We start from the raw sequence: 71,460 nt of genomic DNA, 5'->3' as shown, positions 1-71,460 counted from the left end.
AGCCCTCGTCCTTTGTTGTCCAAACAGCTAAAGACGAGTGGGATAATCTATGAATTATATTTATTTACTGCAAAGTGGCATTAAAAAAAAATGGAATTTCATCCTCTTATGTCGGCAGTACTAGGTGGGGGTGATGAAATCTATCGCAGCGCTCAAGGTGGCCAAAAGTAGAAATAGTTCTGGCTCTGTCATCTGTCATACTCATATGAATCTGGCATTAACAAAGCAATTTGTTTAGACTTTAACTACCTAATTTTAGTAAAAGATAGATAGATAGAAACTTTAATCCTCATAACAAAATAACATGGCTCTATACACGTTTTTGATAATAACAAAGATGTTTGTGTTTATGATGCGAGCTTGAATTATTGAACACTGTCCCTGTTTTTTTCTTAATTCCTCTACATCTCGGACATGTCCAGCAACAATTTTCCTTATGAAACGGTTTGTGGTTGAAATTTTATATTGAGTGATACTCACAAAACCGGTCTTCAAAATGATACTCATTTTGATCTGAAAACGATATTTAATTTATAACTAGCGATATAAGAACAATTATATAATTTTACTATTATTCAAAGAAACCAATAAGATAGCTTTAAAAGCATAAGATAGCAGTAAAAGTACAACTAAACGTGAAGTAAAAAAACCCTGACATAACGAAAATAAAACACACTTTTTGAATAAATTTTACTTACCTCATTTAATTTTAATGACCAAAAATGAATTCACAACCTTTTGTGCACCCAAATCACGGTATCACAGTAATTTTGTATTATAAATTAATAAGTTAGGTTAGGTTAGGTTACGTTAGGTTAGTTAGGTTTGATTTTGGTCACAATGTCGCGATGAAATTTCAAAACGTCAGAGCATCAGCGCCATAAAAGTTGCGGACGCTAGGTGGCGCAGATGTCGTGCACAGAGCCAATACAAGGTGTCTTAAAATTAATTGCGACGGTTAGATTAGCTTGACCCCTGTAAATGTAAATGTTTTTCACAATTTTCAAAAAAGTGTATTTAGTCAAAGAAGCGGCTTCATCTTAAATAAAAAATTCTGTTCAAAAACATTTACCAGGGGTGTTCACACTAATACGACAATCTGCCGATATCCGCATATGTGTATAGTTCAGTCTACGTCGATGATATTATAAGCCTTCCTCAAGTGTAAACCGTAACTCTGTTCCAGGTATGGTCTTCATTGCCGGTTTTGTCGTGATCCTGTCGACGTTTATGTTCTTCTTCCCGAGGCAAATCCGCCAGGAGCCGGTCTCCGCCATCAAGAAGGTCAAAGAAAGGAGCAAGCCTATGTTCAAAGGTACGCCACTTTTATGAACTCCATGTCTATGAAAAAAAAAAACCAGTTTACTTCTACGCGACCACACGTACCTACAATAGAGTCAGGAGATGTCAAGAGTTTAAAAAATAATATAGCTGATACCTGCGCTACTTCATCTGAGAAGATTTACAAAATCATAAGTACATAATTATAATTGGTAGGATAGAATAATCTATTTTTATTTGTGATCTCAGAGCATAGTTCTGGACACACTTCTGAATATTTTTTATGATTGTCTTCCAGATTTCTTTGCCACGATCAAACGGCAGCTGACCAACGACATCCTGATGTGGCGGACTGCCAGCTCGGTCCTCCATCTCATGCCGATCTCCGGCGTCTACAGTTTTCTGCCTAAATATTTGGAGAAACAGTTCCGGTTGACCACGCACGACGCCAATCTAGTCTCGGGTGAGGTACTAAGATCATTAGACGCTTGAAGCAAGCGCCATCTAGGGAGAGCCACAAAAACTTACAGCGATACCTAGTGACTGTCTATAGTTTCTTAATATATTCGAAACAATTCCGACATTTCCCACTTGTCACAAAGTGCTCTAATCTATACCTCGTTTATTTTAAGCATTAGGAAAAGGGTAAACAATCTTGAAGAGTCTTTTTATTGAAAAAGTCTTTTTAAAAATAGTATTACTTATGAAACCAAACTCGATAAATTACCATAATGTCCTTATTTTAGACTATCGCGGTTATTTCTAATTTTATGACTTAAATTCGGGTGTCGTTTCGTGATCATGGCGCATGCAACTGTGCCGAAATATGGAGCTGCTCTAAAATCAAGGTACGCGGAACGAAACCCGAATTTAATTAAAAAAAATAATGTCCTTGGTATATTATTGTTACATATCTGCTGTGACTTATTTTTAGAAAGTGTTTTTCAATAAAAAGTCACGTCAAGATTGCTTACCTTCTTTCTAATGCTAAAATAAACGAAATTTAGTTGTGTTTGAGGCACTAAGTTCATTAGATGCTCGAGGCCAGCGTCACCTGGTGTGAGCTACAAGTAACTTACGACGACACCTAGCGGCTTACCTGACAAAATAAAATGAGAATCAGCTATGGCGTTAACTTAGACTCCAAACTACGGTCATTCATTAGAGAAGGCTGGAAGTAAGTGTCATAGGGGGCGCTTCAAGTAACATACAGCGACGTCTAGTGGCACTTTGACGCACTTTGGCACACACGCGCAGTACGCACGCAGTGCGGCGCAGTCGCACTTCAGTCTTTGTTACAAAGTTTCACAACAGTAAAACATAACTAAATGACAGAAAAAATAGAAATTTACAATTCGCTATTCAGAATGACGTATCTGCATTTTTGACATACTTCGTGTAAAGTGTGGCTTATTCATACAATTTATGTTTCAAATGTCACAGTAGTTACGCAAAGCCATTCTCAACATGAATTCCTCAAATTACCCACTGTACGATTTAAGTGCGAATACGAAATTATGATTGCTGCCAACTCACTCGTCGAGTCTAATTATGCCGTAACAACGCGCTTAACATTACAATCCAATAAATAGCTCATTTGCTGTGACAACGGCAGTAAAATGACTAAACGTTTAGTCACAGTTCACAAATAATAAGATTGAGAATGGAAAATAAATAGCAAACGACCAGCACATTACTCAGATCATTCTTGATCAATAATAGAAGTTTTTTTTAAATATATAATTCAGTTGTATAATGCACGTAGTTGTGCAATTTGAAATATCAAATCCACATATTTGTACCTTCTGGACGGAAAGTTGAAATTTTCTGTAAAAAAAAAGTAAATGTTTGCACCGAAACAGATATATAATTGTTAGAACATTGAGGGGCTGTTTCACCATCCATTGATTAGTGTTAACTGGCGGTTAGGTGTGATGCCGTCTCTATTTGTTTTGTTCGAATAGACGGAGACGGCATCACATTTAACCGTCGGTTAACGCTAGTCAATGGATGGTGAAACAGCCCCTGAATGTTTCAATAATCCTGAAATAAGTTTCTGTGAAAATAACATTCTGTGTATTGAAAAGTATGACACTAGCCCACTAGCAAGTTTGTTAACCAACCGTCGCCGTCGCGTGCCATGTACGTAACATTCCGTGCCTGACGCGTTGCTATTACGGCCATAGTACGGTGTAATGGGTAGAAACCTTAACCAAACAACAACAACAAACGGCAAGTTAAATAAAAGCTTGTTTTAGTGGTTTATTTATTTTATCTCTTTATATATTTGTGCATCGTTCCGTGAGTCACAGACGGTTCTGGCGGAAAATCAGCGCGCTGCATAATGCTGAGTCAGCGACCGTTTCGCTTTTGCGGAGACACACAAAACTGTGTATTATTGTTACTTTTTTCATGTATTTCGTTTATTTGTGTGTCTTCCGTATTAGTGAATAAATGTCTTTTTTCTTTCTTTCTAAGTCTAACTTTACCCGTCTCCTTTTCCAGGCCTGGGTGGTATTCTAGTCATGGGTCTCGGCATCATAACCTCGGGCGTGGTGATCTTGAAGCTGGTGCCTACAGCGCGCCAGGTGGCCGCCTGGACCGCCGCCACTGCTGCCATCTACAGTGCTGGTGAGTTAATGACGGTTAGGCTGCGTTCCCACCAGAGATGTGCGAGGGTGTGTTGCGAGGAATGTGTTTTTCACCAACCAATAGAAACGCTTCATTTACCTTACCTCGCTCCACTTAGCTGTTTCCACCAGACCTTTGCTGCGCGAGGATACCATCAGAGAAATCCGGATTCTCTGTGTAATTTTAAATTCAAAAACAGCGCAAAGAAGTACATTAAAAATGCGGTCTGATAGAACTGTTCTTAATGTATAAGTTAATGTGTCTCCTGCAATAATTATGCGTGATAGACTTTTATTTTCTTTAAAAACCGTTAATAAACATTTGTTCGATAGTTCGAAGAATATAAAAGTTTTATTAACTTAACGTTATTAAATTATATATTAAGAACAGTTCTATCAGACCACATTTTTAATTTTCATTCAATTTTTATGGAATAATCGAGAAAAACTGTCAAAAATGCAACGCTGCCAGCTCAGCAGGTATAAACGCTCTTAAGCGATTTCTCCCTATTCCAGGCATGGTGTTGCTAATGTTCGTGAGTTGTCCCGAGGAGAGTTACCGCGCGCTGAGCGCGGAGCTGGTCGCGCCGGGTGCGCCGGGCCCGCTGGCCTGCAGCGCTGGCTGCCACTGCGCGGACGTGCCCTACAGCCCTGTGTGCGGGCAGGTGCGTATTGAGGCACTCTGTGCACTCACCTGCATTAACCCTTTTCCAGGCCTCATAAATTTAGATGTGCTACCACATAATAAATCATATTTTTGTTGTTTACATAAACGAATAATATTTTTGCCAAATTCAAATGATTTTGTACCATATTGTATATTTAATAAGGTCGAATATTTGTGTACATTTATGTGGTTGCGATATGCACTATGCCTGGAAAAGGGTTAAACTTTCCGCATTCCAGGTTCCTTTGTTTCAAATGATGGGCACAGGCCTCCTCTCAGAATGAGAGGGCTTGGGCCGTAGTTCCCACGTGGGCCCGGTCATCATCATCATCATCATGTCAGCCGGAAGACGTCCACTGCTGGACATAGGCCTCCCCCAACTCAGACCGGTCTTGTGCTTTCCGCATCCAACGCGATCCCGCGATCTTAACCAGGTCGTGGGCCCAGTCCGGATTGGAAACAGGTTTGTGCAGGTTTCCTCGCGACGTTTTCCTTCGCCGTACAGCTCGTGGTAAATTTCAAATGTAATTTCGCACATGAGTTTCGAAAAACTCAAGAGGTGCGAGCGAGTCCGGGTTTGAACCCACGATCCTCTGTTTGAGAGCCATAGGTCAAACCACTCCGCCACCACGGTTTCCGGACTTCTCGACTCCCGGAACTATTATTATGGAATTAATATTACTTATGAGTGAGAATCATGAAAGTGTAAAGCATTACATTCAACGGTTAGTTTTTCACATTTACATAAAAAATTATATCTATATCTCCTCGCGGGAAAGAAGGCTCTCCGTGAACATTTTTGAGTCCAAAACTGAATAAAGTTCTTGTAATAAATTAGTAAAAAACTTAAATATATTAATGGTTAAAATTATCTGTTCAGCAGTTCAAATATAACAATGGTAATACAGCAATCATCGAATTATCATCCTATGTATCATGTCACACTAGTACCTAAGAAAGGTCGAGTTCTTTGTTCTTTTGGTTTGAACCCACGATTCTCTGCTTGAGAGGCCATAGGTCAAACCACTCACCACGGCTTTTTAAATATAGTCAGCATAAAAGCTTGTTTCATGTTTTTTTTTGTCAGGATGCATACACGTACCTGTCGCCGTGCCAGGCGGGCTGCCAGGCCAAAGCGCAGGTGGACAACAACACGTGGCTGTACTACGACTGTTCCTGCATACCCAACAACGGGACCGGCCTGAAGGCCATCGCTGCGTGAGTGTCACCGAGACATCGCTTTGACATTTTCATTTCATAGATGGAAAAAATTTCAGAACACAACATTAAGGGGCTGTTTCACCACACATTGATCAATTTTATTTGACGGATAAATGTGATGCCATCTCCGTCTATTCGAACAAAACAAACAGAGACGGCATCATTTATCCGTCAGATATCTTTAATCAATGGATGATGAAAACACGAAACATTACACTACTACAGGTCGATTCAGGATAGCTGGCGTGAATGGATCGAATGAGTGAATGAAAGTATCTGTGTGTTATCTATTTGAATGCACTTCACACAAATATGAAAATGTCATGCATCTGTCATTTATCCTACTAATATTATAAATGTGAAAGTTTGTGAGTGAGTGAGTGAGTGAGTGAGTATGTTTGTTACTTCTTCACGCTTAAACGGCTATACGGATTTGGATGAAATTTGGCGGAAAGTTAGTTTATAACCTGGATTGAAACATAGGATACTTTTTATCCCGATATTCCCACGGGATAGGGATAAAATCTCGAAATAACAACCGCTAGGCTTAGAGTCATAAAATTTGGTATGTAGGTAGTTGGACGTCTGGAATAAAACATAGGCGACTTTTTGACCCGATATTCCCACGGGATACCCAGGGATAAAATCTTTTAATAACAACCGCTGGGCTTTGAGCCATGAAATTTAGTATGTAGGTAGTTGGACGTCTGGAATAACACATAAGCTACTTTTTATTCCGATATTCCCACGGGATAGGGATAAAATCTCGAAATAACAACCGCTGGGCTTAGAGTCATGAAATTTGGTATGTAGGTAGTTGGACGTCTGGAATAACACATAGGCAACTTTTTGACTCGATATTCCCACGGGATACCTAGGGATAAAATCTCGAAATAATAACCGCTGGGCTTAGAGTCATGAAATTTGGTATGTAGGTAACTGGACATCTGGAATAACAATTAAGTGACTTTTTGACCCGATATTCCTACGGGATAACTAGGGATAAAATCTCGAAATAACAACCACTGGGCTTAGAGCCATGAAATTTGATATGTAGGTAGCTGGACCTCTGGAATAATACATAGGCTACTTTTATTCCGATATTCCCACGGGATAGGGATAAATCTCGAAATAACAACCGCTGGGCTTAGAGGCATGAAATTTGGTATGTAGGTAGCCGGACGTCTGGAATAACACATACGCTACTTTTTATCCCGATATTTCCACGGGATAGTTTTGTAACTAAGGGACCCCATACATCCGTGTATTATTATTATTATTATTTTGTAATTTTTTCTTTAATTGTATACTTGCTGTAGTTTATTATTTTATTTTGAAAAAAAAATGACTTTCTGCCAAGCTTCTTGCGGCGCATTCTTTTTGGCAATGATGGTCATTCCGAAAGCGCTGGTATTTTAAAAAATGACGTGTAAAAGTGCCCATTGCGGCCTATTTACTGAATAAATGATTTGAATTTGAATTTGGATAGGGAAATTTTTTGAAATTTTAGCACTGGGTTTAGAGTCTTGAATTTTGCACAGTTATTCACAACACAACCTCAATGAAGACCACGATATAAATTTTGGAAATTTCCAGGGGAATTTTGTAAAATCCCGAAAATTTCAATTGCAACTACCAGACCGAATAGTTTACGCGTGCGAAGCCGCGGGTAAAAGCTAGTTATATATAAAAATCTCGTGTCACAGTGTTTGTAACCGGACTCCTCCTATTTTTTTTTTTCTGTATATTCGGTAAGTCTGAGAATAGGACGTAAATTATTCTTCAACAGTTAGTTTTCCTATAAAAATGTCTAAGTGACATTACTTTCGTTCAATATATTCGTGCCAGCTCTTGTGAATCAATCTGTACATACATATTAAACAAGTACTCAACGGTTTAAAAACGACGATAGAAAATATTCTGCACTAGAGACAAGCTGCTTAGCAGCCCAAAAGCGTTTTGCAATATATTCTACCTATTATCAGCTTACTACTTAACTACCTATTTTACTTACTTACTTACCTATTATTACTTTTGCCAGCCAGTTCCTTTTGTAACAGGCATTGCATCGAGTAAATATTGTTGAACTTATTGCCAAGACGGTAGCATTTTTACATAATGAATGATACAATGAGAAACGTTCATGTTCCTGATGGGCTACGAAATTCGAAAATCGAAGTTCTTATTATATTTTTTATTTTATACGAGCGTGAGAGGCCATGGTACGGCACGAACTTTGATTTTCGAATTTCATAGTAGCCCTACTGATTGTATTAAAAAAAAACTGTTTTGCGACTGGGGCAAAGGAACTGGTCCATGCATACGTAGGTTAACGTTTGAGTACCACAGGAAACCAGCGTTGCTGTATTTAATGTGTATCATATACTGCATATATTGAGTGGAGTCCCTTTTTGGTGTCCTTTCTTTTCACAATTTATTTTATTTTTAGTTTTAGTTAGATTTATTGCTATATCAAATATTTCTTTCTTACTCTCGGTCATAAAACCTAAGTAAAATCTTGCATTCTATTTCCAGCTTCAATCGCTACGAGCTCCAAAACACGTCCAACACCACGATATCGTACGACGATCTCTCCGGGTTCGCCGTGACGGGCGAGTGCGGCGGCCCGTGCCGGCAGATCTACGCGTTCATAGCCATGTTCGCGGCCCTCATGTTTGTACACGCCAGCGGAGAAGTGGGCGCGGTGCTGCTCATCATACGATGTACTGACAAACACGGTGAGTACTTACTAGGGTTTGACCAGCGAATCGTGTTTATAACACCCTTCTTTTTCCGTCGGGGGATAAAAATAGGATTGCCGACTCATTTCACAGATAATAAAAACGTATCTGTCAATCCTAACACATGTGCGCAAAAATTTTTACATTGTGCAAAATGTAATAAAAATTAAAGAAAAGGGACAGCATAGATTTTATTTATTAATACTCAAAACTCCGCAGGAGGCGACACTAGCAGTAACCGTAAACAAACCCCCATAACAACGTCAGTTCTCTTTATGGCTATAAAGCCATGATGGATTATGACATATTTATTAGTAACAAAATAGTACATGATATTACATCGATAGTAACGATAGAGCTATATTTCCAAAATTTTAATTTAAATAATAAAATGTGATATTATGGCATCCTACGGACATTTAAAAGACATTTAAGACATTAAAAAACTGTTTGCGGTTTGTGCTAGTGCTGCATTCTGACGGCACAACATTGCAGTAATATTAACTATTAAAAGAAGTTTTTGTTGAAAAAAACGTTTTTATATTATTATATTTTTCACTGATTGTACTAACTACATTTCAGTACCAATTTTCAAATCAATGCCTGCCTGCGGAGACGATCCTGGCTTAACCACCAGGGTGCCTCTACCAAATTATTGTATTGTCATTAGATTTACATAGATATACCAAATTTCAAGTCAATCCGACCACTGGTGGGTCAAATTAAGCTTCCATGATTTGACCCAAACAAATAAACAGGGCAAGCTAAATAAAAGCTTGTAAAAAATGAAGACAATAAATGGTCCGGGAGTTAGCATTTTTTATATTTTTTGATCTGAGCCATAGCCATTCTAAAAGGAGGCCTGTGACCATCAGTTGGACGTATGTAAGCCGAGATGTTGCTGAATTATCAATTATTTTTATTGTCACAGACAAAGCTATGGCGATGGGAGTGATACAGTTCGCGATCGGAGTGTTCGGGAATGTTCCGTGCCCGATACTGTTCGGCGCGGCGATCGACGCCGCGTGCCGCACGCGCGACTTCGTGTGCGGCGCGCTCGGCGCCTGCGCCTCCTACGACAACGACAGCTTGCGGCATCTCTTCTTAGGTGAGTGGCGCGCGCGACGCGGCTTGTACTGACAGTTTATGTAGACGACTTCTTCGATCGCGATCGGCGCGGTCGGGGACGTTCCGTGCCCGATACTGGAGGGCTACTACGAAACTCGAAGTTCGTATCGTACCGTCCCTCTCGCTCTCGTATTAAATAGTATAAGTGTCAGAGGGACCGCACGACACGAACTTCGAGGTTCGAGTTTCGTAGTAGCCCTGATGTTTGGCGCGGTTATCGACGCCGCATGCCGAATGCGCGACTTCGTGTTCTTATGTTCTTCGTGGCTTGTACTGACAGTTTATTATATGCATTGGTGTGCAGTGGGTCAATTCCAGGGTAGGCAGCTGCTGGTTTGCGCCTGGAGCAGCACGCCAGCCCACTAGCGCTGCCTACCGTCAATGTACGCTCTACATGATATGTCGCAGGGAAATGGCCAAAACAGAGCTTTGAACAAATGTGAAAAGGGGTATGACCAAATCACGCAAGATGTTAAAATGACGAATCTATTTGGTCGTTTGAACAAATCTCTGAATCTGTTTAGCGACATGACGGAATCAGCTAGAAAAGTTCGTTTTTTTCATTTCGCCAGATTTTTCTTCATGCCACTAAACAGGATTCAGGGATTTGATTAAATGGCAAATTTTTTCTAGGTTTTTTTTTGACTATCTCTGTTTTGGCCATTTCCCAGCACCGTATTGTCGTTCTAATGGGATGCCCTTTTTTCAGCAGTCGCTTTCCGGCTGATGATGAAGATGATGATGATAGGCTGAATCGTAACAGATATCTCTCTATCCCCAGGACTATCAGCGGGCCTGATGTTCCTCGCCTTCATAATGGACCTCCTGGTGTGGAGCAAGGCCGGCCGCATCGACATGAACCCCGGCGAGCCGCGGCACGACGCGGCGCTCGCGCGGCAAGACACGCACGACGGCGCGCCGCTCGCGTCGCCGCCCGAGTCAGTGCTCTGACAGCTCTATGAGTCACACTTCTAGGATAAAGGACTATGAAGGTTTCTCTTTACCTGTTTGTTTGTAGAATCGAACGCCATGACAAAAAACACGTTACTCAAATGCTATAGATTTCAGAACAGGTAGGTTTCTTGACAGGGAAAATATCGCTAGATGGCGTTAGTAAAGAGACACCCCGTTTGAAGTTTTGCTTGCGATTGACTCGTTTAGTTATTTAAACCAATCGCAAACGTGACGCGAATGTCAAAGTTATCAAACGGAGCTCACGATACTAGCGCCATCTAGCTTCTAGCAGAAACCCTCATTAACAATCAAAGACAGAGCGTACTTGGAACATCAATGTAGGTTAAGTCGTCTTTCCCATTCCTCGAAGCTTTTGTGATTTACTTGTTCTCTTCATTAGGTGGAATGATGTTACGCCTCGCGGCGTTTGTTAGTCAGGTCGAAAGACTAGCGTAATAAAAAAATTACAGTGAATTAAATTACCAGTGATATATTATATACTTATAGATAAAATATGTCTTTGTTTATACGATATCGCCGCTGATGCGGTATTTTATTGACATAATCGTAAATACGAGATACATCATTTCCACCTACTAATCACTTTGTGGAATATTTTTTTGGAAATTCATCAGTCAAGCGTGCAGTCTGTTCATGGTGTAATTTGTTCTACTTTTAAGCAACAGGTTGGCAGTAAGGTCCATTTGCAGATGGTTGCCATGGTTTCACGTATCGACCGTCATACTTTACTAAGCCCTTTTTACCAAGGCCTTTATATAACCAAATTGATAGTTGAGTTGTCCACTTCTTCACTGACGCCTACATTTAGGTGGCCATTATTTTAAAATGATAGACATTTTTAAATGGTTCTTATGTTGTTGCCATGGTGATAGGGTGACGTAATATGTAAATGTGAGAATGATGGCGTGTACACGGTATCTAAAAACGCTAGCTTTTAATGCAAGCATTAACAGTTAAAAACGCTACAATAAAAATGGACAAAGATGTGAACAATAACGGGTGATCTCTGTTAACTTTTGAAGGGGTAAACGAACAATACGCAGTCATTCAAATCTAAAGGTACCAGCTTATTAAGTTTTTGTGAATCTATGAATGCGTGTACATCTCTACGATGAATGCTAGTGTGCTAAGGACATTAATTGTTAGTAGGTACAGATACGAATGTCACATTTACACGAAATGTCGTTTAAATGGGACGTTAATGAAGCACATGTTAGCGATTGAACATTTCTTTCGCTGAGCTGCTTCCGTGGTTTCTCAACCCATTTTTCTTTAAATTAGATCAGCTGTTTATCGTATAAGTGACGTAGGTGTATTTTTCTCAATGGAAACGGTGTTTTCACGTAAAAGAAATGTGTTGTTGTATTTGTTTGACGTTTTGTTTCGTCTTGTTTGTTGTTTTCCTGTGGCGATATCTGGTGAATAGTTTAAGTAAACTGACAGACAACTTTTTAGGTATATATGTGCTTGTTAAAGACCGTCTAAAATGTTTCAGTTTTGGCCACGATGAGCCCCGATGTATGAAATGTGATTGTATTGACTGATTTAAACTTTTAAAGAGCAAATACACTATGTAGTTATATTTTAATATTTTTACCTAGTTAATTATTAAATTTTACACCAGTGCGTGCTTAGCAATCATGAAACTTAGATAAAATGTTTGACTACGAATGAACACAATATTAAAAATTGTTTGCATTTTACTTTATATTTACTTATGCATTTTATACACTAGTTACTTTATGAAATAAGTATTTCTGCTCAATTATATACGAAAAACAGTTTGATGAATCGAGCATAATATTTAACGATTGTGAATATGAATAAATAAAAAACTGGGATCAAATATAAGCTTAATTCTAGGAAAATAACGAATAGCATAATGCGACATAAATTCATCGTACATTTGACTCAGTGTATTTTGTATTTTTTTATTGTACGGATTTCTGGGGTTTGCCCGTGTGTCTCGATTCTTTAGGCAGAGAGTGACAAATATATCTTGCGGTTGAGAAAGGCGCTGCCATTGCACGAATAAGTATAAATTAGTATCGACCGGTCTTAGTTCATTTGTTGATCTCCGACGAAGATAAATTTGCAGCTCTGCGTAAAAAAAATCTACATCACCTTATTTTAACTTTGTTTTTATAAATATCACATATTATGTCTGGGACTGAGTTTTCTGTAAAGATGGGTTCACACTATGCAATAATTATGTCCAGTGTCCGACAAACTAAACGATTTCTTGAAGATTTTTCAATAGACTTCAAAAAAAGGAAATGTTTTCGATTTCTGAGAAACAGTGGAATATTAACTTGAATTGACGATTTTTTGCACATTTTTTGTGATTATAGCGTAACAAATACTTAAAACTACTTCATATGTACTCACATTTGTTTTGTAATCTGTGTTTTATATATTGAGTTACACATTCATTTTGTATAATGTGAATCCATTTTTATATTTTATATCGATTATTGCGAATTACATGGCTAGTGATTAGAGTTTATATTAGTTAAGTGCAAGTTTTTACACATTAATTATAATTTGTAAATATGAATCCATTTAAATATATAATCACATTTAGGATAAATTTAAGTAGGTATGTATAGCTAGTAAGTCTGTTGTCTTTTACATTTTTAATTTTCATTGCTTAAATCTACTTTTATTGTGTGAATGAACTACTTTTTACAAGAGTTCAAAGCTATGTCGTTTAAAATGGAATGGGCGTTGCGTAATAATGAACTTACCGCCAATTTTTAAAATTAAAATCATTATATTTTCCAAAAACTGGGATTTCGTTTAAAAGTTAGAGGCTGCATTTGGTCCTTAGCTTTTGGACTGGTTGTCTGCTTGTATTACTTGTGCCTAAGTTGTGAAATTATGAATTTATATATTGTCCTAAAAAAATAAGACACTAAAAACAAAAATGAATTTCACTACAATATTTTATTTAGTGTCAACCTGAGTCTTGGTTGCCTTGGGTATATTCGTAGTAAAGGTGGTAATTCAGTTTCGTGACGCCTATGTTGAACCATAGCTTCATAGTGGAATTATATATCTTTTTAAAAAGGCTGGGTCGTGTGTAAACTTTTATTATATTTAGAGTAACCAATGGACTATTGTAGGGTTAGAATGTGTTGGATTGTGTTATGTCTTTAGAAACAGCGACGATGGAAGTTTTAGATCTGTGATCGTTTTAACCATAATAAACTGTCTACTTACTTTTTTTATCCGCTGGACGGCTAGCAATATATACCGTTCATCATGTAATATTTTATAAGCGAGAAATGGTCAATCTATAAATGGTAAATAAATGCTATATTATTATATTTTGCCAACCGCACTTCTACTTGAATTACTTGCATGTGCAATACGTTTTATAAGCATTTTATTGTTAAGCTAAAAAACATTAAGGGGCTGTTTCACCATCCATTGATTAGCGTTAACCGACGGTTAAATGTGATGCCGTCTCCGTCTATTCGAACAAAACAAATAGAGACGGCATCACACCTAACCGCCAGTTAACACTAATCAATGGATGGTGAAACAGCCCCTAAATCATCTGTACTTTTTAAACTAGTGTAGTGCGAAAGGGATGAAGGTAGCACCGCGATACACTCGTACTTTTTGGCGTTTCAATAGCAATAAAAAATGATAGTGGTATTTTTTCCTAATTACGCGAACTGTGCATTATGTTGGTGCAATTTTGCTTTAGGAAATTAGTTAAATTTTGTCTATTACAATTTAGCTACTTATACGTTATTTCTTTAAAAAAGCCTTTACGGCAATATTTTATGGAATGGATGGATGGAAGCAATTTTGAACGTAATAATTGGTCTAGTGTTTTTAGGCTATAAAATCACAGACAGAAAATACCTAACAGGGCCACTGACAAAGAGACAAAAAGATTTTAGCCACTCGCAGACGTTCTACTTCTTTAAATGGACTACTGGAGCGATTTTTGACGCTTGTTAAAAATACCTTTCGCGACTGGTAAAAATCTACTTTGATTTTGAAATACGAGTAGAGTAGTAGAAATTACAGCTCTGTATGATTTTAAGAATTTCGGATGTTATTTTCAAAGTGTAACAATGTCCTCCGTTTGATTGTTGTGGAAAAAACCTTGATATATTGTCACAACCACACTCACTCTTAAATTCTAAGTATAATTCTATGTTTATTTCATAGCGTTAATTTCTATAAGCTCCAAACTAGTTGTCTGTTGTAACGTATAGGTATTGTAGTTATATTTAGTGAACACTTTCCTAGTCTATGTGTAGTAATAGCTGAATACCTCTGAAATCTAGTAGAAAAATATAGGTGTTTAGTGAGACTTTTCTTTGCAATTGTTTCGATTTTTATGCTCAGTTATAACCTAAAGCAAAGTGTTGAAAGTGGCGTACTCGTACAATCTTCTAATTTAACTATTCAGTTGCAAAGGTCTTGTGTTCTATAATTGTTCATATTAAATATTTCAGTGTAGAAAATTTTGGCGTAAATGTTTTCATTCTTTAATAATCGGAGTGTTACCTAGACTATATCTACATAAGTAATAATAAAATATAATTTAATCGCCGTAATAAGTAGATTATAAATGAAATTGTACCAAATACGCACATTTGCTAATAAATCGCGTGGTACAAAGTTGCATCACAAAGGTTTGTAGATGGCGCTCGCATTGCATGAGAATCAAATAAATAAAACACTGACAATTCTAATAGTATGTGGTGCCATCTGGTGTCTTCATCTTGTGTTTTGCATTAAGGTCAGCTTTAAGTTTCAAGTACGTTACACTACAATACTATTCCGGATTTTTTTGGGTTGCCATATAAAACATAAGTGGCGCCCCTAGAAAGTGACTTTAGTAGTATATTTGTCTCGGCTCTACTTTTTTATCGAGTATTGTTGTCTCTATTGTACGTAGATAGAGAAAACAATGAAAGGAAGTTTTCAATAATAGCGCCAAATGCAAAACTTGATATTTTACAACAAAGTCCGTCTTAGCATGATCCGGTGAACTGTTTTACATAATATATTGTATTTAGGTAACTATAGATTTGTTACTGTGACGTCTGTCACGTATTTTTTAATTATTTGTAAATAAAAAAAATATTGAAAGTATTTGGTATTTTTATTACGAAAATCTGAAATATGATTTTATTTACCCTCACCTATACTTCGTTTTTTTTAGCATTAGAAAGAAAGTAAATAGGCGATCTTGACGTGTCCTTTGACGTTCATTGACAAACGCTTTTGAAAAATAAGACATAGCAAATATGGTAGGTAACACTTTTATAGCAAGCACATATTATTATGATTTTTACATTCTTGTGCTTTCACAAGTAACACCATTTTTTAAAAAGCGTTTTTCAATAAGAAAGGCACGTCAAAATTTTTTACCCTTTTTCTAACGCTAAAAGAAATGAAGTATTGTATCTAAAAAACTTTACGCATAGGTACAGTTGGCCCATGAAAATGTTGACCACCTTAGTACTTTGTCAAATTAAACCAGATCAAGGCAGAGAGGTATGTACGCTAGGTGGATCGCGAATGTATGAAAAAATTTTTTTTTTGAATTTTTGATTTCTAATAGTTTTAAAAAGTTGTATGGTAGTAAAACAATTAAGAGTGTATTTTTTATATTTTTAAAACATTAAAGATAATGTTAAGAATGCCCCCGCATCTATGTCGAAAAATTTATAAAATCAAAAAAATTATGTGGCCTTAAAAAAAAGTTAAAATGAAAAGTATTGCTTATTGTTAGTGAAAACAGTGTACAACGGTTCAAAATTTATTTATTTAATAGATGAAACAACTTTAGAATACATTTAACATACTAAATCATCTCATTACTTAGCCTTAAAATCTCTCTTGCTCTCAAATTTTGGCATGATTTTTCTGGAAGCCAACTTTGATTGAATTCAACCTTCTCTAGATATTTTTGTATAAGCAGATACAGAGGCTGCTTAGGCGTGGTTGGGTAGACGTAAAAACAGAGTGTTAGGATCGTTCCCACTGCTGTTCTGACCAAACGCGGCGTGTTGTTTTTCTGTGCGAGGTTGTTTCGCTACAATATGTTCTTCTTCGTTATTGTGTGGTTTGTGTTATTTTTTATTTAAAGTCAATCGCCTTTTTAGTCGATTTTGAAGAACGTTTGTAGTTTTGACGTCTATTCCGGCTATTACCATTTTTCGAGTTGTTCTCTGCCTCTCTGGTCTATTAGATAAGCTTGTTCGGTTTTTAGAACCTTTCTATCTTTTGGACAAGTGCATTGCTCGATATTTTTGCACTTGTATGAAGATATATCGAATAAAAACCTACTTTTTGTCTCGAATTCTTGCTTTTTCTCTTCTGTAAGTCGAGTGATAGATCTCAAGACACCCTTAAGTAAGATGATACCCTTTTATCATTTGTATGATTCTCGTATTGTGACACAATCGGTAGAAAGGCTTTTGACCATATATTTTCTACATCTTATGATACAATTTGAGCAAAATCGGAAAAACCAGGCTCCTTTGGATTTTTCATTAGCCTTTTAAGGTCATATCTCGCCCATTCGTAATACTTTATAATATCTTCGTAGGTGGGAAGTAAATTTTCTTTAAGTTTGCAATTAGTACCAAACAAAGGAGAAACTACAGCACTACGATTTTTTTCCATTATTCAAATCGACTCACAAGGTTTTAAGACACAAGATTAAATAAATAATTCCTGCGAATCACGCGTGACTTAAAATTTTAGGAAAAACACCCTCAACTCGCTTAATTAGGCATCCTACCGTCCTCTCGTATGATTCCGTGATGGCAAAAATATGCTATTTATGTATTTTTTCAATAAATTGTAATACAATACTATAAAAAGAATCAGAATTATGGAAATAAACGTAACATTTTTAATTATAATATGTGGGTAAACTAGGCTCTAAAATTACGTTTCTGGGAAACTTCAAGTAGCTTGCGGAGGCGTTAAACGTATTCCGATCGCTGTAGTGTAGAACTTAATCTTATTAGTAATTAAAAAATGCAACTTTTTGTTACTATTACATTTTGAAATTAGAAAAAAATATTTTTCGATCCACCCTAGTGTGCGTTGCACACGGGCGCAGGCGGTGTTAGGGGCGCCGGCCGCGGCACTTTGTACCTATTCCATTTTGACCGCGCGCTTCCTATATGGCGCTAAAGTAATAATTGTACACGGGCGCTACATGGGCTAAAGACGCCGCTGAACCGAGCCGCGGGCAAAAGCTAGGTAGTTAATAAGTACCCCATAGTACTATCATCATCTTGGCCTATACGTCTTGCAGGGCACATGCCTCCTCTTAGAATGATAGAGCTAAATTAGGCCGTAGGTACCACGCGGACCCAGTGTGAATTGAGAACTTGACTTACTGTTACTGTACTCTTGAATTTCCCACATATCTGTAAACGATATTTTCCAACATAAACTCCGAGACACTCGCGGGCTCGGTAAAACTAGGGTGCCACGACTTTTTTGTACATACCCGTGTGTACTATTAAACCAACGTGCTCAAATTAAATAGGTATTTTCCTGTTATTTAGTTTCCCAAGCTCGACCGTAACTAATCTCGATGTTAGCCGTGATGACAACGTGAATCCTTTGTTCGATCAAACCATGTCCGATCATTCAGGGCGGCGTCAGCGCCGATTTCTGTTGATTAACGTCGTATGCAGGTACTTAACAAGCAGCTTAGGTATTTATGTACTAATGGAGGCAGCAGCTTAAGTTGCCTTTTGCAACTTCAGGATAGAGCGGTAGGCAGTAGAGGAGGATAACATGAAAAATAATAATGTTAAGTTAATGATTTGAGCTGATCTGATGCTGAAGCCGGAAGGTAGGCAACGCAACTCTGTTGTTACTTATAAAACAATGTAACTAAGCCGTGTTTGGGCTTAATGGCATCTTTGTGACTAAAAAGTGAGAAATAAAGATTTTTTTTTCACAAAAACCGGCCAAGAGCGTGTCAGCCACGCCCGAAATAGGGTTCCGTAGCCATAACGAAAAAAATAATAGATATTTTTCTAAGGATTTCGTATTTTGAACGGAATATTCCAAGTTTATAGTAGTAGGCTGTTATTTACTCTTAAACTACTAATAATTCTCAAGCAAACTTAACCGTTATAGTTTTCCTTGTAAGTTTGATATACTTACTAGATCCTGCATTTTTTCAAATTTTTCCACCCACCGGTTTAGATTTTAGGGGGGGGGGGGACGCTCGATTATAATGAAAATTTGCAATTTAAAGTTGAATATTTCGCAAAAAAATCAATGAATCGAAAAATCGTATTAGCAACCCCCTAATTGTTTTAAAAGACCTATCCAACGATACCCCACACTATAGGGTTGGATGAGAAAAAAAATCACCCCCATTTTACTACTATGGGAGGCACCCTAAAAATTTTTTTTTAAATTTTTCAATGTACCTACTATTTTGTCGGTATAGTTTTCATATATACCCGTGCAAAATTACAGCTTTCTAGCATTGATAGTCCCTGAGCAAAGCCGCGGACGGACAGACAGACAGACATGGCGAAACTATAAGGGTTCCGTTTTGGCCATTTCGGCTCCGGAACCCTAAAAAAGTAATAACTCCAACTCCAAAAAAATAATAACAAAAATTGAACTGACCACAAAACATTGTAAATAATTTTCTACTACTTTGACCGAGTTTAGATCCGAACGTAACATAGTCAACACAACATTTAGTCCCAGGAGAATGCTACCTGATATGATGCTTTCAAGAAATGTCGCAAGATCTACCTACCGCTAATTAGGAAAGCAGTGCTGTCCTTCTGAGTCAATGTCATCCAACTTGTCAATGTAGAGACCAAAGGTACGCGGTCAATGACCCTGTTTCTTTGGCGTACTATTTTGTGGTAACAAATTGTACACAATACGACGATTCCAGGAATCAAGACATAGTATGCCGCTGATACGGTGCAAAAAATTGACAAGTGCGAAACGTTTGAAAGTTAGAATGCTATGCTGATCGGGTTTTTTGACAGCCAGAAGAACGCTTGGCTTTAGTACTGTGAGGTCTGTTTGCCGTTCGTTGCGGTCTTGTTTGAGATTGGCTCTTTTGGTTTTTAATCAATCTCAAACGTGACAGAAATAGACCTCACAAAAACCGCCCTGCAACTTTTTTTCAGTCTAGTCTAGGAAGGATCATGCATGATGCTTATTAGTTGCATCAAAATATCGGGAGCTCAGTATACAATACAAGCGGTGGCGCAGTATACAATTTTTTTTATTCGATTGAATGGAAAACGAGCAAGTGGGTCTCCTGATGGTAAGAGATCATCACCGCCCATAGACACCTGCAACACCAGGGGGGTTGCAGATGCATTGCCAACCTAGAGGCCTAAGATGGGATATCTCAAGTGCCAGTGATTTCACCGGCTGTCTTACTCTCCACGCCAAAATGCAACAGTACAAACACTGCTGCTTCACGGCAGGAATAGCGAGCAAGATGGTGGTAGCAATCCGGGCGGACCTTGCACAAGGTCCTGCCACCTGAGAAATATATATTTTTTTATAAATTATAAATATTAATATTATTAAATGAAAGTTTGTAAGTCTGTTCGTTCGTTTGTTACTTCATCATGTCAATTCATGTCTAAACCGCTGGGCAGATGAAAATCGGTATACAGGGGCCTACCACGCTCTCTTAATGCGATTCAGTTTAGGCTCTAAACTGAACTGCATCGCTATTTCGTACCACGACGTTACTTTTGCGATTCAGTTTAAGCACGGTTCGGCGACAGCGATACAGACATTTTCATTCACTCACTTCAAGCGGTTTTCGTACCATGACGCTTAACTTGAGTGGGAATTGAATCGATTCAGTGTCAAATTTTGCGATTCAGTATAAGTTACTCATAGTTTGAGTCCCGGGGATGGACTTAGGATAGTTTTTATCCCAGAAAATTGCATGCAGCAAATGCAGACGGAGCCGCGGGTAGCGGCTGGTGAATTATATGCATGTTAGTCTTAAAGGTAGGTATTTATTGTATGGGCCGTGTTGCCTGAAATTAAGGGGACCGTTATTGGAAATCACATTCCCGTCAGGTGGAATATGGTAATTGTTAAAAAATATAAAAATATATTTGTGATTAGATGACAAGACTATTGTTTAACAGTTTTAATTTGAAACATATTTTCACAACATGGTCTTTTCGAATGATGCTGCTGTGATCACAGTAACTAAATTTATGTACACGCAGTAGGCTACATTTTTCTAGAAATAAATCATTTTGAGAGATTTTACATGCTATATAACTGCGTAAGAATTCTGATATCATTAACATGGTGCGACATTATATTGTCATGCGTAGTTGAATTAGAACTACCTACTTAACTTATGCGTTTTAATAAAGTCTTATTGACAATCATGAAATTCTATTCCGTCTACTTTGGAGCCGGTTGGACTAGCTCGTGATGATGGCAAGAGACCTGACGGAATGACGCTTGTTCCTTGGCAAATGGGACGGCCGCTTATTTGGGACGCCACATGTGTGGCCACATTGGCACCGTCGCCGTCCCATCTTGGTGCTGGTTGCTGGCTGCAACCGCCGAAACAGCAAAATGCCGTAAATATGAGTATCTGGCAAACAACTTCATTTTTTTTTTATTATTATTTATAATGCACAGGCAGCTTATAGCTTATATTTGCGGCTTATGCTGTTGAAACTTTTTAATTTTTTTAAAAAGAATCTTGTTCGTTCCAGAGGTGACCATAGGGCTGGCTCTTTCCTCGGTCAACGTATTGGCACTGCCATACAACGAGGAAACGCAGCTAGTCATAAGGCACCCTGCCCAATAGCAACGACTTGGGTGATATTTGTAAATATAGATTTTTAGGATTAGAATAAGTTAGTTTTAGTTCTATTTTTATTCATTTTTGTTAATTATTGTATATATTGCGTGTTATTTATTAAATGAAATAATCACCGATGGTTTTACCACGCTTTAACGGAACGCTGCCGTTTACTACCAACAAAAAAGGGGATGACTAGTGTATTTGACAATTGGCGTAAACAGTCAGAATTAGTGGACAATTTCGCAAGTATAAAACGCCGGTGGGCCGAGGACGGGGCACAGTGTCCATCCAGTCTGATACAGCAAACATGGCCAAATTCGTGCTTATCATCTGCCTGGCTTTGATTGGCTTCGTGGTGGCAGCACCAGGTACGTCGGAATATTTTGACCATCATAATCGTTATCATTACCCGAAATAGTGAATCTTAAGTTACACCATGATAAGTCGGGATTTATCTACCTAATATTTAACTCAAGATACCTATCCTAACGAGCTATCTCATCGTGGAAACCGCCTTACCTTATAACTACTTTTGTTTATTGAACTAAATAGGTTGGTCCGACATATTTAAGCAAACTAATTTAATTATAGCGGCTATGGGGGGCATACAACAAAGAAAATTTCAAGCTCTATCGTAAAGATTCAAAAGACACAACCCTTGCAGGTGCAGGTGCTTGTGCAAGGTCCACCCGGATTGCTACCACCATCTTGCTCGCTAATCCTGCCGTGAAGCAGCAGTGCTTGCACTGTTGTTTCGGCGTGGAGAGTAAGACAGCCGGTGAAATTACTGGCACTTGAGGTATCCCATCTTAGGCCTCTAGGTTGGCAACGCATCTGCAATACCCCTGGTGTTGCAGATTTTTAAGGGCGGTGGTGATCTCTTACCATCAGGAGACCCACTTGCTCGTTGCCATCCAGTCAAATAAAAAAAAAACCCTATGGCAGACGGACGAACGGACAGACAGACAGCGGCAGCTTAGTAATAGATATGCTTCTTCGGATTCTACTTTCAAATCGCTAAGTTGTCGATTAAGGGTCACGAATGAAGGTTGCATGAAGATGACCACTTTCGTCGGTATTAAAGTGTGCTGTTTCACTGCTAGAATCAGAAATTTGTAATTGACAGAGCGGAACGCTGTTGCCTATTCTAACATCAGGAACCTTAGAGATGAATCCATCCTAAAACCGGACACGACACGGCACTCTTTGAGTTATCATCAGCCGGAAGACGTCCGTATTGAACAATAGAATGCCACAATAAAAGAACTTAGATTCCTGCATCTACCGGTAGACCGCAATTTTCGAGACCTTGTTGGCTCTCCCAGCCGGAGATCTTTGGGTCTTCTTCTTCAAGTGCCTCTCTAACTAGCGAAGGTTGACACCGCATGTTAAATTTAGTCTATATCTGGTCTAAAAAAGTTTTTAATTCCGCGGGGCTCTTAATTCCCGTCCACTCTCTGATATTGAGTAGCCAAGATTTATTTTTATGGCCTACTGCTCTTTTATCCGCCGCTTTGGCCATCTTTGGGACATCATCGTCAGGCGGACGTCCACTGCTGAACAAAGAACTCCTCCTTAGAACGCCACAATGAACGACAACTCGCCACTTGCATCCACCGGCGCTTAGGGCGAATCCAGCTTTATAGCTAGAGGGGGATACGTGGTCTAAATTTTATAGCCAGGGGGTTCACATGGTAAAATACTATAGTCGTAACCAAATGAATTCTCCCCCTTTGTCGCAGGAATACTTACGAAAAGTTAATGAGTTTAAAACAAAATCTACTGCTGTCTCACACCGGCCCATGAACCGGTACCTTACAATCTTTGCATCTTTTGGGTACCTACGGAGCCGTAAATATAAACTTTATTCTCAGGCGTTGTCCGCGAGCGGAGGTTCTACGATGGCGGCTACAATCTCGGTGGCTTCGGCGGCTTCGGCGGCTACGGGCACGGCGGACACGGCGGCCACGGCGGCCAGGGCTTAGGCGGCCTGATCCCGCACGGCAGCTCCCAGTCCTTCTCCAAGTCCTCGGCCAGCTCTAGCTCCGTCTCCGGAGGAGTCGGCTTGGGCTAGTGAGTATCAGAGGCCGTATACGTTTCTGACACTCGTGATCGCAATACAATGACAGTTTTTGTATCATGATTGGTTATTTGGATTCTTTTTGTATTTTTTATTTCAACTCCAAATTTGTTACTTTTACGGTCATCCCGTAAAACCATATCGAAAATACAAACTGAGACATGGATGCACAGAAAAACCAGAAAAAGTTAGCAGCGCTGTTAATAGAACCCAGGTCCTCAGCATTCCGTGCTGCGTGCCATACCCCTACACTACCACTGGACAGGAGTACAGACACGAATTTCTCCTATGCACACATACTTATCTCAGGTTGCTTTTTTAGTTTCAGCTAATTTTTGTATCCTTTTTTGCAGTCCGGTATAAAGTTAGGTAATCCGGTGCGCATAGAGCACAGATTCCTAATATGTAGCTAGCTGGCATAAAGATGTAACCTACAATATATATCATTGTGCTTGTTGCAGACTTGTATCCATATCGGCACGACGAAGAGGTTACGAACGTTGACATTCGACTGCGGACTACGTGTGATGTTATTTATTTAATTGAAGTACCTATATTATATGATAATAAAGTCGCATAATACAGCAGCAACGTATAATAGCAATAGATAGAACTGTTTTCTACAATGAAAACGAGTCAAATGTGGCTAAGTGTCCAGACGATATGGGCTTTTTCGTCCAGTTTGATAATTTCATTCCGAACTGTTATCAAGTAGCCAAACAATTTATTGGTCTTTACTTGCTTGAGTTCGTAAAGATACTGGAAGATACACGTTTACCTTAAACTGTGTTTATTTATTTACTTATCCCTTTACTCATAAACGTTTTTTAAGCTTTGTTCGTTTGTCTTTATCATTTTAACGAATAATGGGATTAATTTTATACGTAAATACAGGAAACATTAAATCTTTGTTTAGTCCTTTCAAAGCGGCTATTATAGGATAAGTTAGTTTAGTACTGTTTAGTTTTTATATGAGCAATGTTATTGTTAATTATTAACAATTAGTACCCGGAGGCTACTAACCTTATTGGAAAGGTATAAGAGTATTTAGAACAGGCATGGAGAATAAATAAAATCACGAACTTACAAAACGTGACTTTTTATTTGTGTTTCATTCACAATCATCCTTCCAGTGAAATAATATGTAATATCTAACAATAATCTTTCGGTTCAGTTTTTTCGGTTTTGAGACAACTTCTGAAATGTTAACGATAATTCCCTTGTTCTACGTACCTACAGAGCATCTACGATACTGAAAATAACTAATAAGAATTAAGTTTCTCACAGTAAACTGACTGACTGACTTTTCATAGTTGTTGTTTCTTTAAAAAAATATGGCTCTGTCCATTGGAGGACAATTTTGCCAGTGTCTAGTAGTTTTTGCCGTTGTACGGTAAAAAAATTCTAGAAAACGAAATATGAGAGGTAATGGTGGATGAACGATGACAGCGCGAAAATAAAATCACTTTTCATAGTTAATTTCGCTATGATTTCTTTGGCAGATGTATGAAATGTCAATATGACATCAGTGCAGTAGCTCAAAGCTACGCGAATCAGTTTCAGTGACTGTAGGTAGGTAGGTACATAAATTCCAATTGGAACTCTTTTTCACAGCTTGTTTTGAATTCCACACATTAAAAAAAAACATATATGCAACCCGATTTGTACCTTAATCAGTTAAATTTCCAACATTACGGGTTTGCAACATTATGTGACAAGGAGGGGACAAACATTTCTTATAACTTTTGAATTAAGACTTCTAGGATTGCCTCGAAGAGATGTTGGAAATTTAGGTAGGTAGCTACTCCGTAAGTATAAAATATATTCTACAATCTAAGGTTGCATTATTTAGGGTAGTTGGTAGCGGTAGCGAAAGCGGGGGCGATAGTAGAGGCGATCTGACTGCTTGTATCGGCGCGCGTTGCTCGGGCTTCAGGCACTTCTCGCTTGTTGATAATGTACGCCAGCTCGATGCTTTCACTGAAATTAATCAAGTAGTAGTTTAAGGATAGAAAATACAAAATTGTTAAAATTTGTGAAAGGTAGGTACCTTTTTAAAGAGTAACGATAGTATTGTTGTGAAGCCCATACAAGTAGCGAGTGACAAAACAAAGAAAATGTGATAATATTTTGCAGCGTTTATGTTTTCACGATACTTTAAGAAACTGAATAATTTGTAATGAAATGAATATAAAGTTAATGATTATTACATATTTGGGAACTACAGTGCAACTGCTAAAGAGGTGTGTGGTCGGTTGTGCCCACTTACTTACTATGTGATAATATTTGAATTGTTACCTGTCATCGTCACTGCAGTCGATCAACCCGACGTGGTCTCCGGCGACGCTCGCGTCTTCGACGCTGTCGAATATGTAGCCAACGTCGCTGTAGCTTCGACGTAGCCTTACTTTCGCACCTGTTCACATATACTTTATGTCTATAAAATAATCATAAAACTACACGCTTTTAAGCTTTTTCTGTAGATCGTAGAGTCAGGGGTCTTTAATTGCATTAATAAAACAAAATATATTTTGGAATAAAGACAACACAACTGGTCTACTAGATCGTGGACCATCTGATAGATATGATTTTAATTATAATAGGTGTACCAACGTATTTCAAGCCTTTTCTTTAACAAACAGATAAACTATTAATAAATAAATAAAAATAAGTAAAACAGGGGTTAGGCACCGAATACAACTTTGTCCCGGTCGGTGTCCAGACCCTTGGACCGTGAAGTCCGAATGTTTTGAAGGCGTAGGTTAATAGAGGTCTCAGGGGACCAAAAAGCTGGCAGCTTTCTTGGAAAGAGAAGTTAACTATTCAGAGAGGGAACGCTGCCAGCATCTTCGGAACCTTGCCTATGGGGACTTCTTTAAATAATTTGTTTTAGTTTTTTAAGTACTTTAAGTTTAGGATATTAATATATATAATGATAGGTATATTATCATTATGTTATAAATTAATTTAATTAAAAAATTACGTACTCGGTGCGGCAACAACAACAGCAATTAATACAGCGACCACACACGACACTTTGGTCACCATTTTGTTTTCAACTATTATTCTTCCAATAGTTATACCGCTTTTTATGTAAACATATGTCCCAATTCGGGCAGGATGTACGGCATTAATGTCATGGCATGGCCAGGCTCAATGTCACAATTTGGTGTTGTGACAGAACAAAGAACTCGACCTTTCTTAGGTACTAGTGTGACATGATACATAGGATGATAATTCGATGATTGCTGTATTACCATTGTTATATTTGAACTGCTGAACAGATAATTTTAACCATTAATATATTTAAGTTTTTTACTAATTTATAACAAGAACTTTATTCAGTTTTGGACTCTAAAATGTTCACGGAGAACCCTCTTTCCCGCGAGGAGATATAGGTAGATTTTTTTATGTAAATGTGAAAAACTAACCCTTGAATGTAATGCTTTACACTTTCATGATTCTCACTCATAAGTAAGTAATATTAATTCCATAATAATAGTTCCGGGAGTCGGGAAGTCCGGAAACCGTGGGTTCAAACCCCGGCTCGCACCTCTGAGTTTTTCGAAATTCATGTGCGGATTTACATTTAAAATTTACCACGAGCTTTACGATGAAGGAAAATATCGTGAGGAAACCTGCACATACCTGCGAAGCAATTCAATGGTGTGTGTGAAGTTCCCAATCCACACTGGGCCCGCGTGGGAACTATGGCCCAAGCCCTCTCATTCTGAGAGGAGGCCTGTACCCAGCAGTGGGACGTATAATATAGGCTGGGATGATGGATGATGAGTTCTGGAGTTAATTACGACTACTATTCTACTTGTGTTGTGATTGTGACCACGCCACGGCCACTGCAATATGGTCGAAACGACGATGTATTTATTTTTAGCCAATAACACTTAGTAGTCGATGATGTAATGATGAATTATCATTATTAAAGGATAGAGGAAAAGGAAGGAAAATGCCTCTCTCTGATGTTTAGTTTTTTTATATGTGTGTCCCACTGCGTGGCAAAGGTCTCCCTTCTTGACCTCCACATCTCCCTACCCACAGCCACATCCGGCCACTCTCTCAGTTTAATGAATATTAACAAAATTAACAAATTCTAGTAACATTTTTAACGTATTATAATGTATTTTTCAATCTACACGTTTATTTTATGTTCCTCTATGTTGAAAATTGTAATACCAGCTGTATTCCTTTTTTTTCCTTTGTAAATTACCTGGAAGAGATTGTGCTGTAGCGATATGGCAACCGACTGCCGAAAATTTTGAAATTGTAGATACCTACTATTTTCCTGAATTGTTGACTAAGTTGTATAATTTCACTAGGTACTTGAATGATTTTGTGGTATAGTTTTACATAAATAATCATAAAATTTAGTTTCAAAATTTATTTGAACTGTTAAAACAACATTTTGGGCTAACAATACTTAAGAATAATGAGAATGGCTTGTAAATTACTATCAAATTCCACCTACCACACCATCACAATAAACATTAAAATCTTTTGTTATTTCACCTACCATATCCTCCTTTTTTGTCTGAGACGGACTTATAATCTTCCAGCCGGGGTTTATTGGTATTCTGTCCTTCAGATATGTAAATGTGGCTGCCAGAACTGTGACCACCGTGACCACCACCGTTACCTCCATCATAATTATTAGCTTCTTCAGTTTGTTTCCCACCTCCAATTCCATCCGTGTTTCTATTGTTGTCATCTAATTTACCTTGATCTTTCTTTTCTCCAGTATAAACATTACCATGGCCATTGCTTTCTTGGTGTTCTCCTTTCTCTTTACTAGTGCTACCGTTGTAATTACTGGTATATTTCTCACTGCCATGGTTGCTACTCGTGTCATCTTTTTTGTCACTGATGTCTTTACCACCTGCGGATAGACTACTTTGATCTGTCCTCTCGTTGCCGCTGCCTTGTTGTTCACTTTGTCCATTACCAGCCGTGTTGCTGTGGTAACCGCCAGATCCATTTTCACTGCCGCAACTACTGCTTGTGTAATCGTTTTCGTCTGCAGAGTCTTTACCACTTCCTGATACACCACTGAAGCTAGCTTCGTCTGCTTTTACGTCTTTAGTACTGCCTTGGTGTTTACTTTTATCGACACTAGTGCCTCCAAGGTAACTGCTACCAGCACTATTGTCACTGCCAGTAGTACTATCAGAATCACTTTTATCATTTCTGGATTCATCATTTAAAACACTATCTTCACCTCCTAGTTCTTCTTTAATGCTTTTCTCATTGTTTACTTTTAAGCCATCATTACTTTCATTCCCTGGGCCATGACTATTATCTTTAACATCACTATTCTCGACGTAACCACCATTGTTACCACTGTTTTTTTCTCCAACATCACCAATGATTCTATCGTTGTCACCTTTACCGTTTCCACCGAAATTACTGTTACCTCCATTTGTTCTATCAATATTGCTATCATGTCCAGATCCACTGCTATGATTGACGTTTTCTTGACCAGTTCCACTGTGCTCTTTTACATCGTCTCTGCCGCTTTCACTTGAGCTATGGCCCTTTGTATCTTCTCTGCCACCAGCGTCTTTTCTGCCACTATCATCACTGTTTTCATTGCCGTTGCCGTGGTCTCCATGGTTTACGCCTTCACCGCTCGATCCTTTGTCTCCATCACTGCCAGCAACGTAGCCAGCGTCTGTTCTGCCGGCGTTGTTTATGTGTGATATTGGTAGTGCTACAGAAGTAAACTTGCCCTGTTCTACGACTGTGCCGCTGGAGTCAGCACCGTGGTCCCGTTCGCCATAGCCTGAAAAAGCACAAACATCTTGTTGGTATATTTCTAAATATAGTCAAAACTCTTAAAATTATACGAAAGGGACTTTATATAGTCAAACTATATACAATATTAGAGCTGTTTCTTTGATCACTGTTTACACTTATCGATTTAGCACTAAGCGCTATTTGCTTGCTCCACCATACACGTATTGATGTGTTAGTTACACGTTGCATAGTACAGTGCGAGCGAGTGCAACGCTAAGTAGAACCTCTTCGGGGCAAAAATCAAACAGGTTTTTATCTGCACCTAGTAAAGAATAACGTGACTGAATTATCGGCAGACAATGTACAGCCAAAACTACTAAAGCTAGAAACTTGAAATATTTGCCCGGACCACAATTTTTGTCCGAATCATTGTTTGTTATTTTTTTTCCCACTGAAACCTTACATTTTGTGAATTATTTAAATGGTATCCTACAAAAAACTAAAGGTTAGGTTGGGTTTGTTTTATAACAATTCTGAACAATTATTGGATTCAGAGAAAAAAGAGTTACCTATGACAAACGATCGTTCTGACAAACATTACATTCGAACTTCCAATAAGTATGCGAGCCGATATGGACCCCATGGCAGATATATTTAAGAAGATATTTGTTAAGATTCCGTCGGGATAAAGAACAAATTCCGTGATTATTTTATGTTATTTACCTGGAGCTGCATGGACGTAGACCACCCACAAGTAGAAAGCCAGTCCAAGTCGAGACATGTTCCCGAAGTGCGCCCACAAGCCTAAACATCTATCTTTTATAGAACCCAAGCCGAATGCACTGTCATACTCGACACAATCACTTTTTTACAGCAAGATCCTTCGTGTTCTGGTGCCGGCATTCCATGTTTTTTGCGCTTGCCAATCGAAGATTCAATGAGTGTTGCAAAAACGTAAATAATCGTTATTTTATTTTGATTTTGATCGAATCGCTGGAGTAAAAAAGGTGCATAGGTAGTTAGATGACTTTTGTGTAGCTAAATTATTTCTTAGTATATTATAAATAGGTAATATTATAATAAGCAGTCACGTAAACACTAAACAGTTATGAAAAAAAAACAATAAGTTTTGATGGGTCCGGACCAAGTAAAGATTATATTACTTCTAGAGAAAATCCAAAATGCGTTTCAAAATTTTGTAACAAAAAACGCATGGGTACTACCCGTTCTTGTACCCTACCAAGTTTCTGCTTGGTATACTGGGATTTCACTCTCTGGAAGTAAGACGTAGTTATATGCTCCTAACGATATCTTGTAGGGCCTTGCGAGCTGGGGGCGCAGCTGGTGCGTCTGCACGTTCCGCCTCTCACAAAATTTAACTTCAGGCCTCGAGACCACCCTCTGCTGGCCCTGCCACCGGCGCGCACCGCCGCTCGCAAGCTGCGCTACGTCAATGCCCTCCTAGCATCGGTGCCCCAGAGTGATGTATTGGCAGGTTGTTGGAGAAGTGTGCGATGAATGTTTGAAGTTCTGTGAGATGAGGGATGCTCGTCCGTCTTCATGTTATTGCTAATTTGTTATAATTGTTATTACTATTACTTAATTGTTTTTTTTTGCCCTGAGTGTCAAACCGTAATGCCGTGTAAGTTTTTACAAATAAATAAATATGTAGGTAGATTGGCTCCAGAGTAGGTGAGTGAATAAATAAGTATAGGCATTTTCATCTTATTCTACGTATAACGGCATCCCTCAGTTTGGCCGATGTCATGTCGGGTTAAACTGTAGAGCAGGCATTGGACGTTGCTTAAACTATGTACTTATGTATGTAGTGTATGTGAACACTTTATTGTGCAAAATAAGTAAACAAACACAATTGATAAACATTTAGATATATGTACAAAGGCGAACTTGTACCATTAAGGGATCTCTACCAGTCAACCTTTGAGTGGACGAGAGGAGCATTCAGTCAGAGAAAGACAAAAAGTGAGTTTAAAAATTAAAATAGAGTAGTGGAAGCTACAATACAATGCTTTAAATAATAGAATACACATATCTACATATTTGTCGATCTTAATTTTTTTATTGCTCTTCTCTACCACTCAAAGGTTGACTGGCAATCCATACTTCCATATTTAATATTATAAATGCAAAAGTGTGTGTGTTTGTATGTTTGTCCGTCTTTCACGTCAAAACGGAGCGACGGATCGACGTGATTTTGGCCTACTTAAATATAAAATAAAATAAATAAATAAATATCATGGGGCACTAGACACCGATTGACCTAGTCCCAAACTAAGCAAAGCTTGTACTATGGATACTACTAGGCAACGGATAAACATACTTATATAGATAAATATATACTTAAACATCCAAGACCTATGCACCACAATCACCACATATCTCAGCTTGTTTGTTTCCTATTTAGTCAGCGACACTAGCGATATCTATGTTTTAGCCCTCATCGAGAAACTTTCAACACTCCATCGGATAGTTCAATTCTGGGTTCGATTCCCAGGTCTCTTTTTCTGGTTTTTCTGTGCATCTATCTACTTATGTTTCAATTTGTATTTTCGATATGGATTTCACGGGATGACCGTAAAAGTAACAAATTTTGAAGTTGAAAAAAAATACAAAAAAACTCCAACAACCAATCTTAGTTTGAATAAAGCTTACTATTTTTGTTCAGTCTCCGTAGATTAACCTGGAGATTTTTTTAAAACAAAAATTATCAAGTACTAGAAAACTAAGCCAAATCCAGCTTGCTTTATACGACATTTTGTTTTCTAAACGTGGACAGTAAAGGAGTACGTTGGTAAAATTATTTGGATGCCTCCCGGGTACGTTGTATAAAGCTGATTAGGATAGGTTATTGTGGTTTTTAAACGCTGACGCAAAAGAGGGCTGTTATAAGTTTGATGTCAATATCTCTGTCTTTCTTTGGCATTGTAGCTCTAAAAAGGACGGGCCGATTCCGATGTGTTTATTTTACATCAAGGTGTAGCGTTTATATCTGTTTCATTAAAATCGGTTCGGTGGTTTTTGAGATATATGTAACTTTGTAAAGGCAATGTCTGGATTTTTTTTACTTCTGTAAGTTGGTTAGGTTATTGTGTGTAAATAAGAGTGGAAGGTAATAACATCACATTCATATAGACAAGAATATAACATATTTTATATTTAATTTTTATACATATCTACAGCATTATGGCAATAGTAAATCTATGTTATCACATTGTGCATTTTGGAGTTTTCTTCTCAGTTTTGGCTTCGAGCGGTCAATTCTTAACGTCTGAAAGAGAAAAGGTAAATCTTAATTCATTGTGCTATCACTTGTATAGGTAGATACTCACGAGCAAAAATAATGGGTTTTAATAGATAAAATATGTCCTCACAAAGTGACCCTTCATTTTTGCTCTACTTAACAGAATTTTAATTATGTTCCCTATAAGAGTAAGTTGCGTCAATTTGCTTTAACGAACGAAACATTAGTTAATGTTAAATCAACTGAGTTTTTCAGAATTCTTGCGCGAATTACATCGGAAATTCACAACGAACTTTCGGTCAAGGAAAACATTCCGAGGAAACCTGTGAAGCAATTGGTGTGTGTGAGGTTTCTAATCCGCGCTTGATCCGTGTGGGATCTACAACTCAGGCCTTTTTATGCCCAGCAGTGGGACGTAATGTAGGCCGAGGATGACGCTGACTTGTACCTCGTTAGTCAAAGTGTCAGTACCTAATTCCAGTTTAAAGGTAAATGTAATTGTTCTACTAACCCGTATCCTCCGCTCTTGTAGCCACCGCCAGAGCTGGAGCTGGCGCTCGCGCTGGCCTTGGCACTGGCACTGGCTCCACCGAAGCCACCATTGCCGCCGCCACCATGGCCACCGGAGCCACCACCGCCATGACCGCCGGAACCACCGCCGCCGTAGCCACCGCCGCCGCCTCCGAGGCCACCGCCGCCTCCGTTGCCACCGCCCAGACCGCCACCGCCGCCGTGACCTCCTCCTAGGCCACCGCCGCCTCCGTTGCCACCGCCCAGACCGCCGCCGCCGCCGTGACCTCCTCCTAGGCCACCGCCGCCTCCGTTGCCACCGCCCAGACCGCCGCCGCCGCCGCCGCCGTGACCACCTCCTAGGCCACCGCCGCCTCCGTTGCCACTGCCGCCTCCTAGGCCACCGCCGCCTCCGCTGCCACCGCCCAGACCACCACCGCCGCCGTGACCACCTCCTAGGCCACCGCCGCCTCCGTTGCTACCGCCCAGACCACCACCGCCTCCGTGTCCGCCAGAGCCGCCGTCGCCGAAACCACCGCCGCCGCCTTTGCCGCCGCCGCCGCCACCGCCAAAGCCGCCGCCTCCGCCAAAACCGCCTCCGCCGCCGCCACCACCTCCGAAACCACCGCCGCTAGAGCCACCGCCGTGGTTGCTGCCACCCCCGCCGTAGCCTGTGAAAATTAAATAGGGGTAAGATATAATTAAGTATCTTTTACTAGTTCCAGTCAAAGAGCCAACATGGGAAGCAACGTACCAATTATTAGAGACTAGGAATGGAACTCTATACTTTGAAAGGACTAACAACAACGCAAAGCGTAAACTACTCTAGCTAGAGACTTGAATTTTGGATATACGAGGTAATCCTTAAGGATCACACAGGCGCATTCAGAAGGAATTTTTGAAATCCCAAACCTATATCGCTTTGGAATTTGGAGGTTGCTAATTTTTTCATATTTCCACGGAAGCAAAACCATAACATAAAGCTAGTTTTATAATATTCTGAGGCCTAATACATAGGTGTGTGCACACACTATAGGAAAGAAAGGGTCTCCTCTGGGATATGGAAGTGTACGATAATTGGTTTATTAGCTTACTAGAAACGGTTCTATCATGCAAATAAATCATATAAATTAAAAAAACATTTTTGCGTAAGTATGTAATTGTGAAAATATATGATTCAAAATTACTTCGTACATTGCTAAAGGACGCATAGGTAGACGAGTATATCTCTATATTATGATCTCATTGTTATTTGCATTAATAAGTGTTTAAAACTTGCAGTAGTGTGCAAATAGCATAGTGGCGAGACGGTGATGTAAACAAGAGTTGGTTTGGTACAACGCTGTTGAGCAAATCCTGTTTTATTAGTTTCCATGGCAACTAGTTCGTTGCCTAGTACGTTATACGTTCGTAGTACGTTCGCCACTTTGTCGCCGCGTTTTCAAAAAAACGTGAACCTTTTTTGCAAAATGTATTTAATTTTTTCATACAAAACTGTCATTTTTGATTGGGACATTTTTTTAACTATTGGAATCGATTCTGCTTTTGATTCTGAGAAGGAAAAACCATATTTTTTCCAAAATTGAAAAAAATTAAAGGGTACACTTTTTTTTGTGAAAATGCCCATATAAGAATTCTCTTTCCTACAAAAGTATTTGTATATATAGAGTCTGGCAAGTAATGTATGAAATTTGATAGCTTTCTAAGTCCAAGGGTTTGGTTTGGTCGTTGATAAGTAGGGAAAATGTGGAAAACTGGAAAATCTGGAGTTCATTTTTAAGATTCATGTGCGAAATTGCGCTTGAAATTTACCATGAGATTTACGGTGATGGAAAAAATTGAGAAAACCTGCACATTGCTATGCAGTCCTTCAATGGTGTATGAAGTTCCCGATCCGCAGTGGGCCTGCGTGGAAACTACCGCCCAAGCCCTCTCTTTCTAAATGGTCATCGGTCGATTATAACGAAAATTTGCAATTTAAAGTTGAATATTTCGCAAAAAAATCAATGAATCGAAAAATCGTGTTAGCAAGCCCCTAATGGTTTTAAAAGACCTATCCAACGATACCCCACACTATAGGGTTGGATGAGAAAAAAAAACACCTCCACTTTACGTCTATGGGAGGTACCCTAAAATTATTTTTTTTTAGTTTTTTATTGTACCATTTTGTCAGTATAGTTTACATATATATCCGTGCAAAATTACAGCTTTCTAGCATTGATAGTCCCTAAGCAAAGCCGCGGACGGACGGACAGACAGACAGACAGACATGGCGAAATTATAAGGGTTCCGTTTTTGCCATTTTGGCTCCGGAACCCTAAAAAAGAGTTATGTCAAACATTACATTATTACTACCAATTTTCGACCAGTCGATATAGACCCTAATAAAACAAATGTTTATTTACCTGGGGCGGCGTGGGCGCAGACGAGGAGCCCTAAGGCGCAGGTCGCAAGCACTAGTCGAGCCATGTTGCTGAACTGTGTCGAATCGCCTCCCGACCTATCTTTTATACCAGCGCACTCTGCTAGCTTATGTCATACCCCTGTGTTTGCGATCTTCAGTTTTTACTCGCGCAAGTTTTTGCACGATATAGTTTTTAGGGTTCTCGTTACTCGATGGGGTTACGAACATAATAATATGAACAACAATTACAAACTTTGCCATACAACGAGGAAACGCAGCCAGCCTTATGGGCACCCTGCCCAATAGCAGCGATCAGGGTGATCTTTGTAAATATAGATTTAAAGTCAAGGCTTAGAATAAGTTTTTTTTTTATTCGACTGGATGGAAAACGAGCAAGTAGGTCATCTGATGGTAAGATATCACCACTACCCATAAACATCTGCAACACCTGGGGTATTGCAGATGCGTTGCCAACCTAGAGGCCTAAGATGGGATACCTCCTGTCTTACTCTCCACGCCGAAACACAACAGTGCAAGCACTGCTGCTTTACGGCAGGATTAGCGAGCAAGATGGCGGTAGCAATCCGGGCGGACCTTGCACAAGGTCCTACCACCTGCAAAGTTAGTTTTATTTTTCTTTACTTATTAACGTATTTTGGCATTTTGGCTATAATTTTAATGCCTAAGTATTTTGAATAATAAAGTCTAACGTAAGCAATATTAGTGAATGCATGACCTCTATCTAGGTAAGCCTGAATTTAAAAGTAGTCGTTTCAATATTTACTTCCTCCATTTTTAGACGCGTGAAACATTATTAAAAAATGCTTGGTTTAACCAAAATTTATTGTAGAAATCAATTGACTTGTCCTTTCGGCCATTGCTTTAAATCAGGTTATGGGTAAAGTTGGGGAGATTTTGCACGTGGATCCACAGTGGAAAAATATATTTAATTTTAAATTGGTAGTTAACGTTAATGAGCATAATGTGCATTTTTTTATTTAAATAAACAATTTAAATTTATTTATTATTTGAGCGTTCCCTCTCAAGTTTCTCTGAGTTCTTCCGTGAGATAATGTGCTTTTTTGGTGTTTAGTTTACTTTGTACCGATATATATTCTCAGTGGCGTTTAGGAAGGGCTTATATTTTTTATAAAATGTATTGTCGTAATCTATAATAATTAGAGGAGTAATTAAACTTACCTTGCGGCCATTGTTTTTTCCCCGTAATGTCACAAATAAATGTTTCCTTTCTTTCTTTCTACTTATCTTTATTTTTAAAATCACAAATTGAAGTCCATTCTTACCGACCTTAGTGATTAGTGAACTCGACTACGAAGCTTGAGGTCCCGGTTTCAATTGGTTGTATGAAAAATACAAATGTCTGAGCTTGAATCCTATATCTGTTTGATAAGTAATGTAATTATTTAATGTATTTACATGTATTTATTCTAAACAAGCATGTTGATCCATTAATCTATAGTACAAGCTTTGTACTATAGGGTAATGTAGGGGGGTAGGGTAGGGTATGGGTTTGCGTTTTGTATAGTCTTGGACTTCGGGGCAAGCGCGCCAGCAGGGGGTAAGCGCGCCTGCCATTAAAATATCGAAACATATTGATATTGCACTTCGACATCTTACAAGTCTTAGGTCAGGTCTTAGGTGCGTGGTTGTAAGATGTCGTTATTAGTGCTTATGATACTTTTCGATATTTTAATGGTAGGCGCGTTTACCCCCTGCTGAGGGCTATCGCGAATGAATTCGCCACTAGAGGCGCTAGTGTAGCGTGAGGTCTCCGAAATGTCAAATCTCATAGTTTTTGGGTGAGCTACGCGGGTTTATTTATAATTAGAATTATTTTGTGAATATTTTGCAATATCTGAAATTAATTATGGCAAATATGCGTTCCGGGGCAATGAATGTCTGTGTTTTGAGCCAGTTTTGTCTTTCGGAAACCTTTGTCCTCCCTTTTTTCCGAACAAAACGGGGACTTTGCAACACTGTGGTATGCTCGATATTTTTATGCTACGGTTTTAAGGTGTATTAAATATGATTTTAATCTAAACTTTGTTTTCACGCCCGTAATAACAGACTTTGAAAGCCATACTTAAAAACCTCACGCAACAGTGCGCCATCTAGTGAGACAAAAAACGATAGCCCTCATTGGGTGTCGATCGTCCCCGTAACTTTTTCGTTTTATTTATTTTATACTTAACAGAACATGGACAAGGACATTTGATATCCTCCTTTGTAACAATAGGCACTAATCCAATATCGTACTTTCTGAAACTAAAATATCTCGGAACCCTACTGTTACTCGTAACACGGCGAGAAACAAGTTGTAAGTGGATATGGTTGAGACGATTTTTTTTTATTTGGACTTATCCACGCGTTATTGAGTTATAATAGACTCGTCCACGGAACTTTTTTTACCGATGCTTTGCAAAAACTTGGACCACACTTCGGGCTTCGAGGGGGCTTTCGTAAAAAGTGTTTTATCCTTCGTTATATCTTAACCGATACCTAATTGTGGTAACGCGTACGTGTGTGGTTGTGTGTACCTAGCCTAACTAGTATTTTTTTTTATTCGTAAACCTCCAACATAATTGGAGCCTATGTTCATCTTGATCTCATTCATACCAGTTCCCGCGTTTATTCTTCTCGTACTTTTATTCCTCATGCTTTTTCTTTCTTGCATCCATCATCTTTCGGTGCTTTTTATGGGTGGGATCTATACTCTCATTTTTACCTGGTGGTTTAACCTATGGTCTCTTAAGCAGACGATCGTGAGTTCAAATCCTGGACTCGCACTTCTGAGTTTTTCAGAATTCATTATGTTAATTACATCTGTACCTACTAGCTTTACGGTGGAGGACAACATTGTAAGGAAACCTGCATGGACCTGTGAAGCAAATCAATGGTGTCGTGTGTGAATTTTCCAATCTGCAGTGGGCCCGTATGGGATCTACAGCCCAAGCCCTCGCGTGTAAAATCTTGGAGATTTTAAATTTTGCACAGGTTTTCTTATACAACGTCAACGGAGGTACCTACTAGAGATGAGCCGAAATTCGTTTTACATTCGGTTTAACTGAATTTCGGCAGCTTGAGCTGAACTACGGTCGAAATTCGGCTTAAATGCCGAACATTCGGCACTAGACAAAACGAGCCTTATTGTTAGTCCGACTGAAATTAATAGAAATCATGTCTGTTATATCATAAAAATGAAATAAACTTGGTACCTGTTCCTTTTATAAACATCTTGATCACAATATAGGGTGTTTTTAACCATCAAATTTAGCAATCTCTCCTTATCTATCTACTCGTATTTAAAATTTACTAGAGGCAGGTTATTTTCAACGAATTACGGCCGAGATTCGGCCGAATTTTTTATTTTTACCGAATGTTCGGCCGAAGTTCGTATTCGGTTTATACCACATTCTGCCCATATCTAGTACCTAATAAGGTCCCAGAATTTTCATGCGACTGTCAGACCTAATGATTTACACGAACGAAGCCACGGGTAACGGATAGTGTAGAAATATAAAGACATTACTTTTATTGAACGCAAGTAAACAACCGTCCCTCTCACTCTCGTATTAAATAAGCATAAGCGTCAGCGGGACGGTAAGATACGAACTTCGATTTATGAATTACGTAGTAGCCCTCCTGAGGTCATATTGTCTAACTGAGTCTAACACTCTGACGTTCACGATCGCATTTACCATCTCTTTCTACCCTCGTCTTACACCGTGTGAGAAAAAGTAATGGTGAAAACGATTGTGATTCCAAGTAGAAAATGAGGCATTTGGACGCATTCTCCAGCGACTGGCTAGACTAGGTGCAGACAGGACGAGTTGAAAAGCGGAGTGGCCAACGGTGGGATATTAACACAGGCTAATAAAAACCTGGCCAAGTGCGAGTCGGACTCGCGTACGAAGGTTTCCGTACCATCTATACAACATTCATTCGACATTAGCAAAAAACGGCAAGAAAATCACGTTTGTTGTATGGGAGCCCCCCTTAAAAATATATTTTATTCTGCTTTTAGTATTCGTCGTTATAGCGGCCACAGTTATATGTGAAAATTTCAACTGTCTAACTATCAGGGTTCATGAGTAGAGCCTGGTGACAGGCGGACGGACGGACGGACGGACGGCGAAGTCTTAGTAACAGAGTTTCCGGTTTTACGCTTTGGATACGGAACCCTAAAAAGCGAAGATTGGGTACAGTCACCAGCGGAGCGTGCAAAAATATCTGACACGTCCTATCGGCCCTAGAAATAGAGTCGTATCAGATATTACTGCAGGCTTGGTGTCAGATATTGATACTGGTGACTGTACAATTAATAGGAATGCCAATACTTGCCCATAATTCATGGAATTGTCTAACAAGCTCTATGTTATGCTAAGAGCTAAATTAGATTAACATGATATTAATGATAATGTCTTATAAATAAATGGCCAAGGATTCCATCGACTAGCGTTTATTAGAGTGAGTTTTAAATTTTATAAATAAAAAAACAATTTATTACAGTATGCAATTGATGCCCGACGACATCGTGAGTTTGAAAATGTTCGTTAACTTTAAGAGAACGTTCAAAAGTCAAATGAAGTTAATTTTTCCAAGACACTAAATAAGTTAAAAATGATTAAGAATTAAGATAATTAATTATGCGCAGAAAAATGAGAAGGTTCTTAATTCACGATGTTTTTTTACAAGCTTTTATTTAGTTTCACCTGTCCCGTTGTCTGTCTGTCTGTAATCAAATCTTTCAAGTTAAATTTGAACAACTTCCAGTAGTCAGATTCACTTGAAATTTGGAATACTTATGTAAATCGCGTGACAATACAATCATCTAGTAGTGACATCCTGGTTGTCAAGCCAGGATCGTCTCCGCAGGACGGAACTCTTCAACGGTTAATAGCATCGATTTGAAATTTGGTATGCAAATGTAGTTTGGGTGACAATGCAAGTACAGTCAACAAAAAGTACAGTCAGCAAAAAAAGCTAGCACTAAAAATGAAAATTTTATGTTAGGTTATTTGAATTCGTAGCTGAAGTGTTTCTAATTCACACATTTTAGTATGTGGATAAGTAGCAGAGACACTTAAATCATTAACATGTCTACTTCCCCAACTGTGTGGCTGTCCGTCACAGCCAATTTCATTAGCAACCTTATACACAGGGAGTCTCTGACCATGGGGTTTTAAATTCAAGGTTCAATTCTACTCACAAAACTAAGCTACTTTTGTTTTGTAACATTTTCAAATACTTGTATTTAGATAATTTATTAATCCTCAATGCTTATTCACTAAAACAGAAGACACACATATACAGCAAAATTTACACAAATAATAAAAAAAAATACAGAAAAACGCATGAAAATAGTAAATACATATACACAATTTTGTGTGTCCCCGCGAAAGCGAAACGGTCGCTGACTCAGCATTATGCTGAAGCTTTAGACGCCTGCAGCGCTGCGCTGAAAAAGAGAGAAGAGAGAGAGAGAATAGTTATACACATGTTTAATATCCTATGTGAACCATATTTCACGTCAATCCGACCACTGGAAGTGGGTCAAAATCAACTTTAAAGATTTGAAACAAAAAACAACAACAGCAATAACAAACAGGGCATCCTGTTGTACATATGAACTATGTCGTCACTGTGTATATCATAAATCATACCTATACCTATCTGTTTGATAATAAATTACCCTATTTTAGATTTTTGTAAGTAGTAGTACGAGTATAAGTTTGTTTCGTCCTGGGACCATTGCTTCCTCAACAAAAATAAAAACAGATACTAATCGAGATCTTATCAGGCCGGGTCATGGACTACTTATTACCGGAGACGGTGATTCGTTTATACCGCTCTGCAAAAAATATAACAGGCAATGATCAGATTGGTCATGGGATGTTTAGTGCTGTGCATCAGTGTTTCGTATTTATTAATTACAAGACAATTTGACTGCGTGGTAATCCTGTCTCGCAGGAACTACGCCGTTTTCGGGATAAATGCCTTTCTATGTATATACCCTTCTGGTTATGAGCCCAGTCTTTATAAATATTTTACCAAAATTATAATCAAAATTCGTTCAGCGTGAGAAAGTCAGTTGAAAAAATGAAACATACGAGTAATGACAGATAACTCGAATTTATACAATTTGTTTGGATTTGTGTTGCGACAGTTAAGTGTTGGTATGCGTTTACAGAAACGTTACAAATATTGATGACATAGGATAGTTTTTATCCCGGAAAACTGCATAGTTCCCGCTGGATAACGACAAACTAATTCTTCGCGAACGGAGTCGCGGGTAACGGCTAGTAGAATTATAAAGTTATGTAAAGATATTAATGCTAAAGTCAACTCCTTATTATAGGTGCTCTATACACAACTCCATGCTTCTACGAATTACATCTACGCATTTTCCTTAACCGATTCGCTAAGAATTACGCTTAAATTCAATAAATGTTTTATTATAATTAACTTCGACAAGGTCACTGTCACTAGGTCTTTTAGCGAGTTAATGTAAACAAAAAGGCGTCATATTGAAGTAGCAACTACATTTTTTGGCTGCAGCTTATTGAGGAAAATTTTTGTTTGATATTCATGTTTGAGTGTCCTTAGATTTTTTTCTACTTTTGCTTAAGGATGTTGATATTCAAAGGCTTCAGCTGGGGAGAACAGTAATTATGCTCCCCAGCATAAGGTAAGGCTAACATACATACATACATACTGCTATGTGAGCCACCCAAATATTTTTTTATCTAAGCGTCGTCGGTGTCGGGGGACCGCTAAGGTTAACAGGAAACTAAAGTACATATGTTGTATTTGGAATTGAAATAAAAAATACAAAAAGATTCCAAAAAACCAATCTTACATATGTTGTATTTTTTGTCCCCCGACACCGACGACGCTTAGATAAAAAAATATTACTAGGTACTTGTACTAAATTAACTTAGGCTAATTTTTTGGGAAATCAGCATAGTCCTCGCGGGATAGGGATAAACGAATTCTTCGCAGATGAAGTCGCGGGCAACAGCTAGGTAGTGCATAATTATTTTTTACTTCTTAGTTGTCTTTTTTGGCGGCGTTTTTTTTTCGGGCGTTTTTATTTTTATTTTGGGGTTTTTTAAATTGTTAATTTAAGTTTTTTTATTTCATGTTTTTAAACTTTGGTATATTATTTTTTTAAAAGTGTAGGTACTAGTGTGTTGGATATCCTGGCTGCAGCATCTTGTTGCCACCATTGCATTGTATGTAGAATCAAATACTGATCAAAAGGAATCAAACACGACATATCTGCTATTACTTTTTCAAGAGTATACTGGTGTGCTGGATATCCTGGCTGTAGCATCAGCTCGTCGTGTTGCCACCACTGCATTGTAAGTAGAATCAATTACTGATCAAAACGAATCCAAACACGACATATGTGCTATTATTTTTTATAGAGTGTACTAGTGTGCTGGATATCCTGGCTGCAGCATCAGCTCATCCGGTTGCCACCATTGCATTGTATGTAGAATCAAATACTGATCGAAACGAATCCAAACACGATATATCTGCTATGGTTTTATCAAGCGTTTACCTACTAGTGTTCTGAATATCCTGGCTGCAGCATCAGGCCGAGAATTCCATAATCTTGCATAGTTATATAGCATGTGTTTCAAATTTTAGGTCCCAAATATATTTGGAAGTAAAGTAAATACCCGTTATGCGTCTAAGATTCCTACCGCAGCGAACAAAAGAGCTGATGATCTTGAAACGGCTGAACCGATTTTGATAAAACATGTCTAAGAACCATCGCTACAAAACCTGCTTTCAAATAAAAAAAACCGCATTCAAATCGGTCCACCCGTTTAAGAGCTACGGCGCCACAGACAGACACACACACAGACACACAGACAGACACACATAGCGGTCAAACTTATAACACCCCTCTTTTTGCGTCGGGGGTTAATAAAATGAAATGCAACAAACATTTAAGTATAAGAAAATCACGTACTCCCTTTGCACCTGTGTTTTCAGTACTGCTTACTACTCGTATAGGTATGTTATGGTGTTTAATAAAATAAAGAGTTATTGTACTGTATTTTATTTCAGATTCAGAGTTGTAAATACCTACTTGTGCCTTATGTTTAAAATGGCACAATCTCAAAAAATAGCTGTATCAAGCTTCATACTCTCAAATTACTTACAAGATTCGATTTCTCTACTTGTAGGTATCTGTATCTTAATATTAGGTGATACCAGTGGCGTAGCTACCAAGTGGCTAGGCGGGGCAGTGCCCCGGGGCCCTCAAGCTCAGGGGGCCCTCGAAATTCTGCTTTATAGCTGATGATAAAGTTGCTTAGCATTTTTAAAGTATTTGTATATATAATGATTTTACTTCAAAAAACCTTACCAGTTTTGATAGCAGTGGGCCCCATTTTTTTATTTGCCCCAGGGCCCTAGGTTACCTAGCTACGCCACTGGGTGATACGTACTAACGCCCGGGGAGTTACCTTTATGAAGCTCAGCAAAAAAATTTGCTACTGCTTCCGCGCGTCAAAAGGCGTCATCATAATTTTATTTTGCACTGCAAAATTGGAAAAAATGGTACCCCTTGCCATCTGGCGCCCGCTCGGCGACCGAGCATCTGCTCCTCTTTCTCTACTTCTTCAGGGCCAGCGCTGACTGCAATGACCAATCTGACGAGCATGACCACTATATCAAGAGTTTAGCGAGTTAGAAGAAGAGAGTAATCCAGGGTTTCCCAATATTTATTTCACCGAGCCTCCCCGAACCAAAAATATTTTCATGCCCCCCTTAAGTTAAGTTCGGATTCGGCACAGTTAATTTACTTACGCTACCTACTACCTACCTAGTTTTTTTTTTCGGAAATACTAACGTACCTACAGCCCCCCTGAGATTTCTCTACGCCCCCTTGGTTGGGATGGGAAGTCCTGGATTAGTCAATACGGAGTCTGGATTTTCATACATCTAATCTAATACATAAATAGGTACTGTACTAACTTCTTGTGTACGTTCATTTGAGACTGGCAGCATAGTTCCATTTTTGAATAATAATATTGAACGGACGCAAGGGTGTTAAACAGAAGACTTGTATCCGAGCTGCCAACGTAGCGAGTTATTTGGAAATACATATGAAAATATCATAAAGAAGTGTTTTTCTTAATTTAAACCTTAACCACCTACGTGCGGTCTCTCAGACCTAAGCAGATTTAAAAATGATAATAATTCGATGCAATCGCGGCGCAAAAACTTCTAGTGACCTTGTACCTTTTCCTGGGGGCCAATTAATGGCCGCTATGTGGTCGACATGTTTGGATGTGTATTCCTTTGAATTAAGTGAGCATAATACTGGCGACAACGGTCTCAGAGACCGTAGGTAGGTTGTTGCGTAATATTCATACGTGGTCTCCCAGACGAACGCAGGTGGTTGTGTGTTTTATTTGTTAACATTTTTAATATAATTAAAAAAATATAAATTTTTATTTTTTAGTGAAACATGCCTCCTAGTAACACAGTCACAAAAGGTGGTTAAAATAAGTGCCATCATTTAATGCAAGAGACTAATTTGTCTCGAATGTTCGAAAAATTATTATCAATTGCCGACAAAAATGGTTGTTTTGAGGGTTTCCAATTTTATAAAAATAAAAGGTTCCTGTAAAATTAAATCAGTTAAATAACTTAGTTGATCATTCAATTTGATAAAACTTTAATAATAATCTTTATACCTATTATGTTCCTATATTTTGAGATCTCATATCCCCTTCGGGTAAGTAATTTTACAGTAGGGATAAGAGAAGTACTGAAATGTGTTAAGTTTATGAAAAAATCTATTGATTTATTTTGTAATGTTTATTGCAAATAAATAGCATAGACTGTTAAAATTTTATTTATTACTATTTTATTCAATTTAAATCAATTTTCTATAATTATTGCATAGCCTTTAAAACTAGCGGTCTTCTAGACCGCTCATAGGTGGTTGTGTTTCTTAAACAGGACGTAGGTAGTTAAGGGTTAATAGAGCTTAGTTAGGATACTGGACCGTCCGTCCACTACAGTACCCACTGTACCTACTTAACTATTTGATCGAAGAAATCAAAGAACATATGAATTCAATTATTTATTTAGCATAATTTTATTATCCTAATCGCTGCTAAAGTAACACCGCTACTATCAGCTCTATTACATCTAATTCTCACTATTTGGGACTTCTTGGCTTCATCCTCGCCTCGCTCGGTAACGCCTGTAACAAATAAACACACAATGTTGTTCTATTCAATATTGGCACGATAATATCAACTAGGAGCTTCGAAATTACATAAAATCAGCTGATAAAATTTTACGAAAACAATAAAGCTATTTAGTTGCAGTTAACAGAAATTAATTATTAAAATTATATTTATATAAGCTTTATATGTACACCACTAACACATACTCAAAAAAAAACACCTAAAAATACTACTGTTTTTGTAACAAAAAGAAACTACACAAAAATATGACATTAAATAAAATAAAAAGAAATTAAATAACTGAATCCAAGTTCAAAGTCATTTATTTTGCTTAAATGTGGTACAGTATGTTGGTCTGCAATAAGTATTAGGTGAAACACATATTTCACCAGTAGCTGGCATGCAAAATATACCTACAGTACAACAATATCAAATATAAAATAATCATAAAACACCCCAAAATTTACGGAACTCGGCAGTCGACACAAAATTAATTCTACCAAATAGTAAAGCCTAAATTATATGCTTATATTTATATAAATTATTATAAATGTCTACAAAAGTAAAGATAAATAGTATAATCATTAATTTTCATGGCAAATAATATATATATTTTTTCACCAAATAGTAGAGCTTAAATACTTTTTTTTTAGTTTGGAATAATCGAAATACTCACTAATACAATAAAAACTCTCTTGTTGTTAATTAGCCAATGTTTAACCTATGTTTAAATAAATTAAAATATTAATTGACATACAGTATGCATTACCTATTGCCGTATATTTTGGTATTTTTATCCGGAATAACAAGACAATTTGGGTACCTTATATTAAAATTTCAAACATCCTTCCTTCCTTTTTCCTGGTATAATTCAGGATGAAGTTTAACGAATAAACAAACTTCCCATATTATTATATACAAGCTTGGCACAGTTCAGTCTTGTCTTTAAATAACGGCTTGCAAGATGTTAAAACATCTACAAGACATATAGCCCTTATGCACTGTTTCTGAAGTTTTAAAAAGTAAAAATAAAAATAGTTCCTTAAAACTAAATTAAATCTAGAAATAATGGCCCCTGTTCCATAGTGCCCGAAAAGCTAGCAGCGTCTCTTCGTTTAATAGCTATGCTTATTCTTTGAGAGAGATAGCTGCAGGCCCTTTGGTCTCCAGTTCCGTCAACCGGGCGGTTTTGCAAAACTTTTAGGAGTTTGGGACATTCGTTTTAAGCAGCGGATGTCTGTTCGGGTGGGTGTTAACTAGTCAAATTTCGATAATGAACTAGTACCTAAGTAAATACATTGTTGGAAACGCGTCAGTATTTTGTGTGGTGTTTGTGACAGTTGGACCTGTGTGTTTGTCAATGTTATTAATGCTATTTATAAGTACCTAGTGATGATTTATCTAAATACAGTTCATACTCACCACCCTATTTTCCGTAGTATCCTTTCTTGATGATAATGATTTTTCCGCCTCCAAAGCCCCGGCCGAAGCCACCACCGTATCCGCCGCCGTAACCACCTCCGTAACCGCCTCCGTAACCGCCTCCGTAACCACCTCCGTAGCCACCGCCGTAACCACCGCCGTAGCCACCGCCGTAGCCACCACCGTAGCCACCACCTCCTCCGTAACCAAAACCACCCCCGAAACCAAAACCACCGCCGCCTCCACGAAAACCTCGACGGACTCGAATGCTTTTCTCTGTAACAAATAACTTTGTATAAATAATTGCGCGATGGTTTAATAAGTTTTGTTACGAAAAACATTTTTAATACCTACAAACTTTTTTGTTGATTTTACTTGTACTGTGCTCAATCCAATACATACTCGTATTTGCTTACATAAAAACAATGTAAGTTAAATAAACACTTGCAAAAAGAGGCTTTATATCTGTGTTTCAGTTCTTCTATTACTGTTTTTCTGTATTTATATTTACATATGTAGGTGTATCAGTAGGTGCGCATCGCCTATAATGCGTATCTCCATAAAAATTATTAAAATTGTTGTTGGTCTGGACTCTTAGGATTCCCGAGTATGAAGACTCGGACGACATTTGGTTACTCATGATGCACTTGAATAAATTAAATGCAATGGGATCTGTGCGAAAACTGTAGCCAATGGTAGTCATAATTCCACGATGACCATTTTGTGATGCGTCAGAAGCAAACCTTCGTCAAAAATACACTTTTTTTTATAAATAAATTTAGGTTTTCTGGCGATATTTTCTTTTAGCGTAAAGTAGCCAATTTCAAATGTACCATCAGCCAAATGTGGTCTACCACCCTAAAGTTGATAATCGTTTGCATTCATAAACAATAATCCCAATATAGTTACGAGTAGACGTGTCTGTTAACTTGAAAGTTCGACTTTAGTGACACATTCAGCATATCATAGCAGGTGGTCGGACCTTGTGCAAGGTTCACCCGGATTGCTACCACCATCTTGCTCGCTAATCCTGCCGTGAAGCAGCAGTACTTGCACTGTTGTGTTTCGGCGTGGAGAGTAATACAGCCGGTGAAATTACTGGCACTTGAGTTATCCCATTTTAGGCCTCTAGGTTGGCAACGTTTGGCCACAGGTCAAACCATTAGGCTACCAGCAACTAGCGGATAACATAGACGCCAGTGGCGTTGAGTGAATACTTTCGTTTTGGCAACCCGTGGAGGTAGAGAAGCATGGGTCAGGTTGTGTTTAACAAGTGACACTGTAGAAGACAACCTACCGTACTTGTCATCACAGACGTCACGTTAAAAAAAATAGGCTACAGTAGATGCAAGACTTCCAGAAAAGTTTAAACATTGAGGCACTTAATACCTGGCTTGAGTGCAGCACTGTCACAAAAACTAAGCACTAGAGCCAAAAAGGCTAAACACACCAGTATTCGCTTCATCATTCTAATTTACATTGTGGGCTTGAGGTCAGTCGGTCCTTTTATATATTGCGTTGAACTTACAGTAGTTCAAATTTTCCCATCTACCTGATGCTAAGTAAATTAATAATCGTATTACTTGAGATTAGTTTGTTTAGGGTTTCGCGGTCAGTGGGTCTGGTATTGCACAATATTGTTTGCTAATTGGCAAAAATTGTAACCGTACCATTGCCAAGTTCATCTTTATGTTAACACGAATAATTTTGCTTCGTAAGTATTTAAAAATGTTGTAGTTAATAATTCCCGTTATAAATTGAATTCTAAGTTCGAGATAGCCAAGGGACTGTTATTGAAGGGGTTAGAAATTATTGTTTAAGAAAATTTAGTAACCGTAAACATTACTGTTTTTATTGTTTCTTATTAGCAGTACGTTTGTTCTAAGTTTCGTCTAAAGAAAAATATACTAATTAAGAAAATCATTGTTGGTGGCCGAGAATCGCGACCGCGACCGCGTTGCGCGACCCACCGACCGACCGACTGAGTAGTCGCGTGACGCAGTCGCTTGCATCAGTCAGTGCTTCACAATCATCATCATCATCATAAGCAGTGGATCACGCTCTAGATATCGTCTATAACGTTCTGGCGCTCGCGATGGCGTTCCCCGTCTATTTTGGCCTCTTCTTACACCGTGTGACAGAAAGAAGTGGCGAAAATTTTCAAAGATCGTCATTCCAAGTACGTTAGACATTCCTAGGACTGCATTCCCGGAGCGGTATAACTTAGGCATCTTTAAAAACCGAGCCTATCAATCTCCCAAAGGGCCGCCAACGCACCTGTGATATCCCTCGTGTTGCGGGTGTCTATGGGCGGCGGTGACAGCTACCCATCAGATGATCTGCATGCTCGTTTGCCCCTTCCTAGATAAAAAAAAACATAATAAGGACTCTAGTCGCGGTCGTGTGTCGCGATCCCTGGTTGAGGTTGTCTATATCATCGGCATGCTACCTTTACATCCCATAAAATGATATCAGTAAAACATGTCTAAGAACCATCGCTAGGAAACCTGCTTTCAAATAAAAAAAACCGCATTCGAATCGGTCCACCCGTTTAAGAGCTACGGTGCCACAGACAGACAGACAGACACACACATATCGGTCAAACTTATAACACCCCTCTTTTTGCATGGGGGGTAAAAATTGCATTGCTTGGCGGGAACGTAATTAGTCTCCTTAGTGTGATAACATTATATGATGTTGATTGATTGATTACACAGCACTAATTGTAAGCTGAATTGTTTTAACAATACTATTGTTTGGAAATAATTAAAATCGTAACGAACCTACAGAACTTTTAACATTAATTAAATACCGTTCAATGAGCTGTTTAGTAAAACAAGCGTGTTTCTAATATTGATCTTTAATACGGAACCTTGTAAGAATTTAGCTTAATTTTGTGTCAATATTATTGTGGGAAAAACCCAGCGATGTTCTTAACCGTTTGTTTGTAAAACTAATTACGTCATACTTAGTTGTGTATAAAATATCAACTCATCATCATCATCATCATCTCTGCCGTAGGACGTCCACTGTTGGACATAGGCCTCCCCCATAGACCTCCAGTTGCTTCGGTTGGCAGCGGCTTGCATCCACCGTGAACCCGCGACTTTAACCAGGTCATCCGTCCATCTCGTTGGTGGACGTCCTACGCTGCGCTTGCCGTTCCGCGGCCTCCACTCGAGAACTATTCGGCCCCAACGGCCATCTGTTCTCCGTGCTATATGGCCTGCCCATTGCCACTTCAACGAGCTGATTCGCTTGGCTGTCGGTTACCCTTTGTTCTTCTACGTATCTCCTCATTTCTGATTCGATCCCGTAGAGAAACCCCAAGCATAAGCTCTCTCCATAGCTCGCTGAGTACTCTGAGCCTATTTATAAGGCCTACAGTAAAGCACCACGTCTCGGAAATTTCAACTACTTAATTTGATTTAATTTTTTATCTAGGCAGTGCGAGAAACCTTTGTTTGTTTTTAACCGACTTCAAAAAAGGAGAAGGTTCAACGTTCCAATGTGTGTATTTTTTTTATTATTAAAAAATTGTAACCTTGCTACAGTTGTCATGAAAATATACTCGTATATAGTGATGACATCGTGCGTGAGAAAACTGAAAATCTGCTAAGTAATATAGGTACATATAAAACAGAGTCCATATTGTCCACCGTCCGGGAGCTCGCCATCGTATTCACTTTCTTATTCTACTCTTATCCTAAATCGTGTGACAGAAAGAAGTGGTCAAACCGATTGCGAGGGTTAAAGTTCATATACTTATCAACCAGGAGCCTTAGAGTGGACGATCTGCTACAGAGACGATTTTTGCATGCCAGTATGGTTTTCGGTTAATTTAGATGACGACCTACATAATAAGCAATTTTCTGAAATTTGAAAATGTTTAAGCTGTTTGTATATTTTAAAGTCAACTGAATAATGTTTAATATCTATTAAGTAAATAAAATAAAAATAACGCGCTCCCAACAAGACGCCCAATTGATATATTTACATTATAGGTGTCAAAATTAATACATCCTGTTTAATCCGACTAATATGACAAATAGAAAGAAAGAAAGAAAGAAAGAAAAGTTTATTTTGGCTCCAAAAAGTACCACCTAAAACTAAGACTAGAACTAGCACTAAAACTATGTTACTAGGTGACACGGCAGGATACCAAAAAGGGTCTCCACTCAGCATGTGTTGCCGCACATTATGTGCAGTAACGCTGGTTTTCTGTGGAGCCCAAATAAATGCAAGTTTGGAGTAGGTATGTGTGCGCTTGTTTATAAACAAAATTTTAATATGAATAAAATTTTGTACGCCGAAATCTGGATCCCTGGAGTAACACATAGGGTATTTTTTAGCCCGATACACACACCACAGGACAAAAATCTAAAATCTTACCGCTGAGTGAACATGATACTTACATGCGACCGAAAATGATGCAAAAATGATTCTTGCAAATACAATCTAGGGCTCTTCAAGGCTAGAGTGAATAAATCATAATAAATGGCTGTAACTGAACCAGTGAGATACACCTTTGGCTTTATCAGCACTTAACATCGGGTCAATCACGGTTAGATTTATGTAAAAAAATGAAGACCAGAATGTAATTTTCGAGAATTCCCATGATTGTATAAATATATATGAATAGTTTAAGCGGGCGAAGCGGCGGGTATAGGCTAGTATAGTTATATTTGTGTTTCTAGTCATGAGTGTAAGTACCCAATTAGTGTTAAGTCATGATTACGCAAACTTTGACGATCATTGCACCACAAAATCAAATGAAAATCATAGAGGTATAAAGCCTTTGTCTCGATGTCCGACCGTCTATTTGAACATGAGCTTCTGTAAGTCCTAGTTTATCCGTATCTCGTCAGAATTAATAGTTTTAATTTTAATTAAACACCTTGATACTCCGCTACAAATTACACTTGTAAAGTACACTAGGTTTTGTTTAGCTGCTTAACTAAGACGCGGATGGACGGACAAAAAAACATGACGTAACTATAAGGGTTCCGTTTTTGCCATTTTGGCTACGGAACCTTAAAATGCCTTCTTAATGCGCATAATATCGTGTCCCCGGAATCGGTGGTACGTGACGCAGTAACGTTTACTGTTTTATTTATAGAACACTGAAGAAGATGTTTTAAATATGCAGTTGCATTTAATAGCATATTAATTCAAACTACATTAACAACATGGAATCAATTAAAACGTACAATAGCCACCAATCGAAGACATCTCGATTTAATTCTTGAAACTTATTTGGCAACTGACAAGTTCTTAGACCTAGACATCTCTAAAATTTCCATAAATTTTTATGTGGTAGATTAGGTAGGTATGTTAAGGCTTCTATATAAGTAATTTCTATTTTACTATTATAGTTATTTCTGGGTAACTTGCATACTTTTTGTTAGATAAATTATCAAATGAAATAGAGCAATTCGTTCATCACAATATATTTTCAAGTGACAAGCAAAACATGTAAACAAACGTGTCCAGGTAACGACATGACAGCAATAGTCTATGACACACCTCCGCCGTGATTCCCAGGAATTCCTGGAGCCGGGAGTAGCTGGTCAAGGTGGCGTATCCAGGTGCGCCCATCGTCAATGGCAATCTCATAATGTAGGTTTCCGATACGACGGTTAACTGTACCGAACTCCCACTTCTTACCGGTTACTGAGTAGTTCCGTGCCTGGACGCGGCTTCCTAATGTGAACTCTCTGACCTTTGGCCTGGGTTGGGGTACAGGATCTGGTGGCGCTCGAATCTTCGCAGCTAGTCTTGTTCTCACGTCTCTTCCGAACATGAGCATATATGGCGAATCTCCGGAACTGACTGGTGTGGCCCGAAGCAGAGCTTTAACTGTACGAACCTTATCTAAAATGCCACCACTCTCCCCCTCCAATTTGTGTAGAGCTTTTTTAATAATTTGTACGAAGCGTTCAGCTTGTCCGTTAGTTGCCGGATGATATGGGGCAATGGTCTTGTGTACAATATTATTATTCTTTAAGAATATCTCAAACTCTTGTGATACAAATTGTCTAGCATTGTCAGAGACCAAGGTGTAAGGCAGGCCAAATGTATCAAATATTTCTTTTAATTTCTTAATGCAGAATGAGCTTGTGGTTGTCTTTGTTGGTATTATCTCAACCCGGGGGTAACGTAGACAGTAGCATGTAAACCTTCGTTTTAGGGTCAGACACATTGTTAAGCATGAGAAATGTTGAGAGTCTTTTCACGAAGTTTTTAAAAGATTCCTTCTCGTGAAATGGCATGAAATTGAGTCTGGGTTGCGGTTCGCGTTGGGTAGTTAGATGTACTGAACTCTGTACCGGGGTGCCTTCGAAGCCCCTCGCGTGTTGCGCTGCAGTCAGGTAGGTAGATGGTGCTTCGGCAGCGGGAGTCGGGCGTAAGCCGTGTAATCTCAGCTTTAATTGTAAAATATTTTCTTCAGTTGTGTGCCGTTGTTCGATCTCGAATTCTAAATTATCAGTCTGAGCTTCGATATCGCTTTGAATATTATCGAATTTTTTCTCATAGTTTTCGAGATTTGACAATCTTTGACTTACTTCGAAATCCGATGTAATTTGTATTTGTTCCAATTGCGAGCATAGTTTCGTTAGTTGACCGCGTATTGCAGCCCGTAAACGAGTAAGGCGATTAATTTCTTCTTCCGCCATCGTCGCCAAAATGTTAGATAAATTATCAAATGAAATAGAGCAATTCGTTCATCACAATATATTTTCAAGTGACAAGCAAAACATGTAAACAAACGTGTCCAGGTAACGACATGACAGCAATAGTCTATGACACTTTTTATAACAAAAGTTAGCAGCAGAAGTAGATAAGCAGTCGTGGTGCTCGTCCACTTCCTAAATGTATATCATGGACAGGGAAGTTTGGAAATAATTCGATACGCATTGGTGATACTTCAAATAGCAAATTTACTGTTTTAAAAAAATGTAGTTGTGACGTAAGTCATAAAATGGGTGGTTGTATGACAATCTTGATACAATGCAAATAAAAAACACAATGTAAGGTTTGGGAGTTCCCATGGGAATATACTTAGTAAAATCGAGGAATTTAAACTCGACTGCCAGATCTTATATGCGAGAAATGCAGCGGGATAAAGGTAGTGTGAAAATAAATGAAGATTTAGATTATTGTGTTGTGTGAGCGTTGAGGGAAGCCTTTATTCAACAGTGGGCATAGAACACAATACAAACTGACAGTAAGACTCAAAGTAATATTGAATTAGTACTTTATATAGCCACTGATGATGCATTAATTATTTATGCTGTCAATTACAGGCTAAGTTTAGGTCATTATGTTCATACCCAAGCGTTCCTTGTTCACTATAATTATGGATCAAGAGGTTAAAAAAAACCCAGACCTAAATGGTTATGTCTGCGCATAAGATTGGGATAATGATGTCCAATTAATTTTATTTTGCACTAGAGTTTAGCTTTGAAAGTAGGTTGAAAGGAATCCGGGATTTCACGAAATTATCATGGAAATTCCCAAAAATTACACCATTCAACATTCATTAATGTATTCTATGAAGAGCACTTGTCTGTATGTTTCTAGAGTTAGCGGTTATTTTTTTGGATTTTTCACGCTCAGATAAAAAGGGAATATAACTTCTTATTCTTGTTGCCCATGTGTTATTCTATTCCTAAAATTCCAAAACCGTCCTGTATTTTAACGTGAAATAGTAACAGATACACAACAACCACATACACATACCTACACACACATATTATTATTATTTTTAATAATATTAGGAGGTTAATACAGTTAAAAGTTAGCACAACATGTTTAAGGTCACTTTTACTTAGTATGAATTTTTTGAGGTGTCCCTGTCTCGTTATCAGCCCACCTTTATAACAAAGCCATTGTATTCTATTATGTCCTCAAGTGCATAATCCTCATTTTAATATGAAGAGAAGTATAAGATGAAATAGCTCATCGAAATAACGGCTACTTCTACAAATACCTATTACAAAACACTACGAGTATAGCGTATCCTAACTCGTTAAATTTGTAGTATAACATGTGGCTTTTTCTTAATTTCAAGCTTTTTCTCACTTCACTTTTTAGATGGTATTTTGAGATAACTCTTGCCAGTCCACTTTACCTACCTGCTACCTACGATGATGATATTGTTATTGCAATTTGGCACAGAAACAACTGTGTTCTTTACCCCGCCACGTCAACTGAACATGAACTGAACTGAATAATTATGACTGTATAGGTAGAGTAGAGTCATTCATGATGACGCGTGCCGTGGTTCTTAATACAACGTCATTAATGTCTTAATACAATGTCATTTTGACAAAATCACGCGTCTTCGTGGATAACACTAGGTATATACCTATACTTTTTCTGTTATGGGATGCAAAAGCAAACAAGAATTATGCAAAATTTAATTTAATAAAATCTTTCCTAGTATTACAAAAATCACATCCTTAAACAGTCTTATTTACGTACCTAAATCGAAACAATCTACTTTCCGTAGCCGCCACCGTAACCGCCAGAGCTAGCTGAAGCGGAGGCCTTTGCGCTGGCCGACGCGTAGGCCCCCGAACCACCGTGTCCTCCTGATCCACACGATCCTGATCCACAGCCGCTACTTCCTCCGTAGCCACCACCGCCATTGCTGTTGCTGCCTCCGTAGCCACCAGCGCCACCACCGCCACCGCTGCCGCCACCGAGACCACCGCCGAAGCCACCGCTACCTCCATGTCCGCCTCCTCCTGAGGTACCGCCGCCGAAGCCACCGCTGCCTCCATGCCCGCCTCCTCCTGAGTTACCGCCACCGAAGCTACCACTGCCTCCATAGCCACTGCCAAGACCACCACTGCTTCCATGGCCACCGCCGAGGCCACCGCTACCACCATGGCCTCCAGAGCCTCCTCCGAGGCCGCCTCCGCCGCCTCCGCCAAATCCACCTCCGCCGCCATAACCACCACTACCTCCACTGCCGCCACCACCGAGGGTATATCCAGCGTTGTGAGAGCCATCATTGCCTCCGAACCCTTTTCCACCAGATCCACCAGAACCTCCGAACCCGCTATCCCCTCCATTTGATCCGCCGTTGGATCCTCCGCCTGCTCCTCCAAAGCCACCGCCGCCTCCGAAGCCACCGCCGCCTCCGTAACCTCCTCCGCCTGAACCTCCAAGGCCTCCACCCGAACTTCCATGACCTCCACTTGAGCCCCCGTGGCCTCCACCATTAGAGCCTCCAAAGCCGCCGCTGCCACCTCCACTATGTCCACCTCCTCCCTGGCTACCTCCTCCATTTCCTCCGAAGCCACCCCCCGCCGCCTCCACTGTAGCCACCACCGCCTCCATATCCTCCATTTCCGAGCGTTCCTGTGAACGCAAATCCTCCTGATTTGCCATCATCGGATTTGGTAGAAATGAATTTCTCGTTGCCTCCTCCAAAGCCGGCGTTGCCGCCAGCAGCTCCACCGCCCAAGCCACCGCCCCCACCGTAGGCGCCACCGCCGCCATAGGCACCTCCACCGCCTCCTCCTTTATGGAGATGACTGAATCCGGCTTGGACTTTCCCTAAAATACTGTTGACGCCATTCTTTATGTCTTCGAAGCCGCCGCCACCGAAACCACCGCCGCCGCCGCCGCCGCCTCCGAATCCACCGCCGCCGCCGAATCCACCACCACCGCCATATCCGCCACCGCCGCCATAACCGCCGCCGCCACTCGAACCGTAGCCACCACGACGAACTCTCACTGAAACAACATTTTATCAAAGCTTAAAAACGCGTCTTAAGTATTATACAAATTAGTCTTAGATGGTCCGGCATCATTTCCGGCATAATTTAATTACTGCAAAAACTTAGTAATGCCACTTTTTGCTAAACACATAAGTATGTAAGGAGGGGCCGAACCTGTCGCATCAGAGAGCCCGAGCAAGCCCAGAGCAATGATACACGCGCTGACCCGCCTCATGGTTGCTCGCTACTGCCGGCGTCTTCACCGCACGATCCTTTTATACATATTCCATAATTGATGCAGATGCTTTACTTTACTAAGAGTTCTTAAGAATGATATACGGGGAAAACAATAAGTTAAGTTTTTTTTGCGTTCCCACAACTAGGTACTCTAAACTGGTTGGTTTGGAGATTTTTTGCTGATTGATTGTGCGGGAGATTATCGTATCGAACGTCGGGTATAGAGCTGACCTTGGGAACTTGAACTGACAGTACTGTTCGTATTGCTCATATGTATATAATTATGATTTAATATTGGTACACTATGTCTACTAATAGAAACTTCCAATTAAATAAGTGTTACTGAATAGTACGGAAGCAAAATTTGAACAAAATTCGGTAAAGGCTTGACAATTAAGCAGAAATGCATGATTATATTGTAGGATGCCAAAATTTAAAAAGATTAATAAATTTAAAGAGATTAATATGAACTATAGTATTTTTACCTTGCTTCTGCCGCTACTAATCATTTAATTTTCCATTGCTAATATTGATACGGATCTTCGCAAAATAACGGCTTAATGTTGGAAAAATCATCCGGGAAGTCCATCGTTATATGCGTTGATGCGATAATAAATTAAAAAAAAGTGGCATTACTTCCCGGACATGTCCAGGAAGTGTTAATTATTATGCAGGTTTTTTACTTTTAATTTCACCCAAGACCGAACATTCACCAAACAGCCAGCCAAGTGTCCAAATTACCGAGATTAAAAAAAACTTTGTTTTTTGCATTTAGCTAATGCCAATAATGATTGTGTCCAAATCATAATAAGGTGTATTTAGACTTAATTATCTTCTCGAATTGCTAAATATTTTGTAACAAAGGTATGTTTTTTTAATGTTGTGCGTTTAGGAATTGCCGCATTAACTAAAAGTAAAAATATATAATATTTATATTTACTAATCCTATAAGTTTTCTTTTAACTTATTTTGATTCTATTATCTTATGTGGAACCAAATATACGATTCGGACCCAAATCTTTAATATCGAAATTGAGGCGGGAACGTGAATTTCATTTTGTCCAAGATTTTCTGTCGTGTTACTTTTACGAAAATAAAATGAGTTCTACAAGTAGTGATGAAAATGTCCTAATGGGCACACCACAAACTCCTAACTCGTAGTCGTAGCGCAGTATCTTTTATCAGTGAGGCTTATTATTATTACTATTAAAATGTTAATTTTGTTTAGATTGTAGGTAGATTGTTATATAAACATACTGTGCCGAATAAATATAATGTTTTCGTTTTCTTTCCTCGCATATTTGGAAAAAGCAGTATACAGGCCTCGGCTCGGCAGGAATGTTTCGTGGATTCGTATCTATTGTAGGACTCGGCTACGCCTCGTCCGTCCTTCAAAACTATACTCATCCACGAAATGACTTTTCCCGGCCTCTGCAGTAATACCTATGCTATTACTCGTACATGACGTTAGTGATGCCAAGTATAGCAAAGAAGGTGTTAATATACTTACAGCGAAATGTTACCTTCTAAGTCATACTTAATAACCAACGCTTCTCTCATTCACCTTTTTCTCACTCGCTGCTTTTACGTAGGCCTCTGTCTTTTATTGCAACTGGTAACTGAAAATACATAAAACAATCCATGTCTACACACTGACAGAAATTACTTGCTTATGAATATGAAGCAGTTCCTTTTAACTAAAATCCTTTACACCCATTCCTCGAAGAGGCTGGTCCAGTCACGATGCACTATCTATAACAATTATTCGAACGAGCATAATATACTTAATACATTCGATATAATGTGATGCAAAAACCCGCTTACCGCATCCGGGTGCGTCTATCAATGCTTTACATTTAACTAAGGGTAATGTATTATATGTGAATCCAGTTTATAACATAGTTTGTTTACATTAAAAGATAATAGTTTAATAAGAGTGGTTATAAATGGATCGGCATCGCGCGGATTGCAATATGCCGGATATAATTGTAATTTAAGTAGGTTGGTGGATCAAATTGAATAAAAAAATTGTTTTATTTCTAACTAGCTTTTGCCCGCGACTTCGTCCGCGTGGAATAGTAACTTTGGAAAGTATTTAATTTATTTAGGGTACCTATTCTGCCAATAATAGCACATAGAATCTTCTACGGTTTACTGAAAATAACCTATTTTAATACATTGCATAATGACGTGACGACCTTCCATATAAACTTTTATCCCCTATTTCATCCCCTCACAGGTCAAATTTTCAAAAAAACTAAAACACATACCGACTTATTTCTTATTAAGTACCTAAATGCCAAGTTTCATGGTTTTATTTCCGACAGCGACGAACTTCCACCATATAAACTTTCACCCCCTATTTCAACCCCTTAAAGCCTTTTTTTCGCGATAAAAGATAGCCTATGTTCTTTCCCATGGTCTATTCTATCTCTGTACCAAATTTCATCGAAATCGGTTCAGCGGTTTTTGCGTGAAAGCGTAACAGACAGACAGACAGACAGACAGACAGACAGACAGACAGACAGACAGAGTTACTTTCGCATTTATAATATTAGTATGGAAGTATGGATAGTATGGATAGTATGGATAGTATGGATAGTATGGATTGTTTGTTTTGTTTGATGACCAGATAGCCAAGTGGTTAGAGAACCTGATTAAGGTCCCGGGCTCGATCCCGGGACGAGGCAGATATTTGTATAAAAAATACGAATATTAAAATTTGTTCTCGAGTCTTGGGTGTTTAATTTGTATTTAAGTATGTTTATCCGTTTTCTTGTACCCACAAGACAAGCTTTGCCTACTTTGGGACTAAATAGGTCAATTTATGTCACATGTCTCGAGATATTTATTATGTTTTTTTTTAATACTATTTATTATACTAAGTTTTTTAATGTCTATCTATCTAGATAGTAGAGAGTAAGTCAGCTCCGGCTCTAGCCCTTCATCAAGGTAGAGCGAGATTGTCTACAGGTGGACAACCACACCGCTTTCTATCTTATTATCGCATATCGTATTTCTATCGTAATTTTGTTTTGCACTGGACTGTTAAATTGCCGTCTTCACCAGCCCCTTGCCATTTGGCACCTAGAGCGACCGCTCCACTTGCTCTATCCCAGGGCCGGAGCTGGTACAGATGCGTATTCTACTGCGCTGCCTGATACTCGTACCATAGGGCAGGCGTTTCAACCTTTTGGTTTCAATTCAAAGGCACACTTTTCGTTCATCGAAGTTTCACGGCACACCGTATTGAATAGCCAAGTGCGAGTCAAACTGGCGCGTAGAGCACCCTAAAGGGCTCCGTACAGTATACCCATAATAATGTGTAACATAACAGACAGCGGAGGCTTATTAATAGGGTCTCGTTGACACCATTTGTACGATCGGGGCACATCTGTTGAAAATCTCTGCCATAGGATATAAGAGAAAAAAGAACCTCAAAATGACGTGTACGCATATTATTGACCACTTGACCATTTTTGATTAATGACCCACCGCACAACGTTGAAGGTTCCATATCCGTAGCTGTCTTGTGGGTGGCCTATACAAGGATGCTTTGTAATTAATCCACGTCGGGTAAAAAGTACCTAGTACTGAATTTTGGATTCCCCAAGAAACTAATTTAGCAGCGGCCAGGCAGACGGTGATGTCACATGCTCGTAATTACAATAATTCAAATTAGCGGGTGCATTGTTGCCGGTCGTTACAGGCTTGATGTCATGGTTTTTTGCATGCGCCTGCGCTGGCTTGGCGGAGAGTACAGGCGGCGTCGGTATGGAAAAATTGTTCAGTATTTAAAAATATTTTCCAACTTGCGGGCTTTTCACTCATAACAATTTAATTTGTTAATATTCATATTTGAACCCAATCTTGCAATCAATTCGTGTATGGTTAAGTAGAATTTGTGGTTCATGTTAATTGTTTTTTGTTTAATTAACAGAATCACATTCACTGTGTCAAAATCAAAATCGTTGGGCAACGTTGGTTCCATTTTGTTGAAAACTTTTTAACATCTAATATGTTACATGTTTTGTGAAGTGAATTTTAATTTTATATTTAATTTTATTGTTTTTGACATTTTAATTATTTTATTGTTCGTTTGATTGATTGTTCCTATTGCATAAATTTGACTTAGATTTAAGTATATCTGGTTTTGCTTTTAATTATTATTATTGAATTGAATTCTAATTTGACATTCTAAATTTTTATTTTTTATTTTTTATTCTGGCTGACAATTTTATTGTAATAAGATTTATTTATTTTGTATACATTTGACGATCCATAATGTATTTTTTCAAAAGGTAATAAATAAATCTAACCTAATCTAATCTAATCATTCGTCATCCTTCGGGCACGGAATCCTACAAAGTAGCTCCAACAGTAGGGATGGCGTTTTATCTCTTCTAAGTCGCTATAATTGTTAGCAGAGTGGTCATTCGTGGTCGTCGGATGACAATCAGTTGTGAACCTTTATCACAATTAAACTTTTTTATTTATTCGACTGGACGGAAAACGGGCAAATGGGTCTCCTGATGGTAAGAGATCACCACCGGCCATAGACACCTGCAACACTTTCTTTTTTTTCTTGGGAAAATTGTTTTTTTTTTCGAACTTGTTGATCTTGCCTGAGATGGCTTTTACAGCTTACCGGAGAGAGGGAAATTCCTTTTGCCTTCCACGCGGAGCTGGAGTCTGGAGTTGTTGTCAATAAAGAGCACTGCTCACTCTCACACTAAGTCGCCTTGTACATACGACACCCACGTGAAGAGATGGGTTCGTCCTATTTTGAAACCGGGTACGGCACGGACATATTTGATACGGCGTTTTATACAATGGCCTAAAACTTGATGCATAAATTTAGTAGGTAAGACACCTAAGTAATATCATATCTATATGAATTCAAACTTCCTCTTTCAACTTTTTATATTTTTACGAAAAGCAACTTAGCCGTGATATTATTTTCTAAATTTTTTGCTTCATGTTATCGTGGTTGACTGTATGACACGGGTCCGTTAAACCAAGAATTTACCGGAGCACGTAAATATGGAAAAACTGTGTGGTCATGACGAAAACCCAAAATTCATGAAATACCCAACGTCATTAATTATTAAAATTGGAGAGATCATACACCGTGACGAGATTTCCTTGTCCCTTTCTAAGAATGCGAGCAATCATGTTCGCGGCAATAGTTTGCTATTGCTTGGTGCGTGGGCTATAGATTTCTTGTTGGTTAATTGACGGAGAAGATCTGCTGTTTACCGTGTTATTTATTTAGCAAACACAACAGACATGCAAGGAAAATTATACTAACATATACGCTGTTGTGGCCCCCATAGAAGCGGAAGTGGAAGAGATAAAACTTCTGCCAACTTAAAACTATTTAAGTATATAAACTTGTGTTGCCAGCAACAGCATTCCTGATGTAAAAGATGAATCTTCAGGAATCTATTTCTGCGTCTATTAGTAATTATTACCTGCTAATTAAGTAGCTGGGCCATCAATTGATCAACTATTTTCGATGTGTTTTATTTGGCACAAGGTAGAACTGTTCTATTTTTTTACAGATAGACCTACATCATAATATACTCGTAGCCTGCAATAATTTTTCTATTACTTGAATCTGAAGGAATAGTTTTCTGCAATTTAACGATTCATCTTGTCGACGAGTACCTATGCATCACCGTCCCGTTGTATTGCTAGACTCCCGCTCAAGGCGTTTGAAAAATTTAAAAGCTTGTTTCTGTTACGTACGACTTCATTTTGCAGAGCTTTTAACAAATTCTAAAGGATAATGATAAGTGTTCTTTACTTTTGGGAGTAATTATTGGGTTTGAAATATTTTAAAGGAAAACACAAATTAATACTAAAGTTCGCTATCCTACTTTTATTAGTTTAGACTACATGGCATAAAAATAAATTTTAAAACAATATATTTCATATAACTACGTATCTGTAACAACAATTATAGAGCTGCTATGTAAAATCGGACTAAAAAAATTAGGTACATTAATTTTGTCGCTAAACAATAAAGCAACCAAGCTGCTATGAGGTCTTATAATTATCTACAGCTATTAGGTCTAGTGGATGTACGTTTTCTTTTCAAAAATAACATAATGTTCCTGTTTCTTGTAACAATACCTAATCTAAAGTAGGTACGGCATTTGAACTTTGGATCTATAAAAAACACATTTTTTCGGATAGGTACTTGCGGAAACAAAAACCGATATACTAAGCTTTTAAGCTTATTTTCCAAGTGTAGAAGCCCGGTTTTACCTACCAGCTATCCAGGTTAACCTAGGCTTTCGATTCAGGTCTGGGCGCGCCATAAGCCGTGGCGTGACTACTGGCGACTCCTCCCCGACCAGTACTATACGCATTGGCCACAGCCGTCGCTCCGCCAGGCATACCCCGAGATCCTGACCTGCCTCCGTACCCGAAGAACATCGGGAAGAAAGCCGCAGCCGGCATCCTAGGAGCGAAGTCATCTTCGTCTTCTTCGTCCTCAACTGGTCTCTTCACTTGCTTCTTTTTCTGCAACCTCTTCTTTGGTCTTTGCACAGGTTCTTCAACTTCTTCGACTTCTGGCTCTGTTATTTCGGGCACGGTTTTGGCCGTGGTAGCGAGGTCTATTCTCTCGGTAGGTTCAGCCAGCTCAGTTGATTCCGTAGGCGATTGCGGTTGCTGTGATTGTGGATAGAAGACCTCGTTTTGCTGAGGGGGTAGGTAAGTTAGGTCTGGTTGGGTCTGCCGGCGCCGGTCGGTGGTGGGGAGGTAGTACTGGCTGGGCTGGTCGTCGGGTTGCTTGAACATGAAGGCGGCCATGCCGGCGCCTGCACGTTGGGTGTAGTATGGGTTGTAATATCGGCTCAAGGCAACGCCGCCGCGGTTGCTGTCACTTGCGCCATAAGACACTGAATAGAGGAAAGAAATTTCAATTAGAAGGTAGGTAGATATTAATTGGATTGACTTGGAGTTAAAGGGTTAAATTTAATTAGCGTAAATTTAAAAGATGTCGACAACGCACGAATAAAATTATTAAAAGGCATGGTGGCACAAATAATGCACGAATAAAAATTATTCAAAGACATGGTGGCTCTCAGATTTATTCCAGCTTTCAATACGAAATTGCTCAGGAATACGTCAAGATAAAATCTGTGTCGATGCCTTACTATTTTTTGCACTTTGTTAACAAATTAGAACAAAAAAGTTAAAACAATTACAAATAGGTATGATTATCATATGACATACGACATGCAATACCTGTAGATACTGCCCTGTCTGTATATAGACAGCGCTTATACTCGTACTTTCTTTAAAGGCCGGCTACAGACCAATGACTCTCCTTGAGTTGTTGGTGAACATTTCCCATCAGATGTCCCGCATGCTCGTTTGCCTCTTCATAATAATAAAAATTAAAAAAGCATACGACATGAAAACCAATCGGATAAGAGCAACCAAAATTTTTTATACGAATTTGTTACCATATTTAAAAACATTAAAGTCAAAAATGTTAGTTACAAACAAAAAAAAATTGATTTTGTTTAATTTTTGCTCTTCATTTCGTACTCTAAATGATAAAACACTGCCAAATTCTAAAACAAAAAAAACTTACATGAATCCACATTTCCATAATAGGGGTAGTATGGGTAGGCGTCTACCGCCCACAGAGCGCAGCCCAGCACCAAGATCGATAGAACCTCCATGGCTTCGTAGTATTCAGAGTCAAGTTGCGGAGTGTCGTCTGTCACTAGACGCAGGGTTATATATCCTTCGTCCAGGACTCATTAGGAGTCAGGACACGTCTCGAGCGCGTCTGCCCCGTCATTTTACACTCGGTTTCGGATCCAACCGTTATGGGACTCTGGACATCCTAGTGCTAATCTGGCAAATGCAACACGTATGGGACCGTTCGGTTTATGGGTTTGTAAGATTTGTTTACTTGTTTTGGTGAGTCAGTATTCAAATTTTTACATTTGGCAGAATTTGCTGGTGCGATCCGTTTATCTGCGGTTCTCGTAACAAATAAATGCTCATCTGGATGTATCGTCATGTTTGGATTAAAAATATTTTTTGTACCATTTTGGGATGTTTCGTCTGTAATAATTACGAATTCGCTCTCTTAATACTCGTAAATTCAGGACGATAACATCAAAATCTGGAAACATCCCCAACAAACATTCCAGTCCTCACAAGTGTGATAATTTTCAATAATCGTGTGAACTTCGAAGACAAAGTGCTATAAATAAGGGTGTATTAAGGTGCGCGGGAGTGCATTATGCGCGCATGCGCGGCATACGGCGCAACGCCGCATCTTAAGCAGGCCCATTCATGGCGATTTATAATACGTGTTTACTAGGCTTTATCACTTCTTGGAAACGTGTTTGCGGACTTCGGGATTAGTAACCGAGACAGGGAAGGGTAGAAACTGTTAATTAGACTAGAGGATTGTTAAAAATTGGGGGCTTTAATGTCTTTTGAATGATGAAGTGCCCTTCGACGAACTAGCTGTAATGTGCCGCTCGTCACAGAATAAGTAATACTACAAGTAAGTGTAAGCGAATATAACCCGCGAATCCTTTATTCTAAATGGACAGTCGTACTTGTAAGTCACACGGAACAACTGTCCTGAATTGTTTTAGGTGTACATGTTTGGGTGTCTTATGATTTGACACAAGCCAAGACCACTCTGTAGCCTGAGCCTAAAAAGCCTAAAGAAAGGAAGACCTAAGAAAAAATATGTATTTAAAGGTTATGTACTTATGAGGTTGTACGGATGAGTTTTTGTCTATAGCACGGTTGATTCTCCGGTAAAGAAATACACTAGTCCTGCAAGTGTACCTAACCTACAGTGTGCAATATCTTGAGAGTCACCATTAGACCTATCAGCTAATCTTTTTCTATCTCGTTCAGAGAAATGGTTATTACTAGCTTCATCCCACGGCTTAACTACTATTGAATAATAAAAACTGGCCAAGAGCGTGTCGGACACGCCCGAAATAGGGTTCCGTAGCCATTACGAAAAAATTAAGTAATATTTTGATAAGGATTTCGTATTTTGTACGGAATATTCCAAGTTTAGGTATATTTTATACCTTAGGCTGCTATTTACTCTTAAACTACTAATATATCTCAAGAAAACTTACCCGTTGTAGTTTTCCTTGTAAGTTTGATATAGGTACTTACTACCATCCTGATTTTTTTTTAATTTTTTCCACTCACCGGTGGATTTTATTTAGATTTTAGAGGGGGGAGGGGAGAACGCTCGATTTTAATGAAAATTTGCACTTTAAAGTTGAATATTTTTCAAACAGATCACTGAATCGAAAAATCGTTTCAGCAACCCCCTAATGCTTTTTTAAAAGACCTATCCAACGATTCCCCACACTACCAGGTTGGATGAGAAAAAAGAAACTCCCCCACTTTACGTCCATCGAAGGTAATCTAACAACATTTTTTTTTGAATTTTTAATTGTAGGTACCATTTTGTTGGCATAGTTGGTATATATTCGTGCAAAATTACAGCTTTCTAGCATTGATAGTCTCTGATAAGCCGCGGACGGACAGACAGACAGACAGACATGGCGAAACTAGAAGGGTTCCGTTTTTGCGAATTTGGCTACGGAATCCAAAAAATTGGCTAGTTCTCTCCCTTTTTGTGCAATTCCTTCATATACACTTATGCGATCCTCCTTTTTAGCATAATTTTTCACAGCAGCTTTTAAGCAGTATCCAGCACAAACAGGTGCTACAAAAACGCTGATTTCTCTTTGATAAGTAGCATTATACGTCAAAGGATTTTGTGAATGAAATTTATGACCTCAAAATGGCATCAGGTATGAGAGGCACGTTACTATCTTGCCAGTTATCTCTCGTACCAGTTAGTGAGATAGCATCGCACCCACGGCAGGGAGCTCTAAATACTCATAAACGTCAGGTGGACCGTCCACGCAGTTTGACACTTACGTATTATGAATGTTAGACGGAAACATTACTGGGTATTAGTATGGTCGGCTTGCTGCGTGATTCATGCGTCAAGATCTTCATAGGCGCTGTTCAGTATAAATTGACATATTTAGCTGGATTAAAAGTTTAATTAAGAATTTAGAATAATGTAACCTATATAGGATGATGCGGGAGACAAGAGCAGGACCAATCCCACACCTTTAGAAATTGATACATACACACACACAAACATCACGCCTGTATTCCCAAATGGGGTAGGCAGAGCACACGAAACCTTACCGCTTCGGAGCCACTTGTAGCAATTTTAGGTTTTAAGTTTGACAAAAACGGTACAATAGTGACAGGTTGTTAGCCTGTCGCCTACGGTACGTGTGTATGTAATTGATAATAGGCAATAAATACCATTCTTCGGGGTACAGAAAAGTTAGAACATTGTGTGTATTTCGTTTCAGATTCAAAGGCAAGAAAATAACAAGACAACAACGCGACTGCTGCAACCAAGCTGCAACCGAGATAATGCAAGGTGTTTTAAATTCGTCTGGAAGGTTTCAGTTAGTGGTTACGGTAGTTGAAATGAAGATCACTGTACATTTTGTTACGTGTTTTTCTATTACCTACAGTTAGCAATTTTTCGTACATTAGTCGATGTTCAAAGTGTACCGCGTCAAATGCTCTCTACCCAACATTTCTAATTAAATACTATGAGCTTGTAGTATTACGATTTACGAAACAAGTTCAAGACAATTTGTATGGCTTTTTAGCAATATCAATATAAATATATATATCTCGTGACATTTCTATTCCTCTTATTTTAATTCTGTAAAAAAGAAAGCTTAAGTTATTCTGGTTTAAAGATAAACCATCTAAAGTATAAGTACGGCCCTACGAATAGAGTCGCATCAGATATTGCACGCTTTGTTGTTTCAGATATTGGTGCTGGTGACAGCATCCATTTTAGGAAAGTATATTTATAAGATGTTTCCCGCGGCATCGATCCAAGTTTGTAAGAATTTGGAATGTCTCCATCTTTCGGTCATCACTCATCACTCACTACAGCGACATCCTCTGCGCTAAATCCCGAGGACTACTTAGTCCGGTCAACAAATTGCGCCTGCAAGCCACGCATTAGATGTTAGATATGCAAAGATCCGATAAGATTGCAGACCAGTGCAAGGACCTCCGAAATTTAAATTTAGAGAACAGTTAAGTTTTAAAGTAAAGTTTTGTCAGCTGCTACGGTTTAGTAAGATTCTACGATGATTTTATGTACACGTAGATGAAATGGTACTGAAGGCAGACTAATTGAATATTCTTGCAAAATATTATTTAGCTGCTAAATTATACAATATGACACAAAAGCGGACAACGCCTGCCCTCAGGTGTCAGTGTTAAGCCACAATCTCTTCAGCATTTCCCTGAACGCAGCCACAGACAGTCCATTTCTAACGTTTAAGTGTCAATGTCACTACTGCAGGGGCTACTACGAAACCCATACCATGCCCTCGGTACCGCTCTGCTTTCAGAGCATGACATGAGTGCGTGTGAGCTAACTTTGGGGGCGGCAGACGTGAACTTGCCTCCGAAATCCAAAAGCTTAATGGTTACTTGACCTGAAATGTATATTTCAGAACTAAATTATTGTTATTATTATTTAAAAATTTATGACGGTGGAAGCATTCTACACTTCCACTGAACGTAGATATAGTTTAGATATAGTTAGTGTTTAGTATTGTAACTAAGGGACCCCATACATCCCTGTATTTCTTTTATTATTATTTTTTGTTTTTTTTTTTTCATTAATTGTACAATATAGTTTTTAAGTATTTTATTTGTAATTATATTTTTATGAAAAAATGTCTTTCTGCCAAGTTTCTTGCGGCGCATTCTTCTTGGCAATGATGGTCTTTCCGAAAGCGCTGGTAGTTTAAAAAAAAAACGTGTAAAAGTGCCCATTGCGGCCTATTTACTGAATAAATCATTTGAATTTTAATTTTGAATTTGAAATTAGAAAATCGAAGTTCGTGCCATTCGGTCCCTCTGATACTTACACTATTTAATACTAGAACGAGAGGGACGATACGATACGAACTTCGATTTTCGAACTTCGAAGTGTATCAAACTTCACAGACGAAAACTTATTTTGTACTAGTGAGGAATTACGGACAGGTGAAATATCGGTAGATGGCGTTAATACAGTAAAGCCAGTTTGACGTTACAGTCTTTGCTTGCGATTGACAGATTTAGTTATTCAACCAATCACAAACGGATTCATCCTCATGATTATAGCGCCAACTCGCTTGTCACAGAAACCGTTATCAGACATATGTAAGTCCGTGTGATATAATCAGGCCAGTGATTTTTCAGTACAACGCCCACAAAAATTGATACAAATAATTCAGTTCCGTAAGTTATGCGTGCAACTCAACATTTTGCTCATGTGTGACCGTATGCTACCCTCCTTGACTCCGAGATTGAGACCACCTGCCGCATTCCGGGAAACACCGCTGCACGTACTCCCGAACTGAGGTGATGAGACAATTTATGCAGTTATGCGCAGCGGAGCGCCCTCAAGACGCGCTGTCTGCACCAAGAATTCTTGCTCGGAAATTGTATTGTTCATGAATTTTGATTGGTCATGTTTGAGTTTGAGTTGTTGGCAGATGCATTTGTTTTTCGTCTGGTGTAGTCGCAAATTAACCAGAAGCCGTATTGGATGCTGACCTCTCTTCTACCCTCGACTTGTGATTCCAAGTTGTTTAGACAATAATAAGACTTCAAAGTTGGTAGTCAGCTTTGAAATAAGAAAAATAATCCTAATTTAAACCATCTCGTGACCACTTGAAACTCGTTGTCTTTACGACCTCGCAATGTAATGCAACTTGTATAAGTATGAAAGGGAAATTATCGAATCTGGCTACAAGGTGGCACTAAACCTTTCGCCTGCGTCTAGGCATTTTGCTAGGTTACTTTTAGGGGCTGTTTCACCATCCATTGATTAGTGTTAACTGGCGGTTAGGTGTGATGCCGTCTCTATTTGTATTGTTCGAATAGACGGAGACGGCATCACATTTAACCGTCGGTTAACGCTAATCAATGGATGGTGAAACAGCCCCTTAGTAACGTTATGTAACAGTGGAACAATTTCTTGATCATTCGTACTTTTTGTGGGTACAGGAAAAAACACTAGTGCTTGCGCTGCTGTATTTCAGTGTTAGTATGATAGTTGATGATATTCGCACGTTGATGAGGTTCTCATGCCTTCTGGACTGCTAACGCATCTGGAACCCAGTTGACCATTTGCCGAGCTATGCATAAAAGCTATATTCAACTTTCAAAGCACGAGAAGCTTTTGGCTGCGGGTCGCTCAAACCAAACATTTCTGATGTGCATTAGTCATAAGTACTTGTTTAACGTCCAACGTCTTAATAATAAAGATGAAGATTACGAAGCTAAAAAAGGTCCGATGCTAGAATCAACTACTAATACCTAAAATCTTTCAAAATAAAAGACTGCAATAACAAACCAAGACACAGTTCCCTAAATACAAGGAAAACAGAAAAGCGTGGTCGATACCCGGCGATTTCGTAAATCAAAGCAGTACCACTACCATGAGTTTACAGTGACCGTACTCGATAGCGCCGGCGTAAATTATTTGTAAAGGCGCTGTACAATTCTCCATACAAATAATTTACGCCGTCGCTATCGAGTACGGTCACTGTAAACTCATGGTAGTGGTACAGCTGTTGTGAACTTAGTCACGTACTACGCTTGCATGCAAATGCATTGACAATAAAACAGGAAAATTTTCGATAAAATTGACGTCAATCACAATGTGCGTGGAATAGCTAGACCTTTCTCAGACAAGGCTTTGATTATTCAGTTGGTCATTAACCGTGGGATAGTCGCTTTTTCCTTATAGATCGGATGGATTCTATTTGTAAACAAAAATGCGTGCATGCTATTGATCTTCTTTTGTTTGTTTAATGTCCAGTGTAGAAGATTTGTAATAAAGTAACTTTGCTAAGGCGTTTTTTAAACGCACCGTTGACGCACGTTTGTGCCGATACAAACACGATGCGCACGCGAGTTGTATTGGCTGCTCAACGTTGACGATGCTATTATAAGGCTCCAAGGCATTTTCTTTTTTCTCATTAGTCTTCTTTAAAATACAATGACTCTTTATTGTACACCAGGAATAGTACTAACACTACTTCCTACTACAATTTAAAATAATTATCTCAGACTTGATCTTATTATATTCAGAGCCGTTTTTCACCTATTAGAGCTTAGTATGCTGCATGCATTCGGTAAGCTTGATTATCAGGCGAGAGTTGAGTAGCTATCGGTTATCGTTTAGTAATGGAGTGGGGAGTAGGGGG

General features: G+C 38.8%; 7 protein-coding genes across 10 annotated transcripts in view; 1 reads left to right on the top strand and 6 right to left on the bottom strand.

Annotated features, from left to right (window-relative positions):
* LOC141438303 (solute carrier organic anion transporter family member 74D-like) overlaps positions 1–15,764 on the top strand; it is a 59,043-nt gene extending 43,279 nt beyond the window's left edge. For all 3 annotated transcript variants that reach the window (XM_074102129.1, XM_074102130.1, XM_074102127.1), the window contains exons 4-11: positions 1,187–1,315; positions 1,580–1,744; positions 3,787–3,912; positions 4,428–4,576; positions 5,666–5,796; positions 8,335–8,537; positions 9,472–9,648; positions 10,450–15,764. In XM_074102129.1, coding sequence (XP_073958230.1) covers positions 1,187–1,315; positions 1,580–1,744; positions 3,787–3,912; positions 4,428–4,576; positions 5,666–5,796; positions 8,335–8,537; positions 9,472–9,648; positions 10,450–10,619 — 1,250 coding nt within the window. In that variant the 3' untranslated portion in view covers positions 10,620–15,764. The remainder of the gene's footprint in view (positions 1–1,186; positions 1,316–1,579; positions 1,745–3,786; positions 3,913–4,427; positions 4,577–5,665; positions 5,797–8,334; positions 8,538–9,471; positions 9,649–10,449) is intronic.
* An 8,529-nt stretch (positions 15,765–24,293) lies between these two features.
* On the bottom strand, positions 24,294–26,954 carry LOC141437640 (uncharacterized). Its single transcript, XM_074101089.1, has 3 exons — positions 26,548–26,954; positions 25,859–25,976; positions 24,294–25,540 (listed from the first exon to the last, which is right to left on the bottom strand). Exons 1-3 carry the CDS (start codon positions 26,606–26,608, stop codon positions 25,405–25,407), a joined length of 315 nt encoding a protein of 104 aa, XP_073957190.1. The 5' UTR covers positions 26,609–26,954; the 3' UTR covers positions 24,294–25,404.
* A 987-nt stretch (positions 26,955–27,941) lies between these two features.
* On the bottom strand, positions 27,942–30,219 carry LOC141437716 (uncharacterized). The gene is made up of 2 exons (XM_074101192.1): positions 30,032–30,219; positions 27,942–29,354 (listed from the first exon to the last, which is right to left on the bottom strand). The coding sequence occupies exons 1-2, from the start codon at positions 30,087–30,089 to the stop codon at positions 28,081–28,083; spliced, it is 1,332 nt and encodes a 443-aa protein (XP_073957293.1). The 5' UTR covers positions 30,090–30,219; the 3' UTR covers positions 27,942–28,080.
* A 2,237-nt stretch (positions 30,220–32,456) lies between these two features.
* Positions 32,457–35,590, bottom strand: LOC141437965 (uncharacterized). The gene is made up of 3 exons (XM_074101574.1): positions 35,486–35,590; positions 33,082–33,751; positions 32,457–32,597 (listed from the first exon to the last, which is right to left on the bottom strand). Exons 1-3 carry the CDS (start codon positions 35,547–35,549, stop codon positions 32,591–32,593), a joined length of 741 nt encoding a protein of 246 aa, XP_073957675.1. The 5' UTR covers positions 35,550–35,590; the 3' UTR covers positions 32,457–32,590.
* Positions 35,591–45,603: 10,013 nt separating this feature from the next.
* On the bottom strand, positions 45,604–48,681 carry LOC141437643 (uncharacterized). 2 transcript variants are annotated; one of them, XM_074101092.1, is made up of 3 exons: positions 48,445–48,681; positions 47,148–47,423; positions 45,604–45,739 (listed from the first exon to the last, which is right to left on the bottom strand). In XM_074101092.1, the coding sequence occupies exons 1-3, from the start codon at positions 48,454–48,456 to the stop codon at positions 45,695–45,697; spliced, it is 333 nt and encodes a 110-aa protein (XP_073957193.1). In that variant the 5' UTR covers positions 48,457–48,681; the 3' UTR covers positions 45,604–45,694. The 2 variants fall into 2 exon arrangements, with proteins under 2 accessions (XP_073957193.1, XP_073957192.1); XM_074101091.1 differs by having other exon boundaries at positions 48,537–48,662.
* Positions 48,682–56,433: 7,752 nt separating this feature from the next.
* Positions 56,434–57,161, bottom strand: LOC141437665 (uncharacterized). Its single transcript, XM_074101116.1, has 2 exons — positions 57,056–57,161; positions 56,434–56,897 (listed from the first exon to the last, which is right to left on the bottom strand). Exons 1-2 carry the CDS (start codon positions 57,114–57,116, stop codon positions 56,434–56,436), a joined length of 525 nt encoding a protein of 174 aa, XP_073957217.1. The 5' UTR covers positions 57,117–57,161.
* A 5,814-nt stretch (positions 57,162–62,975) lies between these two features.
* On the bottom strand, positions 62,976–64,848 carry LOC141437843 (uncharacterized). The gene is made up of 2 exons (XM_074101374.1): positions 64,731–64,848; positions 62,976–64,029 (listed from the first exon to the last, which is right to left on the bottom strand). Exons 1-2 carry the CDS (start codon positions 64,819–64,821, stop codon positions 63,413–63,415), a joined length of 708 nt encoding a protein of 235 aa, XP_073957475.1. The 5' UTR covers positions 64,822–64,848; the 3' UTR covers positions 62,976–63,412.
* Positions 64,849–71,460: the final 6,612 nt, after the last annotated feature.

Source organism: Choristoneura fumiferana, chromosome 18, assembly GCF_025370935.1.
Source record: "Choristoneura fumiferana chromosome 18, NRCan_CFum_1, whole genome shotgun sequence".
Classification (NCBI taxonomy): Eukaryota; Metazoa; Arthropoda; class Insecta; order Lepidoptera; family Tortricidae; genus Choristoneura; species Choristoneura fumiferana.
This window is presented reverse-complemented; position numbering and strand designations above follow the sequence as displayed.

Coding starts and splice junctions, on each gene's coding strand:
- LOC141437640 (XM_074101089.1), bottom strand. CDS start 26,608: ATGGTGACCAAAGTGTCGTGTGTGGTCGCTGTATTAATTGCTGTTGTT. Junction 25,977..26,547: donor TGTTGTTGTTGCCGCACCGA/GTACGTAATTTT, acceptor ATATGTGAACAG/GTGCGAAAGTAAGGCTACGT. Junction 25,541..25,858: donor GACTGCAGTGACGATGACAG/GTAACAATTCAA, acceptor GATTAATTTCAG/TGAAAGCATCGAGCTGGCGT.
- LOC141437716 (XM_074101192.1), bottom strand. CDS start 30,089: ATGTCTCGACTTGGACTGGCTTTCTACTTGTGGGTGGTCTACGTCCAT. Junction 29,355..30,031: donor CTACGTCCATGCAGCTCCAG/GTAAATAACATA, acceptor GTGCTTTTTCAG/GCTATGGCGAACGGGACCAC.
- LOC141437965 (XM_074101574.1), bottom strand. CDS start 35,549: ATGGCTCGACTAGTGCTTGCGACCTGCGCCTTAGGGCTCCTCGTCTGC. Junction 33,752..35,485: donor CTGCGCCCACGCCGCCCCAG/GTAAATAAACAT, acceptor TAATTTTCACAG/GCTACGGCGGGGGTGGCAGC.
- LOC141437643 (XM_074101091.1), bottom strand. CDS start 48,615: ATGATGAAGCGAATACTGGTGTGTTTAGCCTTTTTGGCTCTAGTGCTT. Junction 47,424..48,536: donor CAGTGCTGCACTCAAGCCAG/GTATTAAGTGCC, acceptor TATTTGTTACAG/AGAAAAGCATTCGAGTCCGT.
- LOC141437665 (XM_074101116.1), bottom strand. CDS start 57,116: ATGAGGCGGGTCAGCGCGTGTATCATTGCTCTGGGCTTGCTCGGGCTC. Junction 56,898..57,055: donor CGGGCTCTCTGATGCGACAG/GTTCGGCCCCTC, acceptor ATGTTGTTTCAG/TGAGAGTTCGTCGTGGTGGC.
- LOC141437843 (XM_074101374.1), bottom strand. CDS start 64,821: ATGGAGGTTCTATCGATCTTGGTGCTGGGCTGCGCTCTGTGGGCGGTA. Junction 64,030..64,730: donor TTATGGAAATGTGGATTCAT/GTAAGTTTTTTT, acceptor TCCTCTATTCAG/TGTCTTATGGCGCAAGTGAC.